This window comes from Benincasa hispida, chromosome 10 (assembly GCF_027475165.1).
Source record: "Benincasa hispida cultivar pf3 chromosome 10, pf3_genome.v1.1, whole genome shotgun sequence".
NCBI classification, from domain to species: Eukaryota; Viridiplantae; Streptophyta; class Magnoliopsida; order Cucurbitales; family Cucurbitaceae; genus Benincasa; species Benincasa hispida.
Genome location: NC_143487.1, coordinates 20526515 through 20598603, shown reverse-complemented (window position 1 = coordinate 20598603; position 72089 = coordinate 20526515). Strand labels below are relative to the sequence as shown.

Sequence of the window (72089 nt, the reverse complement as noted above, 5' to 3'; positions counted from 1 at the left end):
GAGAAGAAAAATATATTATTTAAATATGCACATAAAAATATGGGAAGATGCTAAAGAAACACTAATCAATGTTATAATAAAAAAAGAATTAAATTTAAAAACTAATTATAAACATAAAATAAAGATAAATATATAACGAACAAAGTTTAAGAATAAACTAACAAATGAAAGAAATAATAAAGAAAAAAAATAACAATATTAACGAAATTGAATTTTTATTTAACTAATTTATCTTTTTTTCCATCAATTTTGTCTTACTCCCTTATTCTCTCACACTTTAAACACTCTAATTTTTTCTCATCTCTCTTATTTTGTTACTAAAAAGAAACTCACAAAGAAAATAAAAGAGAAGTAAAAACGAACAATTAGTGGAAAAAAAAAAAAGAAAGAAAGATAAACAACAAGATATGAAATATAAATAAAAGAGAAATTCACAAGACAATAAAAAAATAATGTAATAGAAAGGAAAATGGAGAAAATAGCAAGAACAATAACCAAATATCTAACCCTTTAGTTTTTTTTTTCCCTTTTAAGGGAAGCTTGAAGAAAAAAAAAGGTTGAAATCCAAAACACTAAACTTTCTTGTTGTTTGAAGTATGAATCATTGGGACCAAAACCCTAACTAAGTTAGAGTTTTTCTTGTGTGTTGGATTCTTGACATTGTAGTGAATTTTTTTTGGTAGAACTCTCCCTTGATGTATGTAAGAACGAAGGCCTTATAGTTTCTAAAGAAGAGAGGATTTGGGGGTATAGTTGCTATTTTTTTTTTTTTTTTTTTGGAGAAAGTTCGGTATTTAGAACCAAAAAACTTTCTTCCAAATGTTATTTTCTTTTTATTGATTTTTATTTCAAATTTGAAAATTTATCAAACTTGTCTTATCCTTAAAAAGGAAGGACAACTTTAAACCAAAACCAAATTCAAAATTTTTCCATATTTGCTTTGTTTTATGTTTATTTCTTTTTGTACCTTAACTAAATTGGTTACTTTAACCATAAAATGTGGAAAATCATCAAATTAAAATTAACGAAACTAAAACAAATTAAATTAATAATTAAATTGATTTTAAACAAGGTCAGAGAAAAATAGGTGGCTACAATCTATTTTAATGTTATTAAATAGGAGTGCAACAAAAAATCTAAACATTATATAGAGAGCAAAAGTAACAAATTCAAAACAAAAGCAAAAATAAAAATGAAAAATTAGAAGAACAAAAAAAAAAAAAAAAAAAACTAAGAGTCAAATCGATAATAAATCAAATAATTGATTTTGTTCTTCATTGGACAACGATTTGGATTCCTTTTTCATAAAACCAATTAATTTTGTTTGGTTCTTGATAATTGACCCCAAAACTTACAAAATCAAACCAACTTTCACACTTACTATTAAGTTTCGGTTGGCTTTTCAGCTATTAATTTTAATTAATTAATTAATTGATGTTTTGATGATAATAAAACCTGCTTTTATTCATTAACATGAGTATTTTGAAGTGTCTATTGTGTAGAACTCAGAACAATGATTCCAAGGAAATATGAACCATTCAAATCAGAGTTCAAACGAAGAAGATATGACTGAAACAAGTTTAGCGGAAAAATCTCAAGCTGACAACGTGGCAGAAGTTTTCTCATGAAAGTTGATTAATTGAAAGGTGTCATTTGAAGCAATAGAGGAGCGACATATGGTAATAGCTAGTTTTAGACACATAGTGGGCATTTTATTTGTTAGGTTTTTAAAAGATATGATTTGAAAAGATATATATTATTATATTATTTTTTGTTTGTATCTAACGACTAGAATTTAAAACATCCACAATTGATTTTTCTTTTCCAAGAATCAGTGGCCCATCACTAGTTTTCCTCTCTTTTTAAACTCTTCATTTTCTCAAAATTAAATAATAGTTTTTATTATTATCAATCCTTCACTCATTAAGCCACCATTGTTACTCGATCTCCAAGTTTCAATTTTCTTCTTTTCATCTTCTTTTTCAAAGAGATATTTTATGTTGTGAGTATTGATTCAAATTTGTAAATTCCATTATTTTAGAGAGTTTGTCGAGTGTGCTATTTATTTTTCCAAACTATTATAAGGGTTGCTCTTGATCCCAAAAAAAAGTTGTTGTAACGATTTGATCCTCAACCATGGAAAAGATCAACCCGAGAAAAGAACGTTGTACGGTTTGACTTTAAGCCATAGAAAGAGTCAAGTTTGTAGTGACATATCCAATAGGAGCTTGGGAAGTAGATGTAGGCCGGTTGTGCCGAACCACTACAAAATTTTCGGTTGTTAATTTCTCTATCACTCTCCTATTTAATTTTAATTTGTTATTATATTTTATTATTTGTAATTAATTGCAATTTTTGTTCTTGAAATTAACGGCTCATATTTGATTATTTTGATAGGTTGTTCTTGAATTTCTATATTCAACATCAATTTTGTTACTAAAATTAAATTGGGTGCCTAAAAGTGTTAGTTTTAATTATTTGGCTATTCTTGAATTTATTTGCATGAATTTATTATTTAAATTACTTGTTAGTAAAAAGTTTGTTAATTTGTTTAATTATTGAGTAAAATTAAATAAACCCTATTCAACTTCCTCTAGGGTTGCCAGGGTTGTCATACCCATCCTACAGTTTCATTTTATAGCATGTATTAGGTGTTTAAGAGCTAACTTAATCATCTCGTTGTTGGGAAAAACTAGAGAAATTAAAAGAAAACAGTCAAATTAGAAAACACACAAGAATTTACAAATAAAACCAAATTCAAATTCAGAGAAAAACCACAACCCATAAATCCACTATGTGAATGATCGTAACAATTACATAAAATAATTCTCTCCCAAGTCCCAATTTAGAACCAAAGGGGTATAGACTTCTTTTATAGTACTTAGAACCTATAACTTTCTTAAATATTTTCGATGTGAGACAACTATACTTCTAATAAATCTAACTCGACTCCATAGCTAGTGTGAAGACGAATTAGAGTATGATTGCATGCAATCATGGTCGACAATTGGTATTGAGTAGCAAGTAGATTCTCTGCAACTCCACTCAGAGATAACTTCCACGTCGTTGAGTCATCACTTCAACATGCTTCAAGACGACCACATACGCATGTCTACTACGCAAATTTTACTTTTATTATTACGTAATATAATCAATTTCCCAAATATTCAAAATTATTGATTTGAAAATACAATGCCACGTGGTAGGATGTCTATTTCAATCTCATAGGGACTAAGGACTATACATGAAAATAGAATCATATTATTCATTACGGAACTATAAATAAAACTAAACAAAATCACACCCCATCTTTTGCACGTGCTTGTCCAGTCCTTTGAACAATGTAAAACGAATAATCAAATTTCAAAAATACCCCCTTTTAATTTTAAATGATTACGCCAATTTCTTTCTATTTCCCTTTTATATCTAAAAAAAAAATATGTGATACAGATTAATCGGCAGAAATACAAAATATATATATATATATATAATAATCAAAAGTTTTTTTTTTTTTTCTTTTGGAGAGAATTTCATTATAAGAAGTTTAATTGAGTGATGTGGATTGAAGTTACAACTGAATATATATATATACATAGTACCAAACACTAGAGCTATTTGTTTTAAATTAACCATTAATTTAATTAAATTACAAGCCTAATTAAATTTTGTACTAAAATTCTCTAAAGTTATAGTCCATTGGGCATTTATTTATTTTTGGCAAATTACAAAAATCACTTTTGAAGTATGGTGGTAGTTACAACTACCCTCTCAACCCTCAAGCTTATAATAATTGTTAGGAATTAGACCCATAAATGATAAAAATTAAATACTTAAACTTATACTAGTGTTATAATTAATAAAATTATGTAAATTTCAGTGGCCAATTTGACCACTTTTTAATATTTACTAGTTAAAAGACACGTACAATGCACATGAAAATTCTTAGTTTTAATTGAAAGTAAAAAGAAAAAAGAAAAAAGTAGTGTGAGAATTCAAATTTTCTTGTTATATAAATTAGTTTAGAATAAATTTGAAATGTGTTGCAAGTAGTTTCATAATTTTAAAATGTGATATTATAAGGTAGTATTTAAATTTTGAATGATTGTATTTTATGTTAAGTTCAAATGGTAAATATTTGATATGAAATTAATAAATAATGAAAGAAATAAAAATGATTAAAAGAGACCACATGGATGATTAAAATTTCAATGCATAGAATGCAACTGAATTTGTTAAAGGAGTGACATGGTATGATAGTTTATTACCTCAAAAAAAAAATTCTTGAGTATTCTTCCGGGAGGAAAAAAGAAATAAGTTTTTAATAAATTGCATTTTAACTATATGAGAATACCGACCTTTATAATAAGATTTTAGGCACATCTCTCCCTATCAATTTGTGATTTTTTATACCTATTGTTTGGATTACATTCAGACATGAATGAATGAGCCAATTCGGTGTGTAATCATGTTCATTCGAACAGTCGTGTCCTGTTAGCAAACATTGCAACTATTCAATGTCCTTCTCTCAACGAAGACTTCAACTAGAAAGGTCACGTCCTATTAACAATGATTGAAGAGTAAATTTTAAATTTATTAAAATAATAAGGGTGAAACAGAAAAACAAAGATTATCCGATCTTCAATAACCTTATAAAATTTAAAAGTATTGAAAAATGTATAAAAAAAAGTATTATAACACACACATATAATGCAAATAAAATGAAAAGTTAGAAATTAAAACTGTGATAAATAAGTGGCATGATAAGATGGTTTATTATTTCATAGATAAATCTTTATTGTTCCTAAAAGAGATTGATTCTAAGAGAAAAAAGAAATAAATAAATAAGTTTTTAATAAAAAGGGCATTCATTATAAGAGAATCTCATTATAAACAATAGTTTAGGGACATCTCTTTAAAATTGAAGTGTAATTCAACATTCAATTAATATAAGGTAGAAAAGCATGCCTTTGTGTATTATATTCCTTAACTAAATCAATGGTATTATTGTGAGAAGAGGAGTGATGTCCATGAACATGTTTAAACACATACATTGCAGTGATTGACTACAGTCTCAATTTTTTCACTATCATTTCATGTGAACTTGTTGAATGATCAACGGTGCATAGTCTGCATGTTATCTTTGTTTTCCTTTGAGTTTTTGTCATGCATAACAAAATAGCAATACGAATAAAACATCCATTTTAATTAGTTTAAATGGAAAACAGAAATAAGAGAATAAACAACATCATACTCCACAATCGAACATTCTTTTATTTACCACACTCCAAAATAGCAAGTTAAAGCTTTGATAAATAAATGACATTGTAAGATAATTCTTTACCCGATGAATGATTATATAAAAAAACTAGTTTTTGGGAAAGAAAATAAAGAACGAAAGAAATATTTAATAAAATGAACTCTAATCTCTTTATAAAGAACATTTTAGGCACATTCCTATTGATAGACGGTAATTTTTCATATCTACGATTCGAATCGCACCCATATATGAATGGATGCATCGATTCAATGTATAACCACCTCTATTTGTCTCCTAGTATAATTTGTAAAACTATTTGATGAAGGGCAAATTATGAATTTATTAAAATTGTAAGGACAAAAAAGGGAACTAAAGATTCTCCACTATAGCCCCATTTTATATATATAGTATTGATATAAGTTTGAGGACACAATTTTTAAAATATAAAGTCTAAGAGTATAATTGTAATTATCATCATACTTTATGATTTTTTTATTTTTTTTTTATTTATTTTTTTTTTTTTTTGTGGTGGTAGTTGCAACTTACTTTATTTTTTAAAGATACTTTCTATTACCTAAAACGATTAATTTCAGAAAACAACCTAACAATCTTCTTTTCTTCCCCACAAAATGATGTGTTTCACCATAGTTGATAGCAAGTAATAGTATTTGAATACATTGGCTCAAATACTCACGAAAAGCAGAAAAGTATTTGAAGATACTTTCTCAAGTTGTTATTCTTCAATTGGCCTCTATTAATAAACTACTGATGATGATGATGATGATAATAATAATAATAATGAAACAAGGTCTACAATTCATTTCTTATACGTCAAAACCTCTTTTTTTTTAAAAAAAGGAAGATGAGGATAACAAAATGGTAATTGACATGAAAATTAAGATATAAATCCCTATGCCCTACCCACATTTAAATATATTCTTATATGTCATAAACCAAAAGGAGAAAATAAAAATAATATAAGTGACAAAATAGGAATTTCAAGAAATAGCAGATGAGCAAAATTGATTGAGTTATTCAGTACAAAAGGATCTAATAAATAATATAGGGGCAATAGAGGAAGCCCAACGAAAAGATAATGCGTATATAGAAGAATAACAAATATGTATCTAAACAAATGGCATCGTAAAGAATAAAGAATAGAGAGGAAAAGAAATGGATCAATGATTTGTTGTGATGGGCTCTTTGGGCTTTGTTCTCACATCCCCCTCAAACGAGAGGGTGAAGGTAAAACCTCAAGTTTGTGGTGAAGAGTAGCGAAACGGGCCTCTGTCAATGATTTGGTTAAACCATTTGCTAGTTGATCTGAAGAAGGCACATACCGAAGGTCGATTATTTTAGCCAACACTTTGTCACGAATAAAATGAACATCGAGCTCAACATGTTTACTGCGAGAGTGAAAAACTGGATTGGCAACTAATGAGAGGACATTTAAGTTATCACACCAAATGAAAGGAGTAGCACTCTAGCAGAGGTTGAGTTCATGAAGAAGAGACTGAACCTAAATGATTTCAGCTGCAGTTTGAGGTAAAGAACGTTATTTTAATTCTGTATTTGATCTAGCAACCACTTATTGCTTTTTTTAAGACCAAGAGATCAGGAATGGCTAAGAAAAAGATAATGAGCTGCAATAAACTTCCTATCATCAACATTACACGCCCGATCAGCATTAGTATAGGCAACAAGATTCGTGTGTTATGTTTTTGGGAGAAACAAACCATAATTGATAGTGCTCTTAAGATAGCAAAGAACACACTTAGCTGCTTGCCAATGAAGAGATGTAGGATGCTGTAAAAACTTACTTAATTTATTTACAATGTATGAGATGTTCGGTCTGATGTATGTGTGATACTGAAGAATACCCAAAATGCTTCGATATTGATTTGGGTTGTCCATAGGTTCCCCATCAAGAGCAAAGAGCTGCTTACCCATGACGGCAGGGGTTGAACAAGGCTTAATATGGGATAAGCCAAAGCAATCCAATAGATCAACAATGTACTTTCTTTGTAGTAGATGCATCCCAACAGGAGTCCGGAGAACTTCAACCCCCAGATAATAGCTCAATAGACCCAAGTCTTTAAAAAAAAACATAACATTTAATTTTCCAATGAACCTTTTTATAAAGGAGGAGGAGTCACCTGTGATTAGTTTATCATCAACATAAATCAACACAAATACCATGAGACCATTATTTCGAAAGAAAAAGAGTGAGTTATCAGCTCGAGAATTGACAAATCCCCAGTGAAGAACAGTATGTTTGAGACGATCAAACCAAGCTTGAGGTGCCTGCTTGAGACCATATAGGACCTTATGTAATTTGCAGACATAGGTTGGCCGTTGCAAGTCAATAAATTTTTCTGGTTGCTTCATATATATATATCCTCTTCAAGAACTCCATTAAGGAAAACATTTTTTATGTCAAGTAGTCTGACAGCCAAGTCTTTTGAGATGGCCAGGGTGAGGATTATGTGAATGGTAGGAGCTTTTACAATTAGACTAAAAATCTTGTGGAAATCCACGCCTGACAGTTGATGGAATCCTTTTGCAACCAAACGAGCTTTGCATCGTTCTATGGAACCATAAAGGAGTCGTTTGACTTTGAATGCCCATTTGTTACCTACAAGGTTGACACTCAGAGGGCAACGAACGAGACTCCACATTCCATTTTTTGCAATAGCAGTCATTTCAATATCCATAGCAACTTTCCATCGATTTGATGAAAGCGCCTCAGAAACAGAGAGATACTCATGTGCAGGGGAAGAGGTAGATGCATATAGAGTAGTCCACTGTTTTGGCTTAAAGATGCCACATTTGGCTCGAGTCTGCATTGGATAGAATGGGGCTAGACTTGTAATGGTAGGCCCAGGGGGCAGAGGAGGAGCATCTGATTGAGCAGGAGTAGATGCCTCAATATAGGGAATGATAGTATCACTATGAGCAGGTAAGAAGGTGCCGTGCCGAGGAGATGGAGAGAGTGATGTTGCAATGACCACATGAGAGTGAGCTATATTTAATGGCAACATAGGGGAGGGTGGAGGTGGAAACACAAGTCAAGAAGGAGAATATGATGCAATGAGCAATTGTGATGAAGGGAAAGGAAACCAATGGACAACAGTAGAGGTTTTGGGATTGGAGGAGGATGTTGAATGGTTGAGAAAGCCAGACTTAAAAGGGAAGGAGGACTCGTCGAACACAACATGTGTAGAGATATAAATTCGACTGTAAAGGAATAGTGAAGTTCCATTACGGAAGCGAGGATCTTCCTAGTTTTTTAATTTTTTACACATAATGAAAATTAGAGAACAAAATATGCATAAAATCAACTAACAACATACTGAGAGAAGGGAAAAAGAAATTAAGGTTTCAAGAAAGACCTACCCTTGAGGAATTCACATCCTTCACGAAATCCATCTTCTCCACAAAAAAATCTCGAACCCTGGAACCAAGAACTGACAAAGAGGACACCACCACAATTGTTTCATCTGTATTCTTTTTAGGGTAGGGTGAGAATATCAGGAATGTGTGGGCTCTGAAAATTTTGGGAAGATGAATGGAAATTTTGAGAAAGTATTTTCTCAGGGGAAAAACAGAATCATATACTCTTACTTTTCTATGAAGAAGAAGACGATAAAGATGATTCTACCCTCAAACTACTCATCTACACACGTCTGTCAAACGAGAGGAAAGAGGGGAGGGAGTTCCCCCCCCCCCCCCCCCCCAAGAAAAAAATTAAAATTCAAAATCTAATTTTTAACAAATATAGTAAAATTTAATATATATTTATATGAAAACTAATTCATCATAATATATATATATATATATATATATATATATATTAAACCATATGCTATATCATAGATAACACATAACCTATAGTTTTTATATTGTATCAAATACAATATAACCTGTAATTTTTATTTCTCTCATAAGTGCATAGTATTTAATATAAATCACATTTATACTAAAATTTGATTAAATGAATCTCATCTATATAATTAATATTTGAATCATATTCAAATATTTATTTCCTCTTGAATAAACTTTATATTATAATGTACCAAATACATTATATTAATTATATCACATATAATTAATTTAAATTAATTATATCATATATGATTAATTCCCTCAATTAATTTGAACAATTCAAATTAATCCAAAATTAATTCTCATTAATCTCCGTTGAGCTACAGAGGGGAACTTATGAACATATAGATTGAAGCTCCAATGGTACTTGAATAATTAATTAAAATTCTTTAATTAAATTATTCAACATCTATTAATTGTCGGTCACTCCACTAAAAACCGATAGCTGCACTTTTCACACTACAGATATATTATCATGTCCATTGGATATAACCAGTCAACAGTGCGATGTTCCTTCACAAACTGCTCGTAAGTTATGGGCTAAGATTACGTTTTGCCCCTGTAGTTACATCTAACTCTTTAAGTAACATTGATTCTTTTAATGAATAATAAGTCATAGTCCAACTATGACCAAATCTCTATCGAGCAAAGAAATGGTGTGGCACCACATTGTTCAAGCCTCAAATACCCCTGCTCACATGTCTCCACGTGAATGATCAGGATCAGGTCATTTGTAGCACTTTATAACAATTGTAATATCTATAAAGTGGGTCATGTTCGTAGTGTCACTAGGATAAAATATCCAGCTTTTTCCTTCTACTACAGACCATTTAGGTTATCACTTAAACATGATCCACCTATATGTCTCTACATACATGTTTAAGCTATAGATAATAATTTTGGATGTTAGTTTATTGGTTTTGTGGGTTAATGCTACTAAATGTCGAATAAAATATTTCATATTTTATTAAATAAATAAAATGTTTGTACATTACAATTACAAACTACATAACCCATGAGATTTAGGGCATCAACCCCAACAGACCGATGGAGTTGAGACATTTGTAACCTTTGTGGGCTTCACTATAGCCAAGGAAAACACACATGGTGCTGTGAAATTGAAATTTATGAGATTGATATGGTCGGAAGCAGGGATAACATTCTATCCCAAAGGTATAGAGAAGAGAATAATCGGGCAATTGATTGAAAGCTTTCTGCCAAGGGGAGAGATTTTGTAGAATGGGGGTAGGTAACCAATTTATTAGAAAGACAACAAAAACAAAGGCTTCCCACCAATGCCTCAATGGCATGGAAGTTTGTGCTAGAAGAGTAAGGCCCATTTCAACGATATGACAATGTTTGCGTTCAAAAATGCCGTTTTGTTGGCTAGTATAAGGATAGGGGTGACAAAACCCAATCCCATTCTGAGTTAAGAAGGAATGGAATGAACGAAACTCGCCACCTCAATCACTTTGAAGAATTTTAATTTTTTTTTTCTCAATTTTGTTTTCTACAAGAGATTTAAATTGAATGAAGGCAGAAAGAGATTCAATCTTGTGTTTAAGAGGATAAATATAGGTTACTCTCGTGAAGTCATCGATAAAACTAATGTAAAATCGAAAACCCAAGGTAGAAAAAATAAGGGATGGTCCCTATAGATCACAGTATACAATTTCATGGGGTTAAGAGGTATGGGAATTTGATTGATTAAAGGAGAGTCGATGCGATTTGCCTAGTTGACAAGCTTCATAAAACTCAAATACTTCATTAGAAGAAGGATTTGAATTACACAGCTTAAATACTTGACTTAAAACGGGATTAAAGACAAGAATTAGTCTTTGGTGCCATATAAACTTAGACACCTTACATGAAGATTATGAATATGAAAGCTAGATGGACTCACATGACTGAAGGCAGTTGAAAGAAAAACAACAGAAAGATTAGATTTAGACTTTGAATTGAAGGGAGACTTTAGATGGTTTCGTTATAGGAAGATTCAACTAATATAGCCCATCCTTAAGTGTTCCGTGCAACATTACCTTCTGTGTGTCCTTGGCCTTCACAAGACAATAACGGGAGTGAAATTCAACAAACAGATTATTATCAGCAGTTAATTTTGCAATGCTAATGAGATCACGTTTAATCTATGGAACATGGAGTATTTCCTTTAAAACAATGTAATCCATACTTCCTTTAAAAAAATGCACGAATCCTTACTTGATTTGGAGTTAATCAATTTTCAATGTGAAAGATAGATAAATTAGTGTCATCACCAATAGTTAAGGTTTTGTTACCGTTATATTCAACTTTCTAGTTCAAGTTACTAACATCAGCAGTCACATGGCTTGTTGCTCCACTATCAGCAAGCCCTTTTGGATCATTTAGAATCTATGGTGTGGCAATGTAAGCCGAACCACTTCTTTCTTGGTTGTTTCTGGCACCAGCTCCATGACGGTTATTAAACTTTTCATTATAGCGAGAATAACAAGCCTTTGCAAAGTGACCATACCAGTCACACACTTGGAAGGTTAGCTTATTTCCTCGATTGTTACCTAAACGTCCATGTCCTCTTCCACACCAATTTCCATTATTACTATTGTTGTGATTGCCTGAGTTGTTTCCATTACTACCCCTGCCTTGATTGTTATTTCCATTGTTGTAAGGCTGGTTTCCATGGAACTGTATTTATCTGCTGAAAGCAAAGTTTGCTAATGGTTCAACTGATTCTGATATAATAGGGCTAGGGCTGAAGCGAGCCAGAGTCCCTTCAAAGGTTACTAGGGTAGAGTGAAGTTCCTGCCAAAGAGATATATCTTTTCTTTCTATTGTGCAAACTATTGGAACATACTGGGCATCCAAACCTGCTAGTACATATGACATAAGATCATCAAAACTGATCGGATTACTTGCTAGTTTTAGGTTATCAGAGGTTTGTTTCATTACAGCCAGATAATCAACTACTTTGTTGTTCTCTTTCTTGGTATTCTGAAGAATGCCCCTGCGTTGATTTATCCTAACTTTGCTAGTAGCACTATACATTATTTCTAGTGCTTTCCAAGCCTCCCGAGAGGTTTTGAGACTCATTACATCACTAATTTTTTTTTGTAACAATCAACAAAAAATTCTCCAAGGTTGTTTGTTTGAGTGGGCCATAGGTTAAAATACCTTTTCTTTTTTTCAAAAATTAAGCCTATGGACACTATTTCCACTTCCAAATTTCTTCATTTGTTATCTATTTTTCATCTATAGTTTAAAAAACCAAGCCAAATTTTGAGAACTATTGAAAACGGCAGGACCCTCAGAACGACGAACAGTGAATTGTCAAGGCACGACAGTCAAGCGAAGAGCAAAAGCTGCCAAACAGAAACTCGTTATAGGCTGATTCGCAGAGCTCACTCTCTTTAAGACGTTTCGCGGCTCTGCCCAAATGTGCAAGCAGGTCTTTAAAATGCCCCGTCATCCCCAGGATAAAACAACCAAATGAAACCCGATCGGAAATGCACCGTTACCGATCGGAACATACACCATTTCTAAACTCATTGCTCGGAAAGCTAAGATTGAGGAGGGGAGGAAAAATGAAGTGGAAAATGAAGAATGAATTCTGTCTGTCGAACTGCAATTGGGCGGACGAACACGAATGGATGGGACAGACGAACGCGGACAGATCGGGCGGACAAATGCGGACAGAATGGAACCAACCGTTTCCTTCTTTTTTCGGTTAAAAAATAATAAAGAGTAATAATAAAAAATAAAATAATATTTTTATTAAAATTAATCATCACACACGCGCCTCGCCTCGCCACGTCCGACCGGACGGACGGCGGCGGCGCATGGGACGTCCACGAACCCACATTGGTCAATCTCTTCACTCCTTCCAAAACATGGGTACCCCTTGGGGTCCAAACCTAAAAACTCAAGATTGGAGTACATAAAGGCGACTTCCAACACCAAATTTTCCAATGTGGGATTCTCCAACCAAAAAGGTTGGTTCCCTCTTTGTTTTGAAAGTTAAATTTTCTCCCAACAATCCCCCACTTGGAAATTTAAACAAAAAGAAAAAAAAAGAAAAGATTTTCATCGAGCAATTTCAGTCTATACAACATTGTGCGTAAGCAAAGATGTCTTACGACTTGAACCTTTACATAGTGTATATGATTCAGAATATACTAGAGTAACCCTTGGTTTTGAACTCTATCTCTAACAGCATCTCACACAGAGTGTTATTAGGGTGTAGTACGAAAGCCCGTGCTTTAAGGCCTAATACGTGAATCTCAGTTTAGTGAATGGTCTAGAGAGTTTGCCTAAAAACTCTATAGGAAGCGACCCTCACTTTTATATTCACACAGGTGAGTCTATCAAGAGTACTCCTGTAGCTAGGTACCCCACTTGTCATCAAGTATAGATCTCATTAAGAACTGAGTTCAACCTTTCTTACGCTTCAGGATATCATGCTCAGACTTTAAGTCATAGGAATGGAACTCTGTGGTTGGTTTAGCGTGATTCACTATATATCACTCGTGATTAGTTATTACCCGTTGAACCTGTTTCTTGGGATCTTCAGTCTACAGGTTGGGTTTTCCTCACTGTGATTCATCTTTCTATAGGCATGAGTCCCATCCTTTCTAAGGTTCTGAAAACCTTTTCTCTGGCTAGTCCTTTCGTCAAAGGATCTGCCAATTTTTCATCAGTCTATATGTGATCCACTCTAACTACACCAGTAGTGAGAAACTCTCTAATGGTACTGTGCTTATGACATATTTGACGTCTCTTTCCATTGTAGTAACAGTTCTGAACTTTTTCGATTGTTGTAGTACTATCGCAATGGATCAATATTGCTGGTACTGGCTTTTCCCATAAAGGAATCTTTGATAACAGACTTCTAAGCCAGCCTACTTCTTTACTAGCTGTCGCTAGTGCTATCATTTCTGACTCCATCATAGATTGGGCTAAAATAGTCTGTTTCTTGGACTTCCAAGAGACAGCTCCACCAGTTATATTAAAGATATAGCCACTTGTAGCCTTTAAATCATCCGAAAGAGAATTCCAATCAGCATCACTGAACCCTTCCAGGACAGTGGGAAACTTTTGATAATGTAATTCTAGGTTTTGGGTTTTCTTCAAGTATCTCATGACCTTTTCTATAGCATTCCAATGCTCTTTACTAGGTCTGCTTGTAAACCTGCAAAGTAATCCTACAGCATAAGCTATGTCAGGCTTAGTGCAGTCGGCAGCATATCTAAGACTGCCTATGATGCTCGCATACTCAGATTGATTAAAACTGTCACCAGTGTTCTTGAACAACTTGACACTAAGGTCATAAAAAGTACAGGCTAGTTTATACTCAAAGTAATTATATTTCTTTAGAATCTTTTCTATATAGTGAGATTGATCCAAAGAAATTCCCTTTTCAAACCTATTTACTTTTATGCCTAAGATTACACTAGCTTCTCCTAAGTCTTTCATGTTGAAGTTCACACTCAATATTGATTTTACATCATTTGTGGCGTGCAAGTTCGACCCAAAGTTCAATAAATCATCTACATATAGACACCAGATAGTGCAAAGGATATTATCAAACTTATAGTAGATGCATTTGTCACTTTCATTGACCTTGAAACCTTTAGAAAAGATAAGGTTGTCAAATTTTTCATGTCATTGCTTAGGAGCTTGTTTTCGTCCATAGAGAGATTTGTCTAATTTATACACCTTATTTTCTTAACCATGGACAACAAAACCCTCAGATTGTTCCATGTAAATCTCTTTTTCAAGTTCACCGTTTAGGAAAGCGGTTTTTACATCCATCTTGTTGGGGTTGATGCCCTAAAGTCTCATGTCCTGTAGTTTGTAAACAGTTTGTACGAACGTTTGTGTTGTTAATATATGATATTTACTTCACATCTTGTATTTTGCTCAGTTACTTGTTTTATTTGCTTTACTACAAACCAATAAACATAAAATCCCTGGTTATCAGTATGTGACTCAAGCATGTATGTGGTGACATACAAGTGGATCATGTCTTGAGTGATAACCAAAATGGTCTGTAGTATATGGATATAGGAAGGAAACCTTATCCTGGTAATGGTATAGATATGACCCGCTTTGTGGAATGGTCACAAGTGTTGTAATTTGTCATAGATGGTCTGATCCTGATCATTCGTGTTGGGGACATGCGAGCGGGGGCGTCCTATACAAAGAGTTTATATAAGACCTGACCACGAAGTGCTAACGTCTCGTTATATAACACCGTTCATGACAGAGACTTCACTTCACTAGGATGACCATAGGTAACATGACCTCAATCCTAAGTGAGTTGAAAACTCCTGCCATTGAGGGCGGTTCTTTGATTTGTATGGGTGCGAGTGACCAGTTCGCCGATTCAAACCTACTATTTTGGGGATTCGTCTGATTTGAGAGCTGGGAACTCAGCTACACAAGATGGAATTCACTCCTTCCCCGAGGTAGGGGTAAATAGATAGATAGTTTCCTTAAGGGTTGATTCCAATGCTTGAACGATGTGGCGCCACACATCTTCTCTTGGCCCGAGAGGTGTTCACACATAGTTGGACTATGTTGTATTGTTCATTAGAGGAATCAGTGGTACCTAAGGAGTGAGATGTAACTATAGGGGCATAATGGTAATTTGACCCAATTGTACTTACGAGCATCTGTGAAGGGTCATCGTACTCATGATTGGTTATATCCGATGGACACAGAAATATATCTGTGGTAAGAAGAGTTCAGCTGTTGGTCTTTAGTGAAATACCTGACAGTTAACGGATGGTGGATCTCGTTACTAAAGAGTTTAGTCAGCTATTCATGGACCATTGGAGCTTTGAGCCACAGGTCCATTAAGTCCCCTGGGTAGCTTGGATAAAGTCGAGAACCAGTATTTGGGTTAATTTGAAATGTTCAAATTGACAAGAGGAAGTTCGATTATATATGATATAATTGGACTGGTTAATTATATATGATATAATTGGCTAAATGTATGAGATACATTATTTTGGAGGAAATTAGATATAAATATGATTTATATCAAGTAGAGGAGAAAATACTATAGTCGATATGTGATATCAAACTATAGGGTAAAAATATAATATGATTATATTTATTAATTAATTATTTGATTAATTATATGATAATTAATCCAAAATTCACGTTCGGACGTGGGTTAGTGGGGCAACGTCGGTTATTGTAACCGATGAGTTAAAATGAAAATTGTTTTCATTTTTGCGTCGTCTGTCAATCGCCCAAAAAAAGATTTTGTAAGCGTGCGTTGGAGAAAAGAAAACGATCTCTTAAGTTTTTTTGAGAGCCCATACGATAGCGCTCTCCGCCTAAACAATCGTCTACTTCGGGCCTAAACGATCGCACACTGTTTCCTACACGATCGCATAGCTTATCTAAACGATCGTATAGTGTGCTGGTTTTACCAAACAATCGTGTACCTTTTCTTAAATGATCGTTCAGTAAATCCTACACGATCGTGTAGCTCCTCCTAAACGATAAGCATTTCTGCTATGCGATAGCGTTTTTCCCCCCCCCCCCCCCCACTTGCTTATTGCCTACACAATTCGTTTTTCCTTCTTCCCCTACCAAATTCACCAAAGACCACCCTTTGGGTTTTCACCCCGAGAATACCCGGGGCTCTTTAGTGGTGGTGTCGTCTCCACGGTGTTCGTGTTTGCGGTTGTTCGTGCTGCTTTTTTTGACACTGCTGCTAGGCACTGGTAGATCGCCTTGAGGGTTTCCACTGCGTTGGAGTTCCGAAGTGTGAAGAACGTCTTCAACTGGAATGGAACTCTCTCCCTTGTTATTTATCTTGTTCTTAGCATTCCGTTAACTAAGATTTGTTTGCATAACTCTATGTTGAATGTATAATGTTGTATTTCGGTCACGGTGAGATCGGAGCAATCCGAACACGCTCATGGAAATTGTACTACGAGGTTATAAAGGGCAGCGAGAGAGAACATGGCAAGATAGAGGTAATTTTAGTGACAGGGGAGAAAGTGTCAAAGAAATCTACGTTTTCTCTTTGTCTAAAGCCCTTTGTTACTAACCTGACTTTAAATTTATCGACAGTCCTATCAGGTCTAGTTTTCCTCCTCAAGATCCATTTGCACCCTATAGCCTTACATCGTGGGGGTAGATCTACTAAGTGCCAAGTTCTATTTGACTCAAGTGAGTCCATATCATCATTTATGGCTTCTTGCCATAGGTTGGCATCCACTGAGGACAGGACAACTCTCAAATATTTAGAGTCTTCTTCTACATTGTAGGTCAGGAAGTTATTTCTGAAATCTTTGGTGGTTCTAGCTCTTTTGCTTCTTCTAGATTCTGGGTCAGTTTCCTTTCTAGGGTTAGGATTTCTGACTAGGTTTATACTACTTGATCCAGAGCCCCCACTATTCCTTGCTTTAAAGGGAAATCCATCTTCAAAGAAGTCGGCATCATTTGACTCAATGATCACTTGGTTCCCTAGATCATTAAATTTTAAGCTTTACTATTTAAGGCATAACCTATAAAGACACACTCGTAAGCTCTACTAGCCAACCTTCTCCTTTTTGGGTCAGGAATCCTTACAAAGGCTACCAAGTTCTAAAGTAGGACAAGTTTAGTTTCTTATTCTTGAGAATTTCGTAAGGCGAAGTTTTGTTTTTAGATTTTGGGATTCTATTTAGGACATAACACACGGTAAGGATGATTTCACCCCACTAATAAGACGCGACTCCTGAACTAAGTAAAATAACAACTACTAGCTCAGCTAAAGTTCTATTTTTCCTTTCGGCTTTACCGTTCATTTCAGGAGAATAAGGTGCGGTCTTTTCGTGTATTATTCCATGTGAGTTAAAAAACTCACTAAAACTGTCCAAGTCGTACTCGATTCCCCTATCACTACAAAGTCTTTTAACCTTTCTATTAAACTAATTCTCTATTTCAGAAACAAAAAGTTTGAACGCATCAAAAGCATCACTTTTGTTTTTCAGCAAGTATACAAAAGTAAAATCAGAGCAGTCGTCAATAAAAGTAATGAAATATCTTTTACTGTTCCTAGTCAAAATGCCATCAAATTCACAAACATCAGAATGAATCAAATCTAGAGGCTCAGAATTCCTAAGTACAAATTTATACGGAGTTTCAGTAATTTTAGCCTGACTACAATACTCGCATTTATCAAAATCATTCGTGGATAACTTAGGTATCATTTTCAGCCTAATCATGTTACTAATTAAATTCTTATTCACATGACAGAGTCTAGCATGCCAAATATTCATAGAACACAACATATACACAGAAGATTTCATTTTATTAAAGTCTAAATTTAATTTGAACATTCCCTCACTTGCATACCCTTTCCCTACAAATACATTATTTTTGGTAAGGGTATATAGGTCTGCCCCTATAATTTGAGTAAACTTGACTTTGTTGAGGAGATAGCTCGAAACAAAATTCTTTTTTATCTCTGGAGTGTGCAGAACGTCCTTCAACGTGAGGGTCTTCCTAAAGGTAAACTTCAGTTCCACCTTGCCGGTTCCAGCAACTCTCGTGGAGTAGTGATCTCCCAACAGAATATTCTTATCCTTAGTTTTAGTATAAGTTTTAAATAGACTAAGGTCGTAACAAACATGGCGCGTAGCGCCAGTGTCTATCCATCACCCTTCACAACCATCGATCACATTTACTTCTATGATCATGGCGACTAACGGTCCTTCTATCAGGTTCGCTTGACCAGCAGGACGATGCCTGTTCTTACAGTTCCTAGCCATGTGCCCAATTTTATTACAATTAAAGCAGAGGAACTGTACCGTTTCTACTGAAGGGGGGCTTTTGTTTTTCTGTTGGTTCTGGTTACTGGAGTGACGGTTCTAACCTCTCTTCTTTGTCCCCTTAGATTTTTTGTCAGGTTTTACCACGGCAGAGGCAGATTTCCCAGGTACTACGTTCACCTCTTCCCTCTGGTCCTTCTTCCGAGCTTCCTCCTCGATCCTTTGTCGGGTTATATGATTCTCCAATGAGAAGTCCTTGGTCTTATGTCTCAAGGTATTCTTAAAGTCCTTCCACAAAGGGGGCAGTTTATCAATAACAACAACAACTTGGAATTATTCGTCTAGAGGCATACCTTCAGTAATTATCTCGTGGGCTATCTTCTGGAGTTCATGGGATTGGGCCTCCACGGATTTGTCATCCGTTATTTGGAACTTGAGATAACGGTTAACAACATATTTCTTCGACCCGGCCTCCTCGGTGTCATACTTCTTTTGCAGGGCATCCCAGATCTTTTTTGTTGTCTTCATTGTACTGTACTAGTCATACAGACCATCAGTCAAACCATTTAAAATGAAATTCTTACAGAGAAAGTCTTTCTCATCCCATTCAGCAGCTTCTTTTATCTGTTGTTCAGTTGGTTCTTCTAAAAGGATGATCGACTTAGCTCTGGTACAGGTTTCGACAACTTTCTTGATGATGAGAAAGAACAACATCTTTTGCTTCCACCGCTTGAAGTTTGCTCCTTCAAATCGGAATGGACGGTTAAGGTCAGATATTATAACGTCATTGTTGCTAGTGAGGGTCATTGATGATGTGGTGTACCGTCTTAAAATTGTTGGAAACGGCAGGACCCTGGAACAACAAACAGTAAACCGTCAAGGCACGACGGTCAAGCGAAGAGCAAAACCTGCAAAATAGAAACTTGTTATAGGCTAAGTCGCGGAGCTCGCTCTCTTTAAGACGTTTCGCGGCTCTGCCAAGTGTGCAAGCATGTCTTAAAAATGTCACGTCGTCCCCAGGATAAAACAACCAAATGAAACCCGATCGGAAATGCACCATTACTGATCGGAATATACACCATTTCTACACTCACTGCTCGAAAAGCTAAGATGGAGGAGGGGAGGAAAAATGAAGTGGAAAATGAAGAATGAATTCTGTCTGCCGAACTGCTGAAGGTCAGGCCTTTTATAGGCCTTCAGCGATGAATCGTAGAGAGCGATAAGGCCTTTCTGCCACAGAACGTGCGCGGATGGAATGGAATGAGTGGACAAAACAAGGACGGATAGGGCGGACGAACGCAGACGGAACGGAACAGACCATTTCCTCCTTTTTTCGATTATAAAATAATAAAGAATAATAATAAAATAATATTTTCATTAAAATTAATCATCACACACACGTGCGCCACGCCCGACCGGATGGCGGCACGTGTGGGACGTCCACTGAATCTACATTTGTCTATCTCGTCACTCCCTCTAAAACATAGGTACCCCTTAGGGCCCAAACCCAAAACTCAAGATTGGAGTACATAAAGGAGACTTTCAACACCAAATTTTCCAATGTGGGATTCTCCGACCAAAAAGGTTGGTTCTCTCTTTGTTTTGAAAGTTAAATTTTCACCCAACAATCCCCACTTGGAAATTTAAACAAAAAGAAAAAAAGAGAAAAGATTTTCATAGAGCAGTTTCAGAACACTGTGCATAAGCAAAGGTGTTTTACGACTTGAACCTTTACATAGTATTTTTTTGTTTTTGTTTTCGAAAATTAAGCCTATGAACACTACTTTCACTTCTAAATTTCTTCATTTGTTATCTATTTTTCATCTATAGTTTAAAAAACAAGCCAAATTTTAAGAACTAAAATATATATTTCAAAAAGTTGTTTTTGTTTTTAGAATACGGCTAAGAATTCAACAATGATACTTAATAAAGATGTAAATCATTATTAGAAATGTATATGAAATATATTTAATATTAAAAAAATAAAAAATTAAATTATTATCAAACGGACCTTAATCTTCATCATTGAATTCAATAGAAAAAGAAAAAGAATATATTGAAATTAAGTGTCGTATTTTTGTGGCATGTTAGTCGACTTCGTACACTGCACATGTGAAGCTTTGTGATGGAATATGTCCAATCAAAACCCATAAAATTAAAAGAAAAAGAAGAATGAAGAAGAATAAATTGATAATGCTCATGCCTGCTGTCCCAACTACAACCTACACCTTTCTTTCACTATATTCTCAACCATTCCAAAATATTATTTGAGGAGATCGATACAATGTCCTTAAAAAGTATCAATTTGGGTATAGGAGTGTGTTAGTAATTATAAGGTCTGTGGTTTAAATTTTTTATTCTTAATTGTACTACAAAAATGTCATTAAATATTAGATGGTCAAATTTTAAAAATAAAAACTAATTTTTTATTTTTTTGAAAAATTTTAAATTTTGGTTTGTGTTTTTAAAACCTGGATGACAAAATAAAAGAATTTATAAGTTGTTAAGTAGTATTTATAGCTTAGTTTTCAAAAATAAGAAAACGATGTGGTTATCAAACATAGTCTTAATTAGTTTTTGAAATTTTTGTTGAGTAATTAACATAATAATCAATGCATTTAAAACTTTTTGAAAGCCATAATCCCTGCTATAAAAAAAAATCTTATCAAAATTGTGCTTTAGTGAGCTTCATATTTTTAAGAAAGTAAGTGATCTTTTACTATTTAATCCTCCAAACATTAAAAGAAAATAAAAAATGCAAAAGAGGAAGAATTTTTCATATCCCACCTACACTCTATTGATGATTTCTCTTTAATAATTTCATTTTTCTCTTTCATCTTTTCATATCCAACCCACACTTCATCTTCTTCAATTTCTCTCTCAAAACTCTCTCTCTCATCTTTTCGTCGTCACATCCCTCTCTTCGTCCACCTTACCACCATCGACGACGTGCCTGCCAAGATCCAGTCGCCGCCTCCCTCCGTTTAGGTCAATAACCAGTTGTCATCGCCTTCTTCCTCAGATCCGGTGCGTGGAGCAAATCTTCCAACATGGGGCGAGCAGATTTGGCGCATCTTCCGGCATGTGGTGAGCAAATCTGGCGTGGGGTGTTTTTCTCGACATGGGGTGATTTTTCTAGCTTAAGCAAGTAGATTCGCTTGGGGTTATTTTTCCAGTGTGGGACGAGCATATCCAATGTGGGATGAATTGTCTACGTGGGGTTTGAAATGACAACGATCGATGGTGATATATAGGGTGGTTTTTCTTATATATATATACTATGATATATACAGTCATATGGGAGGGGGAGGGGGTCTTTTTATATATTTTGTCGTATGGTGATTTTTCGTTTTCGATATATAAGGTGGCTATTTTATATATACTGTGATATTATATATATATATTCTTTTTTATATATATAAGGTGATTTTTCGATATATACTGTGATATATAAGGTGGTTTTCTTTTATATATACTATGATTTATATATATGTGTTTCCAATCTTACTAAGACAAATGTTCTAACGTATATTTAAAAATAACCATGAATCTAAACTATGGTATATATATATAAATCATTTTACTAGTATATTTAAAAATACGTTAGAATATTTAAAAATGTTTTATCATTTTACTAGTGTATTTCATATATTGGTTTGAATATTTGCAAACATTTAAAATAATATTCCAAGGTATAGTGATATACATATCAGAGCAACTAAATATCAATACTAATTAGAAGTGCATATATATCATAATACTTGGGATATATACATCAAATAAATGATGCAATATATTGACATACATATCAAAACATATTTGAGTTCTAAAGCATATTTAAAAAGAACAATGAATATTTGAGTAGATATCAAATATATATACCAGTATATTTCATATATTTTTTAGAATATTTTCAAATAAACAATGGAATATATTACATGCACAAGTGAAAAAACAATGAAATATTTCACATAATATATAAAAATCAACCTGAAAAACGAAATGGTGATTTATGTCCAGAATTGAATCAATCTCTATTTTATTATACTGTGGTATATTTCAAATATTTGTTAAGATATTTTCAAATACCTAACAAATCGTTATGAGATATATTTTAAATAACCAGGAATCCGAACAAGAAATAAACAATAGGTAAAATCAACGAAAATAGAAAATAAAATTTCATTAAATGCATTTTCTCCTTCCAACTAAAATAAATAAAGAGAAAAATCTCAAATTTTCTCTCTCTATTTGAAAATGTTAAAAAAAACCATATTAATTACATCTTCTCTCTCCATAACAAATATAGCTATGTAAATAAGAAAATATATATAAAAATCAGAAATAAAAATAATAAAAAAAAGGTAAACTTATCCAAAAATAATATTAAAGACCTTTTTTGAAAAATTCAAACATTTTTTTTTAAATATGGTCTAAAAAGGACGTTTTATGTTTTTTTTTTTGTTATCTAACAACTTAAACACGTTTAATTTCTAATTAATTTAATCAATTGAAAAAAAAAATCATTAAATTTTAAAAAGATTTATCACAATGAACATAAGTCAATTGACATACAAACAAACTCCAAATTTAGAGGTTTGATCTCCTCCCTAGCGTTCTAAATTATTTGATTAAAGTTAAAGATAAAAAGATAAATAATTGATCGTAGATTGTCCCTTTTATTTTATTTATATTTTATTCATTAAGGTAATTTTCTGTTGGATCTGTTTGTTGCTGTTATTCTTCCCAAATAGAATATGTTAAATAGCTTTTTTAAAGCTTTTTTTTTTTTAATAAATTCGTTTCTAATCATTATAGATCTTGTTGCCTGGAATTTTGTAATTGTTTGTTGTTTTTTCAACAAGATGAGACAAGATCTGATTTCTATGGTTATTTTAATGCGAATGGATCTCTCTTTTTATTTAGTATTTTTAATATATGAATTTGTCACTCTTGTGGATGTTTTGAAAGTACACTTAGGACATTAAAAATAAAAATACAAAGATTAAGTAGCCTTAGGGACACTGTTAAGTTTAATTATAAATCATATATAGATATTTGTTTTAATTATTCTTCTTGAAGCAATTAGTTTTTGATTTTTTTTATATATATTTTCTTATTGTATTTAAAAGTTCTTTTTTCCCAACGGATATTAAAAAAGTTTTGCTTAAAATTAAACTTATTTACTAAAAATATCTTTCAGTTAAGAAAATAAAAAATATATCTATATTTATTTTGTTTATAATTATTTACTCATACCCATAGTCAACTTGAACATATCTAAACTTGGATGGAGATCCCATCTTATCTATAATTAAAAAAACAAAAATACTATTAGATTTTTCATTATAAAAAAATGAAGCATTTTATTCATAATTATTTAAATTTTTAAGATTAAAATATTATTTTTGTCTCTATATTTTAAAATTAGTTCAATTTTAGTCTTTGTATTTTCAATTATCTAATTTTAATATGTGCACTTTCAATAAATCTTAAATCTAGTCCCTTTACTAGTTTATTGTTGATTTTTTTAAAAAAAAAAAAAAAATTGTTATCCATTAGCATCTTTACTATAAATTCTGAAAACATGTTATTTTTTTACATGAAAATTATTGTTATTACTTAACCAATTTTGGTAAACATCAACTTTGATGAGCTAAATTAAGACTTATTAAAAGTACATGGACTAAAAATTGAACCATTAAAATTACATAGATTAATAAATTAAAAAACTTCAAATTTATAGGGACTAAAATGAGATTTTGACCTTATTTTAATCATTAATTCACTACTAAATTAGTTGGAATTTTAAAAAATGGTTAATTAAAATAGAAATGAAAACTTTATATAACTTAGAATAGTTGATATTTATCTTTTTATTTTTTTAATCGAAGATCTGATCTCCACCTTCATAATTGTTGTACTGAAAATAAAGAACACGAGTATTAATAATAAATACATGAAAAACAAAAACAGTTAACTCAAAACAAATCCTACACCTTCCATAAGGTTATTTAAGATTCAAAGCAAAGTACCTAACCAAACATATGACATGTAATAATAAATAAGGAATAGTTCTAAAAGAAAGACCAAACTCATCCAATTTAAAAGCTTTATTGATTTGAAAATCAAATTGTGGTTTGTTATTATATAGCTAAAACAATATAACATCAAATTTGGTTAGAGGTTATTATGAAGGTTCTTCTCTCGTTTAAGTCTCGTTTGATAACCATTTTGTTTTTAGTTTTCATTTTTTAAAATTAAATCTATGAACACTACTTTCATCTCTAAATTTCTTCATTTGTTATCTACTTTTCATCAATGATTTTTTTTTAAAATATAAATTTTGGGAAGTAACAAAATAGCTTTCAAAAGGTTGTTTTTGTTTTTATAATTTAACTAAGAATTCAACCATTGTACTTTAAAAAGATACAAATTATTGTAAGAAATGTGAGTAAAATAGGCCTAATTTTTTTAAAAAATAAAAAAATTAAATAATTTCCGAACGGACCTTAGGTTTTATATGTTTTAATAAAAATAAATAAATAAATTTGGTTGATATATGTTATGTTATAAATAGCCACTAGTGGATTAAAATGGAAGAAGCACCTTGGAAAGATTAAAAGTGATTGCCTTCCACTTAAATGTTTATTATTAAAAGAAAGAAAGAAATAGTCCATTAATGGAGGGAATGAAATGCCTATGCATTATTATCTTTGAAGCAATTAGAAACAATTGTCTATTCTTAGGTTGCAAAATAAATTTGGTATTTATTCTTAAAATATTGTCTCATATAATTCTATTTAATTCCTCAGCTAAATTGATATGGTACATTCAGTTTGTATTATATCAATAACAAATATACTATTATATAATTTTATTGAGATAAAAATACCTTTTTCGTTCATAAGTTTTGGGTTTAGTTTTTATTCGGTCTCTAAGTTTTAGAATGTTATATCCTTGTTTTAATTTAGTTTTTATGTTTCAAAATGTTATAATTTTGCCATTGATATTTGAGTTTTGTTTCTATATGATCCCTAAGCTTGAAGAATTTACATTTTTAACCTTAATTTTTCATTTAATACTCACTTTAAATCATTGATGTCAATTTCTATTAATCAATTAAAAATAATTATGAAGTAAAATTTTAAATTTAATTTAAAAAATGATCGAATTAGTGAAACTTAATTAATTATAATTTCTTTAATGAATCGAGGTCAAATGTATAAATCTTGAAATATAGAGACCAAATTGAACAAAAACTCAAATGTCAAGGGTAAAATTGTAACATTTTAAAATCTAAAAACTAATCTGAAATCAAATTCAAAACTTAAGGACTAAACGTGTAACATTTAAAAACTCAGAGACTAAATAGAAACTTGACCCAAAACCTAGAGACCAAAAAAATATTTTCCCCAAAAATTTAAGATAATTACTTTTAAAAATAATAATTAAGTGTATGAAAACATTTTTAAAAAATTATAAATATAACAAAATCTATCAGTGATAAACCCCTACTAGCAATATGATTTATCACTGATAGACCTTACTAGCAATATGATCTATCATTGATAGATTTAGAAAGAGATTTCGAAATAAAGTAAAATCTAAATTTTACTAATTCTACAAATGCTTTTATATTGTACTACATCTGCAAAAATTTGGACATATAATAAGAAAGAAAGATTATTTAAACTTAATTATCAATATCCTTAATTAATTAATTAATTTTTTTTTTGAATTTGCAAGTCTTTAAATGAGTCAATAAATCTACTTATATTGTTGTCAGATAAAGTTAATAAATTACACATATGATGTATCTAAATCAATCTACATCTCTCTCTTGCCCCACTTATTGTATTATATTGTTAGTGTGTCACTATTCATATTAATAGCCTTTTTTTGTTCCCCTTTCCATCCTTTACCATTAGCTTTTAAGTAAAAGGAAAAAAAAATAAAAAAAAATGCAATGCATTCAATTGTTCATGTATATGGCCCTATCATAAACCAAGCTTATCTCTCCTTTTTTTTCTTGGCTTTTTTGAACCATAAACTCAACTTCCACTTTCATAGCAAACTCAATTTATGCCACTATAATATACCTTTTTTTCTTTTAATATTTTTAGAGGTACACTATAATATACTTTGTAATCAACACTATAATATACTTTATAATCAACTAACTAACATATTCACGTATACTCAACTTTAATGATACGATTTTCTTTTCTATATAAAATGATAAATTAATAAATATATCATAGCTGGTTTGAAAAACTTTTATTTTGTCATTTAACTACTGATCAAGCTCAATGTTGACGCTATTGTCTCTTAGGATAAAGTTAGTCTTAAAATGATCATATGAAACTATAAAGGAGAACCGATCTTTTTGTTATGTGGAATGGATATAGAAATAATAGAAGTATAGTGCTCATTGAAAAAAAAAAACTCGTTTAGAGTAATATATTAATTGATGTTGGAATCATACCATTCGAAAATCTTATGTGTACTCAACTTTCTTAACTAATTGCCTAAAACTTATTTTAAGGAGTCACAACACATCAAAAGCTTCATAGTTTATACTCTGGAATGAAATGAAGTGGTAATCTTATGCAAATCATGCACGTCGAGCAAAACATTCGAAAATCTAGATAGATTATTATCTTCTTTTATGAAGACTCATATAATGGTTTTTTTTTTTTTTTTTTTTTTTTGTCTCTTTTAAAAATAATTGTTATGGATTGTATGTTCAACTTTCTAACTTAAAAGAATAAGTATATTGATAAAAATAATCAACCTTTTGAGGGTTGAGAGACAAAGTACCAAAAAGAAAAAGGCTTCCATAATTTTGAAGACCTTTTACAAAGGCTTTGATCATGCATTAAACCATTATTTTAATGTTGCTTTGGCAGCCTTATGAAGATGAGTTTTGTCTTAAAGTGGATGAATCTAAAAGAAAATAAATAAATAAACAAAGCAATGAGTATTGTTGTGAAGCAACCACACTGATCTCACAATACTTATTTAAAATTATTCAATTAACAGAAAAGGCATCTTTTTAATTATTTAATATTATTTTTGGAGAAAATCAAGTCAAATAAAGATTAATATTTCTAAATCTAGACCAATTGAATCGAGATTAGAGGCGTAATTACTATACTTAACAAACTGATTCATTCACAAGCACATTAATTAAAGTTCAAAAAGGTATTCATTATATTTCTTCGGAAAAAAAAATTATTTGTTAAAAAAATTGTTTTTGAATAAAAGAAAATGAACTAATTTATTTTCAAATATAACAAAATGCTACTTTCTATCAATGATAAAGAATGATAAAGAAAGACGTCTACCAATGTAATGTTAGTTTATATCCATGATACTGATAGATGTTTATCACTGTCCATTACTATAGACGGTAATATTTTGCTATACTTAAAAATATCTCCGTAGTTTTGTTATTTAAAATAATTATATTTAAAAAACATTAAGTAAATTCACAAAAAAATGAAGGAACCAAAATAGTCGCTTTTTAAAAGTATAAGGACCAAAATAAAATAAAGTTAATGCATATATGGACAAAAATTAACATTTTTATACATAGGGACCAAAATAAATAATAAATGTTGGTGCCGAAATTTGGTATCAACGGTAGGTTTTTGGAGAGAGAATCAAACAAATGCCCTGCAAAATAGAGAAAGTCACACCGATGTGGTGTTTGGTCACCAACACTCCGACAATCAAGTCAATAATCTTTTAGAGAGGGCTAGAGAGTATAGAAGTCTGGATGTATTTCATCCCAAAATGTCTCAAGCCCTTTTAATTATATAGAAAATTAATCTCGATCACTTGGCTAATTAATCTTTGGAATAACTATTAAGTTATAATTGTTACTAATTTAATTGAATGATTCCAACCGTTACAAACTTAATTTAAGTCTTAGGAATAATTTCATTTCTCTTGGAATGACCTATTATGATATTTTTACCCATAAGCATAGAAATTTAAGATTGTTTTATGAGAATCTCTTTGAAAGCTCATTTTCAAAATAAAAGTAATAAAGCAAAATAAAAGAATGGTTCATAGAACAAGTTCCATGCATATGGCAATGTGAAGCTAAAAGAAGCCCGAGTTCAATTTTTCCCCTTTTTCTGGAGAAAAAAAAAAAAACCTAGTTCATATTCGTTATAAGAGACTACTTAAAAAAGTAATAATAAATAAAAATCTTTTAGTACCAAAAAAATAAAAATAAAAAGTTACTCATCTTTGATTGTGGGATATTAATCATACAACATAAAAAGAAATTATTTTTTTAAAAAATCAAAATATATAAATTTAACCTACCCAAAAAAAAAAAAAAAAAAACTACCAATAAAATTAGTTTTATACCAATACCACCCAATAACTAACTTTTACGAGTCACAAACCTAACTGACCAAAATCGAGGTCTCATTTAATAATCATTTGATTTTTTATTTGTTTCTTTGAAAATTAAGTCTATTTCATATACATTTTTTAAGTATAATTGTTGAATTCTTAGTCAAATTCCAAAAATAAAAGCCACTGTTTGAGAGCTATTTTTTTAGTTCTCAAAATTTGGGTTAGTTTTTTGAACCATTGGTTAAAAGTAGATAATAAATGAAGAAATTTAGAGGTAGAAGTAGTATTCATATGCTTAATTTTCAAAAACAAAAAACAAAACTCAGATTTGTATACCCTTTGGATGCCAACTCCACCTTTCGGTGACTCCTTCCCTTTTTGGTACGTGGGGACAACTTCGCCCACGAGAGATAGCTTTTTCAGAAGAGGGCCTTATTATTTAAACTCAAATTTGTATAACTCATCCAACTACAGGACATAAAATACAAAATGTCAAAATGAGGATAACTCAATTGACATAATACTTGTACTAAGGTTGAATTCCTCTATCGCACATTTTAATCCAATATTTTAATAAATATATATGAGTTTAATTCAACGAGATTAGAGGTAGATTCTACACTCTTACATAATTTTATTACATTTCAAATTAACCTTAATTGAGTTGGATGAATACGAAATTGTTATGACATTAATAAAAGGTAAGAGGCCCAAGAAAAAAGGGGAAGAGTTATTGGAAGTGGTTGAGGAGGATGGGAAATGGCATGGGCAGCTTCGTTGAAGTCACTTTCCAAACAAATCCCAATTTGGAAACCAACTCTAAGCCTTAATCTTTGGCAGCCATGCCTTTGCTTTGGACTCATATTCCTTTTTTTCCTTTTTCTTTTTTTTTGGAAAAATACAATTTTGACGTTAAATGACTTCTATTTTAATTATATAAATATTACCATCTTAATCTTATTTTAACCCTCTAGTAAACTTCTTCCTCCAAATATAGTTTTTTTTATATTTGTTTAATGGATTATAAAAAGTATCTATGATATGAAATTACTTAAATTTTACAGAAAAATGGCAATATACCTTTTTTTTCTGTTAAAATTAATGAATTTTACTCAAGTTATTGAATATTTATGTGGGTATTGATTTTTTTTTTTTTTTAAACTTTACTTTATGAATAATTGTTTTTAATAGGGGTCAAAAAAGCCCGATGACCCAAAAAACTGATTAACCCAACCCAATCTGTACAATTTGAGTCGGGCTATCAATTCATTTGAGTTGGGTTGGGTTCAAATAAATGAAAACTTTATAAGTTTGGTTGGTTCATGGGTTCACCTAAATAATCCGAACCAACCTGAACTTATCATTAACTTAAAAATGTATATTTTTTTGTACTTATGGTACAATTATATATACATTTATTTTATAGTTTCATTTCATTCCTTTATGTTTTGGATAATTTATTTTCCAACAACTCTTAAAAATAGTTTTTTAGCACATTGGAAAGAAATTTTTCATTATATAAATTGAAATTGAGTTTTTAATTTTAGTTCAATATATGAAAATAATTAAATCAAATTTTTACATATCAATATTTTACTTCTTTTTAGAATAAATATTTAAATAAATGACCTGAATAACCCGAACCAACCCAACTCAAATATTTCATAGTTGGGTTAGGTTGGGTTCATTTTTTAATAAGAGTTATTTAGGTTGAAGAAATTTACAACCCAAACAATTGAGTTGAATTTAAAAAGTCCTTAAACCCAACCCAAACTAACCCACAAATACACTAGGTTTTAATGGCAAATTTGATGGAAAAATTTCTAAATATAGCAAAATGTCCTTGTCTATGAGTGATAGACACTAATAAACATCTATAATGTTAAATACTAATAGATGTCTATCAATATCTATCATTGATAGACAATGAGATTTTGTTATATTTATAAATAAATTGATTATTTTTTTATATTTGAAACAATCCATTATTGTTTATATTATTAATGAGTACAGAAGATTAATTTTTTTTTTTTTTTTAAATCAGTGAACGAATTAACAAAAAGGATTAAAAAAAATGCCACCTGTTAATTTTTTCGTTTAGAAAAATGATTAATCTTTTTTCACACACACACACATATATATATATATATATGTATAAAAGTAGAAAAGAGAATGACTATGAAGCACAGATACTTTATGTGAGGCAACGAATCCATATCAAATACTTCACAGATACGTATCTAACACGCAATTTGACGTATCTTTTTTTACACGTACCTTTTTTTAAAGAAAAAAGACAAGTAATTCATCTAATCATTTACAATCTAAAACTAAGCAACCTATTTAAAAAGCTCACTACTCAGTCCAAAACTAAAAAGAAAAAAAAATAAATAAAAGACCAGACCCTAGAATCATTTAATCTTCATCTTCACATTTGAATCCTCACAAAGTCCACAAAAATATAAACTATTTGAATATCTTCAACAATTCAATGAAGAAGTTTTTCGTTTATCTTCACGCTTCTCTCTCTAATCTTTTTCTTCTCTTTGTAATATGAGTCATTTTTCTATTCATTTTTATTAATTATTGTACTTAAACATCTTAGATGTTGCTTTTTTTTTGTATTATATTTCAGTATTTGTATTCTATTTTGTGCTATTGTTATTAACTTGTATGCTAAATTTATCTATATTCTAGATTTTTTTAAAGAAAAAAAATGTATCTTCAATGTATCAGTATCCTCGTTTCTTAGAAATATATATCTTAAAAAATATATAAAAAATGACGTATCCATATCTTAATTTTTTGGAAATTGACGAATCGCGGTATCCGATCGTATCCGTATTATATAACTGTATCTATATATGTGCTTAATAGGAGATTGAGACTTAGGTACATCAAGTATTGCTCAATTCTTTAAACACTTTTTTTTTTTTTTCAGTCAAAGCTTGAAGCAAATGCTTGAGCCATCAAAGTGGGTCCACTCCCTTAAACTCCAAGGTTGTGGATATTGTTCATCCAACCAAAGGCAACCCATTACTCAACCCAACTTATTTATTTATTTTTTTTTTATTTTCGAAAGTTTGCTTTGCCTTTTCACCCAAAAAAGAAAATGTCATATTTCCACTACTGTGCATAAATTCCTTATGTTTCCCTTGCTTCAAAATCCCCTATAAATACCCCCACTCCCCCACTCCATCTCCACCTCAAGAGAGACAACAAAAATCCACAAAGAGAAATACCCAAAGGAAAAAGAAAAAGGAAAAGGAAAAAAAAGCTTTCATTTTGCAAAAATGGAGTTCCCAATCATCAACTTGGAGAAGCTTAATGGTGAAGATAGACCTTCCATCTTGGCCAAAATCAAAGATGCTTGTGAAAACTGGGGTTTCTTTGAGGTAACTAATTTTCCCATTTTACCCTTTTCAATATAAGACTTCTAAATTCTTTTAATTTTGATTTTGATTTTGATTTTGTTTTGATTAAAGGTATTAAACCATGGAATAGAGCCAGAATTTCTAGACAAAGTAGAGAAATTAACAAAACAACACTACAAGAAATGTATGGAACAGAGATTCAAAGAACAAATAGCAAGCAAAGGCTTAAACGACGTCGTTTCAGAAGTCAACGATGTTGACTGGGAAAGCACTTTCTTCCTCCGTCATCTCCCTATCTCCAACATCGCCGATCTTCCCGAACTAACTGACGATTACAAATCCTTAATGAAACTATTCGCTTCCAAATTACAAAAACTCGCCGAACTCCTCCTCGATTTACTCTGCGAAAATCTCAACCTTCCAAAGTCCTATCTCAAAAACGCTTTCCACGGATCCAACGGCCCAACTTTCGGGACAAAAGTCAGTAACTACCCACCTTGTCCAAACCCAGATCTAATCAAAGGCCTCCGAGCCCACACCGACGCCGGCGGCATAATCCTCCTCTTTCAAGACGACAAAGTCAGCGGGTTACAACTCCTCAAGGACGGCGCGTGGGTCGACGTGCCACCGCTCCGCCATTCAATCGTCGTAAACATCGGCGATCAATTGGAAGTAATTACAAATGGTAAATACAAAAGCGTTCTGCACAGAGTGATTGCACAGCCGGAAGGGGAAGGCAGAATGTCATTAGCGTCGTTCTACAATCCGGGGAGTGACGCCGTGATATTTCCGGCGCCGAGTTTGGTGGAGAAAGAGGCGGCGGAGAAAAATGAAATATACCCAAAATTTATATTTGAAGATTACATGAAGCTTTATGCAGGGCTGAAGTTTCAAGCAAAGGAGCCGAGATTTGAAGCTATGAAAGCTAACAATGTTAACTTGGCCGGTCCAATTGCAACCGTTTGAATTTCCTTATTATTATTATTATTATTTTAAAGCATTTTTATTTTAATTTGTATGTGTGTTTGTGTGTTTTTATGTATGAATGTTATGGTTTAATTTGAGTATGAAATGAGGGAAATGGTATGTAATGAAGATTTATTTTACTGTTTGTTTGTTGTTATGAGGAATCACATGCCATTATTGGATTAATCGGTATATTTTATAATATATATAGAATATACCAAATTATCATCTATTAAGCATAATATGAATATGAATATGACTTCTACTCGTAAGATTATAACTTAGTTTCAAAGTATTTTGATAATTTTTTTTATTTATCGAAATGTGCATCGATATTAGTATTTTTATCATTATACTAGCAAATTAAAATAAAGATATTGATATTTTAATTCTTGATTGGATTTGAAGAAATTATCAATCTCCTTCGATATGTATTGACGATCTCTTTTATATGTTTTGTAATCCATCTGAAAATATAAATTTGAAAAGATGAGATTTAATGAAAACAAAGTTGTATTTCGTGTTTGGTAATAGATTTATAGAAATAAATTCCAATTTATATAATTGTTCAAAATTCACTTGATAATATATTTATAAAACATAGAATTTATTGGGTAACCTACTGGATATTAACTTGGATATAAATTATTATTAATTAATTTTGTATGATTTATTATTTTGTAATTCCCTATAATTTATAATACATGTGTGACACATATCTCAAATTAAAAAAATAAATTAAGTATATATTTAATATAATTTTACATTTAAAAATTTTTAATTCAAAATTTATTACAATGAATAAACATTTTCCAAATTTGCACTATTTAAAATTTTGAAAGAATGATTTTTAAAACCATATATACATATTCACTAAACCTACCAAACCGGTCCTTTAACTTAATTTATAAATTTTTAATTAGGTGTGTCATCGGCCTATGAAGTAATATAACTTTAAAAATGAATTATTATATTATATATAAGTTTAAATTTTAGGAAGATTTTCAGAAATAGAAAAATAAGAGAAATTATTTACATAAAATAATAAAATTTACTCATTTTAGATTTCTATAAGCTTTTATCATTAATAGATATTGATAAACGTTTATCCGTCTCTATCAAAGATAGATTCCTACCGATTTCTATAACTGATAAAAGTTGATAGACATCTATCAGTATTTATTATTATTATTATTATTATTATTATTATTATTTCAGTAAATAGTTTGACATTTTTTTATATGTGAAAATTTTTATGAAGTTTATGTTTAAAGGAACATTTAAAATGGGGAGATATTCATATAAGTTTGATAGAAAATAAAATTTATAATGTATTTAATTTTTAAAAAAAATAGGAAAAAAAAGGGTTAGTGTGGAGGGTTGTGTATATGGATGGAGAATGAGAATCTTTTGATTATAATTGCAAAAAAATAAAATAAAATAAAAAAAATAAAAAATAAAAGAAAAAGAAAAAAGGGTTTAATGGATGGGAATTAGTACACAGACAGCATATGCTATTTTAGTGGCATCAACATTTGATCCCACCCCATGTAACCTCACCACCAAACTCCTAATTTCTAAACTATTTTTTGTCCCACAAAACAACTTCCTTTTTATTTTTAATTTAATATATATATATATATATATATATATATATCACTTTGGAAAAATATCAGTTTACACCCCTAAACTTGGGTTGTATCAATTTAAAACATTAACTAAGAATTATACTAATTTAAATCCCGAACTTTTGTACGTGTATCAATTTGCACCCTCCATTATGTTCTGTTTGAAAAAATTTCATGTAAAGCTTATAATTGGATCAATTAGACCCCTCAACTTTCACAAATGAATTAATTTCAACTCTTAGTCATAATTTCCTTTGAGACCATCCATTTGAAGAAATCTACACATGTTTGAGAATCAGTGCATTGATGATTTTCAAAAAGTAATAGTAATAAGGGTTGGATAATGAAAATTTAAGAGTTTAATTGACTCAAATCATTAATTAGACATAACGTTGATCGAGCAAAATCTAGAAGAATGTGTAAATTGATACATTCATGAAAGTTTAGAATTTTAATTGATAAAGTTATTAATTCGGGTGTTTAATTGATAAAATCCTCATGTGTATATATATATATATAAATGGATAGAATTTAGTTGATTTAAGATTTCTCTTAAAGTTTGTTTTGTTTTTATTTATTTAATGAAAGTGAGTGGATCTGGAAAATTCATTTCAATTTGAATGTTCGTTTTACAAGTGGGGCTTGAGAGGAAGTGTATAGAAAAAGAAAGTTGTCAAAATTGTTTGATATATATATTTTTGAATTAATCAATAGATGAATACTGATCAAGAATATTAAAATAATAATAATAATAATAAATCAAAGTCCTCCATGTAAGGTATTTTTCAACTTAAACTTGAGAATGTGTTCATGTTGCCTTCATATTGGGCCCTATATTAATATTATCACTTGGGGGATTGAGATAGAAACTTTGCATATCTAAGAAAATTAAAATTAGTGCAAGTGATGGGTTGTGTCCTTTAATTTGGTGGGTGGATTCTTTATCATCTTTAGCCACAACGTAACCTTCGATTCTATCATTTTCGTTTCCAGTCTAGATCTTTATAATTTTTTTTTTTTTTGTATATCCCACTACATATCTTTTTTATTTCTCATCTTGATCGATATGTCTCTTGATCTTGATTGGTTCACTTAACTATTTGTTATTCGCGTTATTGACATTTTCCTTTCGGTTGTTTCATAGATGTGTTTCGTAGTTTTGTCCTTGCATCTTAGCTACGAGATTTGGATGGTACTTTTTTTTAGAAAAATACATTTTGGTCCCTAGGTTTTGGGGTTAATTTCTATTTAGTCAAAATGTTACATTTTTAATCCTTGAGTTTTTTTTGTTTGATTTCAATTTAGTCCTTAGGTTTCAAAGTGTTACGATTTTACTTTGAGGTTTGAGTTTTGTTTCAATTTGGTTTTTTAGTTTCAAGATTTATACTTTTAACCTTTATTTTTTACTAAATAGTCACTTTCAATCTTTTGTGTTAATGTCAAAGAATAGAAAAAAAAATTATAATTAATTAAGTTTTATTATTTTTTATTCTCTATTAAAATTTCACTTCATAATTATTTAAATGTAATAAATAGAGAATGTTCAAAGACCGGAGTATTTAGTAAGAAAAGTCAATGTTAAAAGTGTAAATCTTGAACCAATAGATCAAACAAAACTTGAATCTCAAGAGTCAAACGATGTCATTTTGTAACCTAAAGACTAAATTGAAATAAAACTTAAAAATTAATTACTAAAAATGTAACCATTTGAAACTATGGACCAAATAGAAAATAGACCCTAAATTTAGGAACAACAAATTTTTTTATTTTTTTTTTAGAAAAAATCCAATTAAAAGCATAACGAGAAACGTAACAATAAGGTCTGTAACTCCATGGTATATACATAAGAGTGTGTCGGTAATCCTGAGGTCTGTAATTCCCCTTTAATACTAAAAAAGGGTAAAATAATTTTTACTAATAAAAAAATAAAAGGAGGCAATTGTATTGAAACATAACGATAATATCATTAGGAAAGAAAATGTGGACATTTTTCAAGTGAGATATAAATTCATTTGTATTAATTTATCAATATTTATTTTTCTTTTCTTCTTTTGATTTTGATTTTTTTTATTTGTAAAAAAAGAAAAAAAATATGAGTGTATTATAATATATATATATATATTTTAGAAACGTAGATATTAGGCTTAATTAAAAGTCATGTCGATGTTACTAAGGTATATGCGTGTGAAGAAAATTGAAAGGTAAAGTGTAGTGGGACAAAGACACGTGTACATTTAAAGATTTCAATTGAGGCATTATCATATTATATTCCACAATCAAACAAACTAATTTTCATATCCACTCAACTCTTCGACTCAATTCATATTTATGGATCTTATTAATTAGTAGTTAAATTAAGCTTCTTTTCGCAATCATTTAAGTCTCGTTTAGTAATTATTTGATTTTTATTTTTATTTTTTTTAAAAAAATTCATAGATACTATTTTCACTTATAAATTTCTTCTTTTGTTATCTAGTTTTCACCAATAGTTTAAAAAAACCCATCCAAATTTTGAAAACTAAAAAAAAATAGCTTTTAAATTTTTTTTTTTGTTTTTTGAATTTGGTTAAAAATTCAACGTTATACTTAAAGAAAAATTCATATCATTGTAAGAAATTGAGACAAAATGTGCTTAATTTAAAAACTAGAAACTAAAAATAAAATAATTACCAAATGGGGTTTTTTTTTTATTTTTTTTATTTTTTTTATTTTTTTTAAAATCATGCTTGTTTGTTTACCTTCTTTACCATTGTTTTCGTATTTATTAATCAAATATTTGAGTTATTAACCAAATTTTAAAAATTAATTCTTAAAAACTATTCTTTTTTTAGTTTTCAAAACTTGACCCGTTTTTTAAAAAGCTTCTACAAAATAAATTACAAAAACAAAGAAATCATAAGTGAAATTAGATTTTACAAGTTTTAATTTTTTTTTTTTAAAAAAATAGAAGTAAAATACAAAATAATCATTAAATATTATCTGAATTATCAGATTTAAAAGTTTAATTTCGGGGTGTACTTGGGTTGGATTGGGTTGAAGGTGTTTTTTTGGACCTACCGAATTTTCGGGTTAGTTGAGTTGGCAATCCAAAACACCCTAATAAAGTATGCAACCCAACCCAATCCAACCCTTGAAATTCAGGTGAGTTGTTGGGTTATAACTTGTTTTTTTCCCTTAATTAAAAATATGTAAATTTGTATACAACACATGATTAATAACTAAAATCTCATAAAATTTAAATGCTAAAATTCCAAATATCTATGATATTGATTGCAAACTTTAAACAAAGACAAATATCATAACAATTTGAAAAGAAAAATATTAAAAATTTACAAATTAATCAAAGTTTAAACAAAGAAACATATATATAAACAAAATTCGTGTTAGGTTGGGTCAACCCAAATTCATTTTTATCCAACCCACGACCTAACCCAACCCAACAAAATATAGAAAATGTTTAGGATTGACAATAGAAATAGCAAATTTTAAAGTTTCATTTGGAAAAATGGCAAAAAGGGTTCAAAATTATCAAAATAGGAAAATAAATTTATATAATAGAGATACTAATTAGTAAATGATAAAACTATTATAAAACAACAAAATTAAGTAAAAACGAGAATACAAAGATACATTGCTTCAAAAACAACGAATACCATAAATACACTCTATTCAAACATTCTAGAACCATAAATATACAATATCTAAATATTCTAAAAGCAAAAATTAAAGATCAAATTAAAAATCACCCAATATGATCTTTAACGCTTCTGGCTGCCTATAGTATGCGTGTATACGGAAGATGATGACCAGGCGGTGGGAGTCATTAGAAACTTATGGATGTCCACAACAATGGACTTTCTTGAAGGTGAAAAATAGCAAAATTGATTATACCAGGTTGTTGATATGTGAATATTTGAAGAAATTGCAACTTCAAGACGATGTGACTATTGGAAATATGATTGCGTTTGACACTAAACGAGTTGTGTGGAGTTTCATCATCTTCATTCCATGTGGTCATTTTCCTCATAGGATCTTGAAAGTCAACCTTAAACACTATCAATCCCAGAACGTCGTGGTTAAAAACAATGTTCAAAGTAGAAACAAAAGTGTGTGAGCGCAAAAAGGTTGGCGATCTGACGAGGGTAGTCGTCAAAAGCTAGTGAAGAAGATGAAGAATGTGTGATTTAGGATTTCTTTAATCTTATTTTAATAATAATTATAAGGATAATGATAATTATAATGATATTATTATAATAATAATTATTATTATTAATAAACTGAACAATACATATATATGTGTATATATATGCACATGTTTCAAACATTTAAAGATTAAATTCTTATTTATATGTTTCTTTTTAAGTACAATAAGTTATTTTTACATGTTTCTATATGAAAAATTGAAAACATGAAAAATATGAAGGAAAAAATCAAATTAATTTGATAATAATATGTATAAACTAATGAAAAAATATTTAGATATAACTGAATTTGTAACAAACATTTAAACAAATAGAAAGTTAGTTAGATAAAATCAAATTTGATAATAGAGGATAAATTCGAATATAAATTGGGAAGAAAAATCAAGAAGTTTTTGTTTATGGTTATTAATTCGATAAGTAGTCATATAAAATCTAATTTGATAATAAAATATAAATTCAAATATAATTCGAAGAAAAAAAAATCAAGAAGGGATATCGTTTATTTACAATAACACTGTATTCATAATTCTATTTTCATTTAAACTTTAACAATTACACTGTATTTATAATTCCATCAACTACAAAATCTATGAAAGAAGCCTAATTCGTAAACCTATGAAAGAAGCCTAACTCGTTGTAGAGGTATAAAAGATTACAAAAGTGAATACTTTTTTGTTTGTTAAAAAGATAAATTAATAGTATGATAATGAATAAAAAGTGATTAAAAAAATACGACTTACCTCTTTTTTGTAATTATTTTCATTTTCAATGTTAAAAAAGGCCCATCATGTCATTTCATTCGCCTCCCCACCCTGTTTGAACTTAAAGAGTGAATTTTTCATTTTCGTTAAATTAATCATTTAAGAAACGAAGAATAAGGAGTAATTGCAAGCAAGTAAATGAAGCCAATTAAGTTTACACAGAGGTTTTAAAAACTGAGATTAGATATGAGGATCGAATAGTACGAATTATGAAAACATAAAATTTAAATTTGAAAATACAGATTTATATTAAACGTAAAATTTCCAATAAATATAGTATTTGAAGCTATAAACTATTCATTTTTGTTAAATTACCGTATGTATAATAAAATATATTATACAATTATCTGAGATTGATACAGAAATTTTAACGTAAAACATATTCATAAATTAATTGAGAATACTATATATTCAACTAATTATTTAATGGATATCTATAATTAATTTTATAATTTATAAATATATTATAATCGTACACATTTTAAACCATTTTTAAATGTATAACATATATCTAAAAAAATATAAAATACAAATTTATTTTTATGGAGTCCACTATTTTAAGTTTATGCTTTAGATTGCTCAGCAAACATACCCTAATTCTGGACTCTTTTAGTGAGAATCATTAGATGATGTATTATTCAATTTTGAATGATTTAAGAATTTAGCTTGCTATATAACTAATATTTCACAAATGTCTTAAAGTTTAGTAATATTTCATAATAAGATTTCAACAACATTTTTAGATATTTTGAACATTTTAATAGATTCTCAATCTTTTAAATTCTTAATATTTTAAAATAAAAATGTACATCATTTTTAATTTATTATTCATTATAAAAATATTTTTTTAAAAAATATCATTAATTACATGATCTCCCATCAATATATTTTCACTAGTCTCAATTGATATTCATTTAATGCGAGATATTTCAAATTAATATTTCCTTCTTTCTAGAAAATTTTGTTCATTTTCTTCCTTATCCTTAATTGAAAACCAATCACCTCTCTATTGAGATCTCGAATGTATATCGAATATACTTGTAATATACTGAAAAATGTAAATATACATCGCATATATCATAGTTTACCTTTTTTTTTTTTTTGTTTACAAATATACCAAAAAATATAAATAATCATCGTATATATTATTCGATATATAAGATGATATATTATTCAAAGTTTTGTTCATGCACATAACAAATATACCTTAAACATAGTATATATTATTCGATATATAAGATGATATATTATACAAAGTTTTGTTCATGCACTTAACAAATATACCTTAAATTATTTCTAGAAAATTCAAAATATAATGCTAATTATATCAAAGAACACTTTTTTAATACAATAATTGCAGGGGTGAAGATTAAACCTCCAACCTCTAGAGACTGAGGGCATGCTAATACCAACCGAACCAAGCTCACTTTGACAAATATACCTTGTTTTTTCTCATTGAAATTTCTTGTCAATTATTGATTCAATTGAATTTTGTCAATTGTGTAATTAGACCTATTTATTTAGACTATATATGTAGGAAGTTTTTTTATTCACGTTCATCTATCAGCTTAAATTTTTTATTAAATAAATTATACACATCAACAGAAACATCCAAAACAAAACCCTTTCCTTTTTAAGCACCAGCCAGCCTCACTGAGGAAGAACTCCAGTGAAGTTTACAGCACATAAGCTGGATTTTAAGGACAAAAGACGAGCAATCAGAAAACAGTAACCATTATTATGTTGGCAAAAAAGGCAGAATAGAGATGCTATGCAATCATTGCCCGTGATCATTAACAGCACCAACCTCAAAAGTGAAGAGACCAGTCAATAAGGGAATGGAATTCCTGCTCATTCCCTCTATATGGTCCTAAATTAAGCCATAAAGGTATAAGTCCACCACCACCTACTATGTGCCACTCCAATCATTTTTATCAAGAGTTAAAACTGAAATTCATAATGTCGACAATCATTTCATATAAGGAAGCACAGTTTCCAGTGCACTGAATGAATCCTATAAGAGTTCCATAAGATATTTAAATGATAAATTATGCATTATTGGTTGATGGGATGTATAAACTACCTTTGATTCAGTGGTCGCCTTGCTTTTTCCACTGACCTTCGAGCTTTCAGACAGAGATGATCATACAGCTGAAAATTGTTAATGCCATTTTATTGGTCCAAATAAATCAACATTACTTACACCAGTTACATTATGGTTCTTTTACATGAAAATTGTATTGATATCCACCGAAGAAAAGGCCCATGCCTCTGTCTAGCTGCCTTGTCTTTTTTATTCTTTTTTGCTTCAACCAACATTATAACTATGAACTGTACGGTGTTTGAGTTTTTCTACTGCTCTAGTCTAATTAGGTCCACCAAAGAAATCTTGTAAATCAGAGTGATTTAGAAAAAGAGTTTGGGGCAGGTGTAAGAGTAAGGGTATGTATAATACCTTGAGGTGTACAAAACATTCATCATTATCCCTAACGAAGAAAATAAAGGAGAAAGAAAAGGAAAGTCTCTAAATTACTTAGAAGGATTTCAGGAGTCCTGTCTTTTCCATTTAACTCGGCACAAGATCTGCCACAAACAAAAAACCTTTCAGTATAATTATTTTTCACCTCTTTGAGCATGAGAATGACATGGGAAGATGCTTCAAGCCAGAGATATCGAACAACTCCATAAACCTCTGGTCTGAAATTCTTGCTTTTGCAGCTGCAAACCTCTGGTACTCATCAAACACAGAAGTGAGGCACCACCTCTGCACTTTTCTCAGGCATCCAACAAGACAACCAGTCCGATGCTGGATAGAGAGAGAGAAGAATTTCTAGTTAAGGGAGTAGTGAAGTTGGATTCATGGGAAGGAAGCATAAGCGGGAAAACACGATTACTACCTTTCCTCTTTTGCAATGTATGAGAACTGGATGATTCCTATCGTCTGTATTGAGAAAAATTTAACCTAATTACGAAACAATAATGTTTACAGAAAGTTAATCTAGTCAATCGGTTAAAGATGATATTCAGCAGTACCAAGGACAACTTTCAGTGCTTCACGAATCATATCATCTGGGATGTTCACGAAAGGCTCCTGAATACACAAATATGATATCAATGTAAAAAACAGTAGACCAACTCAAAGACAGTATAGCTTTACTGTGCAATCTAGCATAGTTAGAGATATGTAACTCGTATTCTCATTTCAACTAGAGCAAAATCATAGCATCATAGTACCAGTTAAAGTGGAGCATAAAAGATCAGGAAGTCGAATGCCACATTACCATAAATCAAGCATCCATATAACTGAGGTATAAACCTTGAGCATTTGATAAAAATTGGAGCCCTGAGGCCTCATAAAAAGGATGAAAATGATGTTCACTGACAGAATAATGAAGTTATGGCTTACAAGGATCCAATGAAGTAAATATTTGAATCAACAGAGAAGCGGAAAATGATAACCAAAACCCTCTCAAATCTCCTAAACTTGTAATCTAGTTTTATTGAGCCTGAGATCACATGATACAGTTAGTAACACTGGTAGATCAAATCAGGTCTCTCTCATTGGCTGAGAAAATCTGTTTTCTGTTTCAAATCACAATTTACTGTCTAGCAGCTCAATGATAGATTTGTGCTTGTGGGCATTCATCAGAAAACTTAAATCCTCAAAAGATAACCCGTGAAATATTTATTAAGACCCTTTTAGGAAACATTTAGGCTTCGTTTGGTAACCATTTCGTTTTTTGTTTTTGGTTTTTGAAAATTAAGTCTATAAGTATGTCTTCCATCTCTAAATCTCTTGCTTTAATATCTACATTTTACCCATATTTGCAAAAACAAAGTCAAAATTTGAAAATTAAAAAAAAAAAGTTTTTAAAAACTTGTTTCTGTTTTTTAGATTTGGCTAAGAATACAACTCTCCTACTTAAGATTGATACAGAGCATGACAAGAAAATGAAAGGAAATAGGCTTAATTTTCACAAACCAAAAACAAAAAATGAAATGGTTACCAAACGGAGCCTTAGTTTTTGGTTTTTAGTTTTGAAAATTAAACCTATAAACATCCCTTCTACCTCTAAATTTCTTACTTTGTAATCTACTTTTTATCAATGTTTTCAAAAACTAAGTCAAAGTTTGAAAACTAAAAAAAAAAAATAGTTTTCAAAAATTTGTTTTTGTTTTTGGAATTTGACTAAGAATTCAAGAAGATGCAAATCAGCGTAAGAAAATGAGAGAAAAATATGCTTACTTTTCAAAACAAAAAACAAAAAACAAAATGGTTACCAAACAGGCTAAATAATCAATATTTTCAAATTCCAAAGATCAATCTCCATCAAGCTGTATGCATGGTCTAGTGTTGATTAGACTAAAGTTAAACGTTAGTCTGTAGATGCAGAGGGCAAAAACTGAAATGATGCTCCAATATTTCAAGCACAAAGCATTTCTCCTGATTGCATCTCAACTTATAAGGGACAGAAGCGAATTAGAAATTCTTTCTAATGAATTTGCACTTCTTTTAAGCGATTTGAATTGATTTTTTAAAATACTTTTGTCGATCTGATTTTGTATCAATTCTTTGATGAGCACAATTGCCCCAATTATAACCACATCAATGATCAAGTTTTCACTGGTAGTATACATACTTGTAACAACTTTGCAGTGTGAATAGCAAACAGAATTATTAGCCAAAATTTGCACTGATACACGCCATAACTTATCATCCTTCAAACATATATTCTTCATAACAGCAATACGAGGACTAGAGCATAATATCAAGATCATTCAAAAGTTCAAAACAAATATCAATTTAAAGAGCGTACAACTCCCAAGACATCTTATAGTACTTCCGCCCTCTTTGAAGCTTATAAACTTGTTTAACCTTCAAACTTCATTATTATAAAAGAAAACCGATTTATGTGACAAACAACTCCATACCGAATTGCGCATGCGTTCTCTGGTAACGTTTCACATAATTTAAAAAACGTGCTATAATGTAAAGGATGAGCATCTACATTTAATGCAGTAATTTCCTAATCCAAATATAGAAATCAAATTATTAGCGTTGAGTTGTTAACTAAAGACAGAGTTTAAATCAAAACATCAACAGTTCTAAGAAATAAAGGAGAATCCAAAAATGAACGAGAACGCACCTTATAGCTTTCGATTCCAAATTGAAACAATCTAATCCCGTTCGACTTGAGGAACTCCATGTTGTGTTCCGGATAGGGCTCCGGACATAAACATCTGCATCCATAAGTCGATGCAAAATTCAGGTATAAAGAAAATCAAAACATAGATACTGAATCACAAAAACACAGGAAATGAAAGTACTCGGATGAGTAGTATCCAAACGAAAGAACATACATACATAATGGAACGGAGACCTAGGGTTTGGAGGAAGGAGAAGTTAGCAGAGTCAGGGAAGCCGGAGCGAAAAATGCCATTATCGACCATGGAAAAGTTGAGAGGAGGAATATAGAGGCCGTCACCATCCCTGTCGCAGTCTTCGGAAGCTTCCATTACGACCGACGACGAAATACTGCGATGGTGATCAATTGTATCAACCTCAATAGTCCTGCATATCTGTTCAGACTGATGCTTCAGGTTCTGCTCTTCGAATTTCATTACAGCTGAAGAAGAAGAAGAAGAAGAAGAAGAAGAAGAAGATGATGACGACGATGAAGATGATGATGATGATGATGATGATCAAGGAAACAAACTGAGACTGCACAAAGTGCGGCTTTATAGGGAAGAGATAAAGAAGGAAGGAGAAAGGCTTTGGGATCAAGACGGATATTCGATGTCCTCTGTGCCTTTCCAGCTTTTCTTTTTCTTGCTTCCATTCGTGGTATTCAATTTTGGTCGACAAGTCGATATTCTTAAAATATTAAATAAAATATCACTATCTTTAACCTTTAAAATGTCCAATCTTGATAAAAATATTGATATCTTAATTTTATAAAAATTTAGATCAAAATATTGATGAAAGTTGATAAATAAATTTGAAAAAATTATAAAAGCAAAAAAATCAAAAAAAATAAATTTAAATTCGTAAATAAATATTTTATGATTTTTAAATAAATTAATATTTATATTATTTATATTATATTTACATGAGTGATATTTTATTACTTAATTATTATGTTGTATGGATTTTTCTATGATATAATTGAAATATCGATTCACCTCTCATGTCGGTATTGAACCCATGGAAACGTAGAAATATCGATGGAAATATCGACGTGGAGACAGAAATTTAATATTATACTAGTGTCAAGTTTGAAATATCGATGTTGATCAAACTATTGAAGCCCAAATTTTATGAAAATATCGACGTCGATGAAATTTTTGAGAAATTTGATGGAAATTATAATAGTTAGTTAATAAAATTTTAGATGTAGATTAATTAGACTACAATTGACTCCTTTTATTTATTATTTCATTAAAATAAGACAACATTTAAATGTATATTGTGATTGTATGTGTAAATAACTACATGTCAATGCGAAAGCATAATTAAAAAAAGAAAAAAAAGAAAAAAATTAAAGTTTTTGAATATTTTTTAGGTGAAATGATCGAAAATGAAAATTTTGGATGATAAACGAAACAAAACCCAAATCAATTTAGTTTTGAGGTGAAATTATGTAAAAATTTGATAGAAATATTTGAATGAGGTTAAAAATAAGTTTAGGTTGTTTTTTTTGTGGTTTTAGTTTTCAAATTCAATTTCTTGAAAAATTAAAGTTTTGGACTGAAAATAAAGATGAAATTTGAGAAAAGTTGAAAACTAGAAAAAATAGGACGTTGATTAAAAAAAAATCATCTTGAAAATGATATTGACATGTGAAACTATCTATTGACATTTGAACTATATAATTGTGTGTAATCAGAACATAAAACTAAGAAAACTTAAACTGAACTAACGTAGTTAGTTCTAAAAAAATAAAAATTTCCTCAAAATTACGTTTAAAAGGGGCTGATCGAAATTTCCATCTACCAAAATTTCAAGATTTCAATTAAATTTTTCACTATGATTAGTACAAATATAATATAAATAAAGTTCAATTATAAATTTAATCTCAATAGTTTAGAAAAGTTAAAATTTAATTTCTAAAATTTAATATAATCTTTATATTTTTGATAAAACTATTATAAATAATTTGGAATTATTTAAGAAGTATTTATCAAAATATATAACTTATATATGAACTATAAAGACTAAATTTTATCATTTGAAATTATAGAAAATTGTATTCTAACTATCTAGTCATAGAGATCAATTTTTATAAAAAATAAACAGGTTCACTTTTATAAAACATATAAAATATTTCATTTTTTTTTGGAAATATCCATGAGCATCACTATTTTATAAATATGTTCATTGAAATAAAAACTTGGGGTATACATAGGTTAGATTTAGTTATTTTTTTAACCAATCGGAAAATGCAGTGTCAAGTTGACAATCCAAATGATTTAAATATGGTCTCGAATCCAACCCAACTCCATTGAATTGAGTTGAATTTGGATTGTCAGATCATCATTATATTTTTCTTCTTAATTTTTAATGCTTAAATTTATCTACAACATATATCAAATGACTAAAATCTCATGAAATAAATTCTTACATACTAAATATCTATAATATTTATTACAAATTTTATACAAAAACAAACCTTCTTAAAAGAAAAACATAAAGAATTCACCAATGCATCAATTCTAAAAGAAATTTATATATCTTTTATCAATATATATGTAAATTCAGGTTGGATCGGGTCAATCCAATTTCTTTTATTCAACACTATACCCAACTCAACCCAAGAAAAATACAAAAAATTTGACCCAACCCAATCCAAAAATAAAATTATCCCAATTCAATCCTTCTAATTTAGATAGAATAGTCTGACTTGTTCCTATTGTCGGGTCATCGGAACATCCCTACTCCATATTTCGGTAAACCTATAAACTGCTTTTATTTTTATTTTTATTTTTTTGGTATTTTTCTTTCTTCACAAGAAAAAAGAAAAAAAAAAGTATGGCATGTGACTTGTGACTTGTGAGTATGAGATTTGACTGTGACTCCTTTTTTTTTTTAATTCACTTTTTAAGCATGTAATATTTGAGATAAATGAAAAAGTATTTCATTAGGGTGGGTTTCGATTATCCTTTGATTTTTTTTTTTGTTTTATTCTTTGTGTTGAAAAATATTATATCTTTCGAGAGATTTCTTAATTGATGTGACAACTTATGTTCAAAAATTAAAACACATATCATACATCATTTACAACTTAATTTCAAATATATAAAAGATTAATATGTTTCTATAATATTAATTTTTTATCAACATGTCGATATTTTCATCGATATTTCTACGTTCTAATAGGTTTGATATCGACATGAGAGATGAATCGATATTTTTAATATTTTGTAAAAAAATTGATGAAATATAATAATTAAGCAACAAAATATCACTAATATATAAACATGTTAACTTACTTAATAATTATAAATTTTTAATTTATTAATTTAAATTTATTTTTTGAATTTTTTTGTTATAGTATCTTTTCAGAAATATTCATCAAAATTTCTATAAAATTTAGATCTCCATATTTTTGTCAACATAGACATTTTAAAAGTTAGAATTCTAAACTCTCTACGACCTCTAGGGGATAAGATATTTTCCGAAACTTATTAAGTTTCATATCAACTCAAAAAAATATTGAACTTTTCAGATAATTTTATGGTTATTAATATTAATTTCAACATCATTCACAGCTTAAAATTTGCAGTGAATTTGTCGCATCTTTCAATTCTTACACATAATGTGACTTTAATTGCATCCATATTTTAATTAAAAAAACTATCTTATAGTATTTATTTAAATAATTTTAAAAATTAAAGGTTAAATGAAACGTTTTAAAAGTCGACGGCATATATATAATCTAGAAGGCTTACACAAGGGAATATTAGAATTAGTCGATCTGACATCAATAATGGATGATAATTATTTCATTTAACAAAGGAAAATTAAAAAGTAAAGTTTAAACTTAAATTAGAAACTTAATACTTAGGAATAATGGATTGGACATGCTTCCAATTTGATAGTCATGGTTTCAAAAGAAAATTTCGTTAAGGTTTAAGAAATCTATATGTATTTTATTCTTTTTTTGAAAAAATATGTATTTGAATGCCCAAGGCCTAATTTGGCATTTGGCTTCGTTTATTGATTGAGTAAATTTAAAGAATAGAATAAAATGAAGAGTAACAAGGAAGATTTTATTGAATAATTCAGATTTTCCTTTTTGATTGGATCAATTTAACAAAATTCTTTCTTTATTGTATAAATTTGAATTCTAAACTTTCAATTTCATTGCTTTAAATCTTCGACTTAAATAAGGATTATATTCTTAATCTCTCAATTTTTATTAATTCATCCCCTACCTAAAAAGGAAAAAAAAAAATAGAAAACTTCACAAAAATAAGTTTAACCAAGGTAATTGCCCTTGAATAACTTTACCCAATAATCATAAATTTCAAAAGAAAAAGATAGTTCTAATGTTGTTTTCTCCACCGATAATTTTTTTTTAACAATATTTGAAGTTCATTTGTTAGAGAGTTCAAAATTGAAAGCATTAGGTTAAAGATTACAATATTTACATAAATTTGAGATGCTACTCGGTTAAACTAAAAAATTAAGGTTAAAATTAAAACAACCGAACAAGTTTATAGTTAATTTTGATTTTCTTTTGTTATCTAAATTTTATCGATGGTTTAAAAAATCAAGTCAAATTTTTTAAAACTAAAAATAAGTGATTTTTAAAAATTTGTTTTTATTTTTTTAATTTGATTAAAAATTCAACTATTTATACCAATCATTATATGAAATTACAAGAAAATAGGCTTAATTTTTAGTCGACTTATACTCATTTGTGATGTGTCACTCCTTAAAATGATTGTTTTATTTTTCCTTAAAAAATTGTTGTTTTATAGCTAATTAGACATAAATTATTGTCTAAAAAAGGAAAGAAAAAAAAAAAGCAAATGTGTCATTAATTTGTTGTTTTATTTATACCATTAAGGGGTGTTTGATAAGTAAGGAGAGTTGGGTTGAGTTGGTATTTTTTACCAACTCAATGTTTGACCTACTTTAAATGTTGGTGGGGTTGAGTTGGTTATTTTACCAACTCACCCCAACTCTCTCCAATTCTTTCTCCCTCCAATGTTTTTAATGGTTCCACCTATCGGTCTCCATTGGCGATTACCGCTACCACACTCCGGCGGCATACTCAGATGAAGCATTGACCACATTCGGATGGCCAACTCCGAGTTTCAACAACCACCTTCGATGACACTCTGGCAACAAATTCCGACAACCACCTTGGTAAAAAAAAAAAAAAAAAAACTCTGACTTCCACATTTGCACGACCAACTTTGACGAATAACTTCGGGCTCCACCAACCACCTCCGACGAAAACTCTAGCGACTAACTCCAACGACTACTTTTGCACAAGCAATTTCGACGACATACTCTGCCTACTACATTCGTGTGCCCAACTTCGACGACCACTAATAAAAATAAAAACGGTGGGTTTAATTACCCACCATTTTATCACTCTCACTCTCACCTGTTTTTCCACGCGTTTTTCATTACTCTTCCAAGTTCTTCAATTACTTTCTCGTTTCTCTCTCTCATGCTCTCTTCATATTTATCCCCCCATTCTCTCATCTTCTTTCTTCTTTTGCCGTCAAATCATCTTTTTCATTTTCTATTTTTTTTTCTCTATTTGGCTCATATAGATTTTGTTTTCTCTTTTCTTTCTCAACTCCTCTATTCTCTTTTTTTATTTTATTTCTATGGTTGTTCTTTTAGATCTAAATTTTCTTCTTCTATTTTATTTTTTCTTAGATCTACAAACTATTACATACGACGTCCTATTATTGTTTCACTAAACAAAAGTTCAACGATATGTTTTAAATAACCTATCCTTTTATGTTTTCAAATAGTATATAGTTCTAATGAAATAGTGAAGTTTAAAATTTTGGCTAAAGGTTTTTTTTTTTTTTTTTTTTTTTTTAAAGTTAGTACACTGATACAACATAATAGTAGAAAAAATGGACATCAATATTACTAAATCATTTCACCTTTTAGAAAAAGGTAAATCCGTATTCCACAAATTGGTCAAATAAAGGCTATGTAATGGTTGGTTTTATGATTTAAATTGTAAGATTTTGGTTTTTTTAAGATTAACATTTAAGTGTCATCCCTTATATCTAAAACAATGTCAATAGTTTCATTTGATAGCACTAATCCTTTCAGTTCTTTTTAATTTTTATGGTAATTAATGATTAAGTTGGTTTTTTGAATGGAATAATCACTTCGATTTGAGTGTATAAAAAATTGAATTCAAAATTTTGTGTTATGAGAATGGAAAAGAATTAGAAGTTTTTTTTTTTTTTTTAATCTTAGAAAAGTTAGAAAAATATATATATAGTTGAAAATTAAAATTAACAATAGCAAAAAAAAAAAAAAAAGTCAATTTCATTTAAAAAACAGCACCATATACTTTACTCAACTCAGCACATCAAATACAGATAATGTAACTCTTCATATAATTTAACTCTCCGAATAATAATTACCAACTAAATTAAACTCAACTGACTACTTTTATCGTACGTCAACCGTTCTCTAACTAACAAAAGTGAGCATATGCCACCTGACACCTAAACACGTGATTGACAAAATTTTATTTTATCGATGAGGCTGGACTTATCCGATGAATGGATAAGATTTCATATTTTTCGCTTGTTAATTAAAAAATAAAATAAAATAAATAAACACAAAATTAACCGTATAAACTTTTTGTTGAGAAAATCTAGCCAACTTTTTTTAGGACGACGTAATTCAACGTCAAGAATAAATTTTAAGAGATTTAAATATAAGACCAATTAAAAACTATTTAAATAATTATTTTAAACTCAATTCAATTAGTTAAAACATTTTATATTATCATCTAATCTTGTATTTTATAATCGTTGAATTATTAAAAATAGGAAATTTTACCTCTTTAATCCCTCTATTTTTAGTACATTTTTCATTTGATCTATAAAATTTAAAATCTACATTTAATTTTCATTTGATCTATAAAATTAAAATTTTACATTTTTATTTATGAGTTTCAAGTATAATTAGTTTCCATTGAATCCTATTCAAAATTCTACACTTTTTTAAGTTCAACATTTTTAGTCCCATCATGCTTGCTTTTCAATAGTGAAGATGTGGCATTTTTAATTAACTATTATTATTTAGGATGATTATAAGAAATTCGCTCTCTCTCTTTTAATGTTATCTCCTTCTCTCACTAACCTTATTCTACCCTCCCTTTCAGTTGAATTTTTTTTTTTATCACTTTGGCCATGTCACTATTTAAATAAATTAAGAAAAAGAATGAATAATAATTATTCTAAATTAATTATATTAATGATACATTTGTCAAGATAAGCTTAGTTCAATAATGTCTAAAAAAACGCAATTTAATGGTAATTGACAAACCCCTCCATTAAAATTGAATGTTCATTCAATTTATCATTCACAGAACTGATGTACTAAAAGAAACTATTAAAAAATTAAAATAAAAGACTAAAAGAGAGCATTTGTGAAAAATCAAAAATAAAAATGCAACATTTAAAATTTATGGAGCAAATAGACTAAAGTTTAAATTCAAAGGTAAAAGTGAATGAAAATCAAACCCGAAAATTCAAACACTAAAAATATTTTTTCTTCAAAAAAATAAAAAATGAAACACTATTTAGAATATTATGGATTATTTTAAGTTAAAATATTATTTTGATCCCTATATTTTGAATTGTATCTAATTTTATTTATTTTACTTTCTGTTAATATACTTTCGATAAATCTTAAATTGAGTCTTTTTCGAACTAATTTTTACTAAAATTTATTAAACAATACTTTTAATACAAAAAATACAATGGTGAATATGTATTCAAGTTTTAGAGAAAACGGCTAATAATAACAAAAAAATCTTTTTAAAAAATTTAAATTAATAAATTTAAAATACATGTATTACTAATTTAATCTATAAAAAAAAAATATTTTTAAAAATAAATAGAAAGAAAAACAGCTGGAAATTGGAACGTCAAATGGTCAAATGGGTTTGTGGCGAGTGGGGCCGACTGTGGAACCGTGAGAGGAATATGCTCTCAAACTGAGCGATCGCAAGGCCCAGCCGCCACGTAGAGTCATGCCATAGTTGTTTTTTGTTTTTTTCTAATTTATTTATTTATTTTAAAATTTATTTTGAAAAGAAGACCCATTGCCATAATTATTTGATAAGGTTTGAGCCTCTAAATTATTGGTCGATAATATGATATTTATTTTTATAACGATACACATTTAAAATTAGAAAGTATTTTAATTTTGTGCCTTCAAATTTTTGGTCTTTTATGTTTAATAAATTTTTGAGCTTTTAGTTTCGTGTGTAAACTATTTGAAACAAATTTAGAAGTTTAATATCTTATTAAATATAACCATCAATTCCATGTTTAATAATAGATTTACAATTTTTAAACTCATGGAATATATCATAAATGTATTAATCACAAAATTGAGAATTCAAAAATTTATTAGATACAAACATGAAAGTTATAGTTGTACCAAACTTGTAATCTAACCTTCATTTTCAACAACTTTACGAACGTAGAAATCAATAATAAAATAGTGAATTTTTTAGATGGGTAACTCTTTCTAGCTCATTAAAATGTGATAACTTGTGGTGAAACTAACTTTTTGTTGGTTTGTATGTCCTAAAACTCGCAGTTTGTAATGTTAAACATATTATATAATCAATAAAGATGTTATTGACGTTTATTCAATAAAACTGTTGTTGAATATATGAATTGCACTTATAAAGACTAAATTCAATAAACTACAGATCCATGACTAGTATTTGAATATATGAACTTTATGTGGAGACATAAGAATGGATCAAGTTCAGTAAATAGCCAAAATGGTCTATAGTATATGAATAAGGTTGGGTACCTTATTCTGGTAACATTATCGGATGCAGCCCACTCTGTAGTTGTTACAATTTGTTGTAAAGTGCTACAAATGAAGTGATCCTGATTCGTTCATGTATTGACATGAGGAGTGGGGGCGTCCTATGCAATGAGTTTGCATAAGATCAAACCAAGAATTAAGTCACTCTTAATTTATAACGTTGTTTACTGCTTAAGATTGACTATTTCAAAGCGATGACCTAGCTAACTTGACCTTAATCTTGAGCTAAGTACGAACTCCTATTTATTCAGGATTATCCTTAGATTTGCATGGGTGTGGGTTGGCTCAACAGCGTCGGCTCAATAAGCCTCTTATTTTAGGGGTAAGATCGGGTAGATAGCTGGGGACATAGGGTGCAAGACAGAATTCACTCCTACCTACTTTTAGGGATAGTAGAGAGGTTGTTTCCTTAAGTGCTGATTTCAGGTCTTGAACAACGGTCCTTGCCCTCTCATTGGCCCGAGAAGGACTCGATTTAGTGATTGGATCATAAACCAATTGTTCATTAGATGATAGGTAAGACTTAAGGAGCAAGATGTAATCTCGGGGTAAAACAGATTTTGACCCAACTGTTATTACAAATAACCTGTGAAGGTTTACTTACTAATCATGGTTATATCAAGTGGACATAATATATCTAGAGATGTCCATTTAACCCATGGGGAATCCCCAAAGACACGGGAAATGGGGGAGGGAGTGGGAAATTTTTTTTCCATTCACCTTTTAGGGCCGGGGATGGGGAATTTATTCCCTGTCCCGGTCCCGTCCCGATCTCCCGCCCCGCCCCGATATAATATATATATAATCTTTTCAAGCAGAACAGAAACCCTCATCCCTCACTCATCTCAGCCGGCAACCGTCCTCATCTCAAACCTTCATTTCCATTTCTCCATTTCCAGTTCCAGTCCCTCATCTCAAGCTTAAGTCGACGCCGAAATCTTCAACCGCGCACGACGTCTGCCGCTCATTCGATGTCAATTCTCAACCACGATTCAACGTCTGCCGCCGTCTACCATCGCTCCTTCGACGTTTGTCACTCATTCGACGTTGAATGTGCCGCTCCTTCGACGTCTGCCGCTCCTAGCCCGAATCTTCACGATTTTGGTCAGATCTATTTGATTCGTCAGATATATTCACGATTTTGGTGATTTCGTTCACTCACACCTTCAGATCTATTAGTTTGCAGTTCCTTCACTTCAAGCCCAACCGTCGTCGTCTCCTTCCATCCAAGATATGTCCAAATTCCAGTAACTATTTGATCTGTCACGATGAGTTTATTTGTGAGCTACTGTCATGTTTTTTTCAATCATCTTTGGTTTGTAGGAAATGATTGTTAGTAACTTAGTAGTAGAAAATAGCTCAAAAGTCAAAACAATAGTAAAAATATGAAAAGATTGCAAAAATTTGACGGCATCGACTTTTGAGGAAGAATTTGTGATATTTTGAAGATTTTGATAGTAAGAATTTCATTGCACCTTTGAGGAAGAATTTGTGATATTTTGATTATTTTTTTTTCATAATTACAATGATATGTAATTGTTATTATTTGACTATTTATAGGTGAAAATGACTTTATCGAATAATAATGAGTTAGAACAAGGCAGTTCAACTCCAACATCTGTGAACATGAGTGAATCAACCCCAATGAATAGTGTTTCAAGTGATAATAATCAATATACACCTATAACATTAGATAGTGATGATAATGAGGATTTGCCAAAACGTAATAGGTTGACATCGGTAGTATGGAACCATTATAAAAGACAAAAAATAAATGATACCATGAAAGCAATATGCAATTATTGTGGAAAAAAGTTGGGAGGAGAATCTAAAAATGGGACAAAACATTTACATGATCATTTCAAAATTTGTACCTTACGAAGACAAAGAGACATTAGGTAATCATGTTTGAGACCCACTAAAATCAATGAGGGAAAAATAGTGCTAAATCCAACTTTTTTTTATTACGAAGCTTCTCGAAGAGACCTTGCTTGTGCTATAATTTTACATGAATATCCTATAAACATGGTTGAACACAAAGGATTTAGGAAGTTTTTGAGTGGTGTTCAATCAATGTTTAAGATGATTTCAAGAACCATAATGAGGAGAGATATAATAAAAATTTATGAAGAAGAGAGAATTAAAACAATGAAGTTTTTGGAAAATAATAGAAGCAGGGTTGCCCTTACTACGGACATGTGGACTGTGACTAGCCAGAAAAAGGGATACACGGCAATCACTGCTCATTTTATTGATGATTCTTGGGTCCTACAAAGCAAACTTTTGAGGTATTTTAGATCTTTTATGTTATTATTTATTTTTTATTTGGTTCTGCATGTAATGTAGTTTACATTTTAATACATTATTACATAATACTTGGTTTGTACATGTGCCACATCCACATACTGGACAATTACTTTTTGAAGCATTAATGGAGTATATATTTGATTGGAACATAGATCGCAAACTATCCACTTTAACAGTGGATAATTGTTCAGCAAATGATGCAATGGTTAACATTTTATTAAGGAAGTTAGATTTAAGGATACTATGGTTGCATGAAAGTTTGTTCCACATTCATTGTTGTGCACATATTCTAAATTTGATAGTGAAAGATGGTTTGGCTGTAATTTCTGATGGTATAGAAAAATTAGAGGAACTGTTCATTTTTGGACTCTTTCTCCAAAAAGGAAGGAAAAATTTGAAGAAGGAGTTCGTCAATTACAAATTTCCTGCACTAAAAAACTAAGTCTTGATTGTGTAACAAGATGAAATTCAACATTCGTGATGCTCAAAACTGCTTTGGAACACAATAATGTTTTTCTTCGTCTAAAACAAGGCGAACCACTATACACATGTCTTTCTTCAAAGACTGATTGGAATTTTGCACACGTGCTTTAGTGAGGGAAGTGCAACTACTAGGCTTTAGTGAAATGACCCAGTAGTTAAAGAATGGTGGTTAATTAGATTAAAGAGTTTAGCCAGTTAATGTAGGATCGTTGGAGCCCATGATCTATAGGTTCATGAGGTCTTCCTACTAGCTCATATCGGACTAAACTTTAGAACAGTGTGACGAATGAATTTGAAGTATTCAAATTTGATTTTTGGAGCAAAGCATTAAATATATATATATATATATGTGTGTGTGTGTGTGTGTGTGTGTGTGTGTGTGTGTGTGTGATATTTAACCTAATGTTTAATTGTGAATTAAACATAAAGAGAGAGAAATAAACTATAGTCTTTAAGCTGCTTGATCTTGAACGATCGGCCTTTGGGCTTATTGATTTTCTTAGACGATCAGCCTTTGGGCTTGTTGATCTTGTTGGATGATCGGCCTTTTGGTTTGATGATCTTGTTGGATGATCGACCTTTGGGCTTGATGATCTTCTTAGAGGATTAGTATTCGCACGAGGCTTCCGAAGAAACTTGTTTCGTGGAGTTGAGCTTTAGGTTGTGTTGATGTTGATGTTGATTTGATGCGATGTTGTTCGATCTCTAGTACTTGATCATATGATTCTCTCTTGGTTGAATACATACGCTTGATGTATAAAACCGAAGCATGTGGATGTTCTTGAGCTTGGAGTCTTGAAAGAATACTTGTATCTTCAAAAGACTTCAGTCTTCAAGTGTGGTCAGCTTCAGGAGTTTAGGCATCTTCTGATTGTTGGGAGAATTCCCTCTAGGTCCTCTGGAGTGTAGAATTGTTGATCCCTCCAAATGAGGAGAGCTTTTATACTTAGTTCACAGGTGGGCTTAGGCTTGACCCTTGGATTTGAGGATATTGAATCTTCAGTTTGTGGGTTGTGAAGATACGACCAGTTTATAGAAATCTTCTAATCTTCAAAGCTTCAAATAGTTCATATCTTCATTTCTTCAGAATTTGAGAACTTTAGTCTCCGAAACTTGAGAAGCTTCGGTCTTCAGCTCTTGAGAGTTTGAGTCTTGGATCTTGGGAGCTTAAATCTTCAAAGTTTTAATATGTCTTCTGATCTCCAAAGTTTTAGTATCTTCTGATCTTCAGAGCTTTGATATGTCTTCTGATCTTTAGAGCTTTAGTTGTTGGGTTTTATGTCCTAAAACTCACCGTTTGTAAAAAGATAAACATATTCTATAGTCAATAAACTTATTATTGATTTTATAAAATTGCATACATAAAAGTCTAAATCCAATAAACTAAGATCAATGGCTATTATATGAATACTTAAACTTTATGTAAAGACATAAAGATGGATCAAGTTCGAGTAAATAGCAAAAACGATCTATCTATAGTATATGATTAAGGTTGAGTACCTTATTTTGGTAACACTATTGGATGCGGCCTACTCTGTAGCTGTTACAAGTTCTTGTAAAGTTTCTACAAACGAAGTGATCTAGATTCGTTCGTGTATTTGACATGAGGAATGGGGGCGTCTTATGCAATGAGTTTGCATAAGATCGGACTAGAAATAAATCACTTTTATTTTATAACGCTGTTTACTGTATAAGAATGACTATTTCACTTAGATGACCTAGGTAACTCGATCTTAATCTTGAACTAACTATGAACTCCTGTTTATTCGGGATTATCCTTAGATTTGCATAGGTGAGGGTTGGCTCAACAGCGCCGACTCAATAAGCCTCTTATTTTTGGGGTAAGACCGAATAGATAGCTGGGGATATAGGGTGCAAGACGGAATTCCCGCCTACCCGATTTAGGGATAGAAGAAAGGTTGTTCTCTTAAGTACTGAATCCAGGTCTTGAACAAAAGGCCCCATCCTCTTACTGGGCTGAGAGAGATTTGGTTTAGTGACTGGATCACAAACCAGTTGTTCATTAGAGAATCAGTAGGAACTTAAGAAATAAGACGTAATCTCGGAGGTAAAACAGACATTTGACCCAGCCGTTATTACGAACAACCTGTGAAGGGTCAACTTACTAATTATGGTTAAATCATGTGAACATAATATATCTAAGTGAGAGGAATGCAACTATGGGATTTAGTGAAGTGACCCATTAGTTAACGAATGGGGGTTAATTTGGTATAATGAGTTTAGCCAATTAATCTTGGATCATTGGAGTCCATGATTTGTAGGTCTGCGAGGTCCCCTACTAACTCGTAAATGGATTAGCTTTAGAGTAGCGTGATAAGTTAATTTGAAGCGTTCAAATTAGAGTAAAAGGAATTAGTAATTATATGAGATATAATTACACATTTAATTTTAAGAATTAAATGGAATAGGAGAATTAATATTTAAATATGATTTAAATATATGAAGGTGGATTTGTATAAAATTAATTTAATATTTGATATTAAATTAATTAGAATTAATTAAATTGTTTAATTAATTATTATTAATTTTATCAGAAAAATTAATTATTGAATTCATTTTGTAAAATTAATAAAGATTTCAATTTTGAAAAGAAAATTAATTTTGGAAATTAATTTTGAAAATCAAAATTGAAAACGAATAGAAAATGAGTGGGATTTTTCCATTTTCTATTCAAGTAGCATATTCATGGTTCCACCATGAATTTGAATCCATCTTCCAAGCAAGAGCTGCAATACATGCAACAATGGTGTTTGCATGATAGTCATGCAATAAATTAAGAAGATTGAGCTAAGAATCGGTGATGCAATTGATAGTTTTTTTACTGAAAAAGCTTGAGGTTGAAGAAGGTCTTCAACTATAGTAATGCAGTAACTTAATCTCCAAATTCTCTTAATCCAAGCTTATTTTGAGTTCCACAACTATATTTAAAGCTCCAAGAGAATAGTGGGGAAGATCTTGAGGTGGTCTACAATAAGATTTGGAGAAGTTTGCAACTGAGAATCAAGATTTCAAGAAGTTCTACAAAGGTATGGCTTGAAACCCTCTTGTTATAGTATGAACATGCTTTAGTTACTGCTAAAATTAATGAATTAGAGTGCTTATTGATCCTTCTTGCTTCCGCTGCTTGCTGATATACTCCAACATTAGTGTTTTCTGATCTTTTGAGCTTAGATATGTCTTCTGATGTTCAGAGTTTTAGTGTCTTATGATCTTCAAAGCTTTGGAGAAGTTATGTTATTCAGATCCTTGGAGTTTCAAACTTCAGATCTTCCTTTTGTCTTCAATTCCCTCCTCTCTAAATGAAGAGGTAGGACCTCTATTTATAGAGGTTTCTTATGGGCCTCACATGGATTTGGGCCCAAAATGGGCTTGGTTGGTCCATGAATCTAACCTTTGGGCCCAATTAATTGAATTTGGGTCTGATTTGACATTCGGGTCAAATTCAACTTATTTTTGGGCTTAGTTGAATTTTAACCCAAATAATTCTTATTTGATTCAACAGTCACGACGTGGCGTAATTGGACTTTGTCTTCAATTTCAATTTGAGACACATGTCTACTTCTAATTGGTCACAAATTTGATGATTTGAAATTTGATCATTAATTTAGTAAACGACGTGGCAATTTGTGATTGGTCCAAAATTTCTCTTTCAACAAATGTCTCTTTTCAAAATTTATGCACGCTTATGGGTGGGTGAATCACGAAAAAGATAGTTGGGATCAGATTTCAAATATATTTATTCTTGAATTTGACCTCAATTGATGTGTTAGTCAAACTATGAACCACTTGAATTTGGAATAAAATTTGGAATATGGCCAAATTTTAATTTGAGATTTTACCCCAATTTGATTTAGATTGAGGATAAAAGCTAAACTTGATTTGAATTTGAAATAAAATTTGGAATATGGCCAAATTTTAATTTGAGATTTTACCCCAATTTGATTTAGATTGAGGATAAAAGCTAAACTTGATTTGAATTTGAGATAAAATTTGGAATATGCCCAAATTTTAATTAAAAAAATTAATTGATGTTTTTTCCCACTTATTTTGATTGAAGATAAAAACTCAAGTTGGATAATTTGACTTTAGAATAAAATTTGGAATGTGACCAAATTTTAATTTGGTATAAATTTTAGATTTTTCCCGCTTTGATTTGGAAATAGATATGAGAACCTAAATTTGTATGAATTTGACAATAAAAATTGGAAGATACCCAAATTTGAATTTTACATCAATTTTAGATTTTATCTTAATTTAATTTGACTAGAGGATATGTGAATTTGGATGATTTAGTTTGGGATAAAATTTGGAATATGTCCAAATTTCAATTTTAGATTTTATATACAGTTTAATCTCAAATTGAACAATTTGATTTTGAATAAAATTTGGAATAAGGCCAAATTTTAATTTAAGGAAAAATTTTGTGCTTTATCTCCAATTTAATTCTGCATTGCTCTTCAACACTTACCCAACTAAATCCCATTTTGAGTTAGTGGATTTTTTAGTGTCAAATTTCCATCAAACTCAAAGTTGCGTGTTTTGCATGTAATGGTTCTTAAAAGGAATAGTTTAATGTTGTTTAGAAGTCTTGGTCATAATGGAAATTGATGAGATTATGTGATAATCTCATAGCAATTTTCTCTCAAAGACTTGACATTTTCTTCTCCAAATTAGTCACTCACCAAATTTCACCATCCTGTTCTAAGGCCGGAGAGTAGTCGGGAAGACTCTCCTGGTAGTATACGAACCGTTCATGAGGAGATTCGAGCTAATTTGGAGAGGATTCAAAGTCTACAAAGGTTGTATTTCTTCTCCCCCTTTTTATTTGTTTTAATTGCATGCTTATTCTTTGTAATTAACCTAATTAGAGTACTTTAGATCCATTTTTCTTCTGCTGCGCGTGTGTTCGTTCCATCACTTTTTCAATCGGCATTAATACTAAACAGACATTTGAACTCACACTTTAGTTAAGACAATCACAAGCTAAGACACATACTATGCTAGTATTATAATGTCATCTTCTATAATCCTTTGACTCAACTCTCATTAAAAAGTCCCATCTATTGTTAGATCGATATTAAATTTGTCTTCATCCATCAACATATGCTTTTGAATCAATTGATGATTTAAAAGGGTATCAGAGCAAGTTGGTTCAAGTCCTACAATGTTATGTCCTTCTCAATTAATATTGATTTTTAATTGATATAAAGTTTACCTTCATTCTACTAATATATTTAGTTTTGTTAATTCATATTACTCGATATCCGTACATGTTTTTCTATACACCAATTTTTTGATAATGTTGTTTGGATTAATACTTGTCATGTATTTAAATGACAAAAGAAATATAGGTCAAATGTCATAAAGCATATCAAACTCTATCGTTAGAGTCATTTCAACAAATACGATATAGATACGTGTTACATAAATAAATGGCTCTAATTAATATTAATATAAAAATTAATGAAAAGAACAAAATATAATTATTTTATACAATTTAATTAAACTACACAAAGATATTGCCGTCCGTTGGGCAGGTGGACGGCTGAGGCAAATATTAAATAAAAATATGAAAAAGGAGGGCTAAACTTAATGTATTACAAAAAGATTAATTAATCTCTACTTTAAGCAAAGTAAAAAACAAGTTAGCTTTCAATTTTAAAGCCCATAAAACATACCCATGCTCGTTATTTTGTCGTTAAAGGTGGAAAAATGAATGGACCAATTTGTATCAAATATTCTAAAGAAATACCTTATTTCCAAAAAGAAAAAAAAACCTTCTATTACCAAGTCTTCGATAATAAATATCAATGTTGAGTGATATTTTAAAATATTTAAATGATCATAGCACTGTTGTATTTTTCACAAAATATTAGAAATACAGTTGTCCTACATTGAAAAAGTTTAAGGGAGCAATGAGCTCCAAGCACTCTCAAACAAGCTTATGTTCTTGATTTCAAATCATCATAATTTAAAGCACTTTAAGCTTGATATACTTATAAGTTGTGTGAACGGTATAATGGTTTGAGGGAGTGCTCTTGTAACTTGGGTTGGGAGAGTTTAATGTGTGATTGTAATAATTCTTCACATAGTGAAATTTTTCTTGTTTGTTATTTTTTTTTCTCTAGTTTGGAGATTTTACACGTTAATTTTTATGTTTTAAATTTAATTATTTTTTCCCAACAATAACCACTTCATTTTGTGAAAAATAAACCAATTAAATTTATTGTTTTTAATATTTAATCCATTTTAGTGATATTTGATTGATATATATATATATATATTGTTATGTTTCGTTGGTTTTTCTATAGTACAATGAAAATATTGATCATTCATCTCTTATATCGATGTTAAACCTATGAACATGTAAAAATATATTGACATACTTCTATCAAAAGTCATCAGGTTAATTCTAATTTTCTAACAATCTTTTGTCACTCACTTTCATAAATCAGGATTCTCCTGATTTCTAACTTGAATATGAAAATCAATTTAATTAAGCTCTATTTTGATGACTATTTTCTCTTTTATTTTATATTTTTTAAAAATTGTATTTGTTTTGCACAATTTATACCTAGGTTGAGATAGTAAAAATTTCTTGTAGTGTACCTATATTAAAAACACATTACAAAATTTTAAAGTGAACCTTATATATAATACACACACGTCATGCTCGATGTTGTAACAAAATAATTGACAAGTAGACCAACTTAATTTTATATAAGGGTAGAGATATAGAGACTCAGGGGGTGTTTGGGGCACAAAATAGGTTATTATAGTCTGGGGGTTAAAATAAACTGTCTGTTTTTATAGTATGTATTTTGGATGCTGGCTATTATACTTAGGTTTATAATAGTATGTGTTTGGGATGTAAAGTATTGTAGTCTGTCTTATAATAGTATGTATTTGGAGTGCAGGTTATTATAATCTGAATTATAACAGTCTGTAATTTGAATGTAGATTATTTTAGACCGTGTGTAACTTTTTCTACTACCATCTTTTATAATACTAATAATTATGCATATGAAATATCATATTTTGAAAATATAATTAAGACTACATGTTCCACCAATTTATGCAAAATTAATTTGATTGTAATTTATGCTAAAAGCTAACCAGCATTTTTTTGTCATTATGGGAGGTACCTTAGTTAACATGGCCAAAAAGGAAAAAAAAGTACAATACTTTCGGATGCAATTCATGTGTTTCATATATAAACCTCTCTTTTTAGGCGAAAAATGTAAGACAAAATAACTAACTCATGATTGCATGACTAAAATATGACCAGGAAGATTTCATACCTATAAAATTAAATGCATAATTGAAAATCATTGTTCATTATTGAAAAGCAGTCCAAAATACGGGTTGATCAAACATTCTCTTCAAGAAGAAGGTTGCAATAGTTCAACTTCAGAGCTGTGGGAACGGATAAGAAGCTCTCTATATCTTGCATACTGCAGAACATGATTTGCATAAGCTTCACCGTCTGTCGGTTATGCAATTTAGGAATATCTTGGAGTTGGTTTACGACTTCTACACATAGTTCGACTTCGATTGCACGCTTCTCTTTCGATCATTCTGAAATCGACTTTAATTGGTCATTTGTGAACTCCATCACATTCCTAATAGTCGCTGTCGTTTCATATTCATTCCCACTTCGCTTCCTCTTACTTTCTCTTGAAGCATTTTCTCCTTCAGTACTTCGACTAGTACGTGTTCCATGCATGTCATCTTGTGACATGTTCATTCCCTAACTAGACATTGTGGGATATTCGGATCCTGTGATTCATGAATAGGAACACCATCATTAATATGGTTTTATGCATCAGACCCGATATTCGCAAAGGTCTCCGATCGTCCTCCCGTTGCCTAATCCTTGGCAAAGACATAGGCCAGATCATCATAGTATGGGAACGACTTATGTAGAAGCCCCTTTGCTGGAGGATGACTCTACATGAAAGGTGGGTGATTATGTTACCAATATTCGTAAATCAGTTTAGACAAAATTATACATCCACCCATCCATCAAATAACTCTTGCTCTACAATGATGCATTGGAATTCCTCATTCCCGCTGAATCCATTACAAGTCGGTCCTCTCATTTATGCGATCGCTTGGTAAGTTCTTTTCAAGGATTTAACTCGACAATCTATAGTCAGTTATCCATGGATATTACACCCGGGCAACTTTCTAGCCATCAAACGTTGTAGTTGTGCCAAGTACCCAGGTCGAAATGTCCCATTGTCTGATCTCCATCCACCAGATGTGACCAACGCCACCAAGCACTCGACTAGCTTCACTTCTTCCTCTTTAGTCCAAGTATGGTTTGATGTTCTTGAGGAACTTGGCATTCTAGTGTATACACGTATTTTAATACAATTAAACAATAAACAAAAATATGAAACATAATTATTGGGTAAAGTGAAGCACAAAATATAGTAAACATAATGAAAGAGTTCCAAATGAAGTCATTTCACAACACACAAAAAGAAAATAAGCGTTTTAATTGATTAAAGAAGCATAAAGGCACTATATGCTATGCAACTCCCATTTAGTAAACATCTGTTGCGCCAATTCATCCCTCCATTGGGTCCATTTATTTGAACTCTCAATATAATTGATCTCATCCCCCCTAGTGTAGCGAAGCTTGAATCCACCTCATCCAAATCCTCGGTCACTGTTAGTCACCTTTCTATTGATAAAATTGTGTAGAAGGCAACATGCCATGATGGTTCAACATTGGATTTTCACTGGGTAGTATGATTTTCCTCGCAAGATTGCCCATCTACCTTGTAACAACTCGATCGTTCTTTCGACGACATTCCGTGCAGAAGAATGCTTCATGTTAAAGAATTCTCGTGGAGGAGTTGGTGCATTACCTCCTCCACGCTACTCTGAAAGATGATATCTTTCGCCTCTATATGGAGCCAAAAAAACTCTGCATTTGGGTACCCGGTATCACATAAATAATAATACCCTGTTGAACGTCCAATCATTTCAAACCTTATATTGGAAATACATGAGTAGAGAGAGATAGTATAACTAGCTAGTTACCCTTCAGAACCTTCAGTCGGTTAGGTTGTGATATTGCATCTCTGAGAACTCGAGAATCAGTTGCCGATCTTTCCCACCCTAATAAGACGAATACAAAGTCTCCATTTGGATCGCACACATAGTACATTTGTTGCAATTTCACCCTTCCTCGTCTTATACCTTAGGCGATCAATTGCATTGACATTTACCTTGATGTACATGCCATCTAACGCACCCAATGGAACAAAATAAGAAATATTCACGCGCATAAGTTCACTTAAAAAATAAGTCACGTCAAACTAATGTTTGTGTAGTTGAACTATACCTCAAACCAATTTGATTGCTGATTTGTACACAAGTTTATGACCGGCAAATGTTTTCTTAACAACACGTAATGTAATTGTAATATCGCTAATAAAACGTGTTGAAATGTCTAGAAACAGTCTCACCAGACCGTACAAATTCTCTTTGAACTATCCGGATCTTAACGTTGTGGGCTAAAATATGTAAGAACATGGAAACCATCTCTTCTACATCTATAACTTCAGTTCTTACTAATCCGCCAGTTGTCTTAAGTAAATGACACAAATGACAAAAAATCTTCTATTCATTCTTGTACTTTGACGACAATATAAGTCAGACTCATGAATGATTCGAAAGTATGCTAATTGTCTAATACGATATCTACTGTCGTGTGATGTTTTTTCTATCCTCCTGTAGTCATTCAGTAATAACTCTAGTGTTAAAAGTAATTAATGTTGTGAAGTTGTGAATGCTATTAGTATTGTAACTAGTTCTGTTGGGTCCATTGTGTACTCAAAAAATTGGAACTGATCCTGAAAGAAAAATTTTAGATCATAAAAAATTACAATACTGATTTTTTATGTTATTTTTTTAACGTTATTTTAAAAACAAATACACTATCAATTGGTACTATATTTTTTAAAACAAATCCAACAAATTGACTTTTTTTCATGTTATTCTATAAGCGAATTAAATTGTTCTTTTTGATACACTATTGATTAGGACTCATTTCTTAATTTTTTTTTATCTTCTTTCTTTCATATTATTCTAGAACTATTTTAATTAATCTTAAATTTCAAACAACTTTAGTATGGTTGAAAGCTACTTTTGTTAGTTCTCAAATTTTGCCTTGGTTTTTTAAATAATTGTAGATTTTAAATTATACAGAAGTTCTGATTTCTTGTTGTCCAATTATCTATTGATTTATGGATTTGGGTGGTTTTGATTTGAATTTGAGAGTTATTTTAATTAATCCACAATTCTAGGATTTCAAACAACTATTTTGTTAGGTACAACTATTTTAATTAATCCCAAATTTCAAACTTTAGTGCAATGGTTGAATTCGTAGTCAAATTCCAAAAATAACAACTATTTTCTGAAAGCTACTTTTTTTAGTTCTCAATTTTTGCCTTGGTTTTTTAAATCATTAGTGAAAGGTAGATAATATAGAAAGAAATTTGAAAGTGATAGTGAAACTTTTTTTTTACACTTTTTTTTTATAATACTTTTTTTTAAAAAAATATTATTACAGTCAATCATCCAAACATAGCAACAAGTATAAAGTAATGTTATTCATCTAAACATAAACAAGATTTATAAAACAGTCATCCAACAATAAATTCATCCAAACAGCTAACAAACATATATTACTATTTCCATTATACAAACAACTATAATTAAGAATATATGAATATTCATCCAAATTACTATAGATTCATGTTAATGAACCTCATGCAATGTTCGAGTATGCTAATAGTCCACCCTGACAAGAGCACACAAAAAGTAATAAAGACAGAGAGTTATTACCTTAGCAAGAGAAAGTTGGTAAATAGTGTTTGATCCGGCTAATTTATAATAATACCAACCCTAAAACAAAGTACAATAAAGAGCATTAGTACTATACTCAAGAAGTAATAACAGGGAGGCACTCGTCAACTCCCGTGATAAAAAAAAAAGTTGGATAAAGAGGGAGAAGACATACCATTTACATTTATGAAGTAGATGAAATATGTTTGTCCTTATACTTGAAGGCAAGTGAGAGCATAATTATAAAGTATAAAAAAAAAATTGAATGGAAACAGGTCCAGCCTTAGAGTTATGAAATTCATTAATTGAAACTTGAATTTCAGATAATATCATGAATAATGATAAATGAGAAATTAACAATGTAGATAGAACGACCGACAATTGATTTTAAATTATAGACGAACAATGGTAAATTATTTCATTCAAGGAAGAAGAATTGAAAATTAGAGACAAACAATAGAGACAATAGAAACCAAAAAAATGCAAAGTTCATGGAAACACAGAATAAGAAAATGTTGGAGATAAGAGAAATGAGATACCAATTGCATTAAGTAAATAGATGGAATGAGTTTGGCCTAAGTTGAAGTGAAGTGAGATACATATATATAGTTGTGTGAATTATTGGCCCACGAAATTTTTTATGTGAGATACATATATAAATAAAAGTAAATGATTTTGACAAAAACCTATCTAATAAACAATAACTAACAACCATTGTCAATAAGTATACAATAAATCATCCGAAAAAAGGATATGACAATGATGAATACAGTAAACAGTACCTAACAACCATTGTCAATCAATTTATAATAAATCATCCTAAAAACAAGGGATATGCTAATTATGAATACAATATTGTACCTAACAACTATTGTCAATCAATATACAATAAACAATGATCAAATGGAAGCCAAAAGTTACAAAATGTACAAGCAATAGACAAATAGAGATTGAAATAAACAAACAATGGACAAATAGTTATCAAAATTTACGAAAATGGCCAACCAATGGACAAATAGAGGCCAAAAGTGACAAAAAATTGACAGATAGTGACCAAAATGGACAACAATAGACCCTAATTTAGAAAATGGACAAATAATTAAACCAAGAATAAACATAACATTATAGACAACATAGTGAAAATAACCTAATCAAAATCCATTCTTCTTCATCAGTATAATGAAGATATAGACAACACAATGAAAATAACCTAATCAAAATGATCAAATTTCATCAAATTCATCAAATAACTAATCTAAAACCCATCAAATACCTGATAGAATCAATAAACAAAGTCGATAATAGCAAAATAATGAACATGAAACAAAATTCAGAGCATAATTTGTAAGCAAAATAATTCGGAGCAAAACAATGAACATGAAACAAAATAATGGACAACAGTGGACAAACATAAAGCATGATTTACAAAATTTTGAGCTAAACTTGAAAAAAATGGACCTGATCATCGAATGGGAAATGAGAAAAAAAGATTACCTTCGACCTCCCCCTACCAAGCTCCAGATCTCGTCCTTCACACCCTACCACTCTCCAAACGATAACTTTTATCCCCACCAAGCACAATCGTTCCTCAACCAAACAAATTAGAGCCTATTTTGATAGAGTGAGAAGATTGAATAAAGTAGAAAAGGGAATCAAAAGTTTAGAGTGGTGAGAGAGAAAGATCGTTTTGAGTGGCAAGGGGAAGAGACACGATCTATAGATATGTGAAGGGTCTAGAGAAAACATTCAAGAAGAAAACTACCATAAACATAGATCTATAGATATGTGAAGGGCTAGACCTATAGATCTAAGAATCCAGATTTAGTTTCGATGGCGATGGAACTGATGGGGATGAAGAAACGCGAAATCAAATCTAAAGACGACATCAAAATCAGTTCTAAAGCCATAGAAGTTAAGAGAGAAGGAAGAACAAAATCAGATTTGAACATAGTGTTTGATCGGACAAGAACGGAGACAAAAATGACGAGGGAGAAGAGAGGAGATGCTGCAAATAGTGAACAACGTTGATCGTGGGGTTGAGAACAATCTTCCCTAGGGTCATAATCTAAGGATAAAATTGGAGTGGGCTCCCCACCCCACTCTTGGGCCCAAACAGGCCCTCAGAGGTTGCTAATTCTGTTTGGTGCAATATCACCTACTTGATAGAAAGAAACTTTACTATCAAAAGAGTCAGGTAATTACTATGAAGTACCTATTTGTTAAACTTCCTCTACAATGACTTACATTCTTCACTCTTTAGTTTCAACTTAGGCTCCCCTAAGTTTAAGATCACCTCACTTTCACAAATGCACTGCTCCCAAGCTCTGTTTGAGATTCCCTCTGGACTTACTTAGGCTTCCCCTAAGCGTGAGCTACCCTCACATTTATGAAATAGCTTCTCCTAAGCTAAGTTATGAGATCTCCTCAATACAATAGAACTTAGGTTATCTCTAAGTATGAGATATACTCTTTTTTCACTCATAATGAATGACAACAGATGAACACACTTCAACCTAGTCTAAATGATTATCGATAAGATCCTCAATAATAAAGTTCCCAAAGTGTACTAACAACATGTGAAGAAACTCAACGTGAACAAACTAAATAAAACATAGCACTATAGTCTAAATCAAAAGGGCTAACCCTAATGGAGATGAAGCCACGCTATATGTATGATAGTTTTGAGAAAAACCTTAAGGATGGAAATAATCTTTTCTGCAATAAAAAAACGAAAGCAGGTTTCATTATTTTGCTAATTTTGATTTCAAGCAAATCTTCAAGGATGAAAATATTTTGGGGCAAGTTCTGCGTAGTGTAGAATAAGATGCTTGACATCTAACGAGACAAATCACAAAACATTTTACCTATAATAAGATTAGTCAATCATTTTACAATAACAACATTTGAATTATTAGTCAAAATTTTATTGGAGACAACAAATCCTCCACTTTGGACATAAACTAGTCGTTGTTGATTTGTTTTTAATTTCATCCCGAAAGTCCTAATTATTGTGTTCACTTATATAACCGATCTTCTTCCTTATCTAACTAGATATGAATCTTTATAGTCACATTGCCAACCATTCCAAAGATAAAATTGACCTTTTAGATCTATTCATTCTTTTTTCAAAGTTTGATTTAATTTAGAAAACATTTTTAGAAAAATAGCTAAAAAACCAAAGACACTTATGAGTAAAATTTAAAACACCATTTATTTTCAAAAATCAAATAGTTTTTGTCACCATGAGCATAGTTCAATTGACATAAAGTATGGACTATCAATTAAGAGGTCAAAGTATATCCTTGAATTTTGTACATTGTTACATTATTCTTAAACTTTTTTTTTTTTTTAAATCTCATACAGTTAATTTTGGATGACAATCGATAAAAAAAAAAAACTTTAAAAATTGCATTAGTATCCTTAACCACTAAAATATAGTTTAAAAATTTTCTTACCATTTGTATAATTAAGTTTTTTGAGATTATCTTGAGTTAGGAAATAATTAACTAGAAGACAACTCTTCTATAAACTTTCTCCCTTTTTTTTTTCCTTTCATATAGATATTTTCATTTTTTCCGATTTATACAATTTTTATACAAAATTTGTCAACAAAGAAAACTTGAAACTTTAAGCTAAAGTATATAATCTCAAAGAATCTCACAAAGTCTTAAAAACAAAATCGCTCCTCAAAATTCAATAAAATGAATTGCCAAATACAAAAAGGACCAAAAAAGAATATCATTTTTTTTTTATCATGGAGAACTAATGGGCTCCAAATGTTCATAGGTGCAGATATACACTGCCAATAAGTAGTATAAAATGGGCAAAGTCCAAGAAATTCAAGAGGTGCGGAGTATTGTAAATCTTGACAAAAAAAAGTCATCTTCTAAATTTGCAATCAATGTTAACCAAAAAAAAATTGAAGTTTGACTTGTGCTTTTGAAATAGAGAAAATGAAATGTTGGAAATCAATCGAGAAAGATTTGATGCTAAAAGATATGAAAGTAAAAAATGAATTCAAGAACCGTTTCAACCTTCAAGTGGAATTGTGCTCACTTTTGCATGTGTAATTACTTTGTTCAACTAGACCCAGACACAATTTGACATATAATCCATATGCGCTCACATCT

General features: G+C 30.4%; 2 protein-coding genes and 1 pseudogene across 3 annotated transcripts; 1 reads left to right on the top strand and 2 right to left on the bottom strand.

Annotated features, from left to right (window-relative positions):
• Positions 1–32309: 32309 nt before the first annotated feature.
• On the top strand, positions 32310–33771 carry LOC120088696 (1-aminocyclopropane-1-carboxylate oxidase). The gene is made up of 2 exons (XM_039046119.2): positions 32310–32681; positions 32772–33771. The coding sequence occupies exons 1-2, from the start codon at positions 32580–32582 to the stop codon at positions 33624–33626; spliced, it is 957 nt and encodes a 318-aa protein (XP_038902047.1). The 5' UTR covers positions 32310–32579; the 3' UTR covers positions 33627–33771.
• Positions 33772–42363: 8592 nt separating this feature from the next.
• On the bottom strand, positions 42364–46095 carry LOC120088402 (inositol diphosphatase DSP4-like). The gene is made up of 5 exons (XM_039045670.2): positions 45583–46095; positions 45365–45458; positions 43251–43308; positions 43115–43158; positions 42364–43023 (listed from the first exon to the last, which is right to left on the bottom strand). The coding sequence occupies exons 1-5, from the start codon at positions 45837–45839 to the stop codon at positions 42838–42840; spliced, it is 639 nt and encodes a 212-aa protein (XP_038901598.1). The 5' UTR covers positions 45840–46095; the 3' UTR covers positions 42364–42837.
• Positions 46096–64281: 18186 nt separating this feature from the next.
• LOC120088012 (uncharacterized) lies at positions 64282–69982 on the bottom strand (annotated as a pseudogene). The gene is made up of 3 exons (XR_016523908.1): positions 67960–69982; positions 65109–65448; positions 64282–65046 (listed from the first exon to the last, which is right to left on the bottom strand). The product of XR_016523908.1 is annotated as an uncharacterized LOC120088012 (transcript).
• Between the last annotated feature and the right edge of the window lie 2107 nt (positions 69983–72089).

Bases quoted from the DNA above. Each gene is read 5' to 3' on its own strand.
- LOC120088696 (XM_039046119.2), top strand. From the start codon at position 32,580: ATGGAGTTCCCAATCATCAACTTGGAGAAGCTTAATGGTGAAGATAGA. The intron at 32,682-32,771 runs GTAACTAATTTT...TTTTGATTAAAG, and splicing joins AAAACTGGGGTTTCTTTGAG to GTATTAAACCATGGAATAGA.
- LOC120088402 (XM_039045670.2), bottom strand. From the start codon at position 45,839: ATGAAATTCGAAGAGCAGAACCTGAAGCATCAGTCTGAACAGATATGC. The intron at 45,459-45,582 runs GTATGTATGTTC...TTATGGATGCAG, and splicing joins CTAGGTCTCCGTTCCATTAT to ATGTTTATGTCCGGAGCCCT. The intron at 43,159-43,250 runs GTACTGCTGAAT...TTCTCAATACAG, and splicing joins AGCACTGAAAGTTGTCCTTG to ACGATAGGAATCATCCAGTT.